General features: G+C 32.5%; 3 protein-coding genes, 1 long non-coding RNA gene and 2 pseudogenes across 5 annotated transcripts; 3 read left to right on the forward strand and 3 right to left on the reverse strand.

Annotated features, from left to right (window-relative positions):
- Positions 1–1,707: 1,707 nt before the first annotated feature.
- On the reverse strand, positions 1,708–4,130 carry LOC149881681 (uncharacterized). The gene is made up of 5 exons (XM_090065831.1): positions 3,946–4,130; positions 3,031–3,836; positions 2,147–2,933; positions 1,968–2,065; positions 1,708–1,841 (listed from the first exon to the last, which is right to left on the reverse strand). The coding sequence occupies exons 1-5, from the start codon at positions 4,128–4,130 to the stop codon at positions 1,708–1,710; spliced, it is 2,010 nt and encodes a 669-aa protein (XP_089921957.1).
- Positions 4,131–9,479: 5,349 nt separating this feature from the next.
- Positions 9,480–11,659, forward strand: LOC149881682 (E3 SUMO-protein ligase ZBED1-like). Its single transcript, XM_090067001.1, has one exon. It carries the CDS (start codon positions 9,589–9,591, stop codon positions 11,440–11,442), a length of 1,854 nt encoding a protein of 617 aa, XP_089923127.1. The 5' UTR covers positions 9,480–9,588; the 3' UTR covers positions 11,443–11,659.
- A 924-nt stretch (positions 11,660–12,583) lies between these two features.
- On the forward strand, positions 12,584–15,053 carry LOC145184621 (uncharacterized). 2 transcript variants are annotated; one of them, XM_090067523.1, is made up of 4 exons: positions 12,584–13,477; positions 13,739–13,926; positions 14,138–14,334; positions 14,652–15,053. In XM_090067523.1, exons 1-2 carry the CDS (start codon positions 13,026–13,028, stop codon positions 13,740–13,742), a joined length of 456 nt encoding a protein of 151 aa, XP_089923649.1. In that variant the 5' UTR covers positions 12,584–13,025; the 3' UTR covers positions 13,743–13,926; positions 14,138–14,334; positions 14,652–15,053. The 2 variants fall into 2 exon arrangements, with proteins under 2 accessions (XP_089923649.1, XP_089923648.1); XM_090067522.1 differs by having other exon boundaries at positions 13,739–14,334.
- Positions 15,054–25,543: 10,490 nt separating this feature from the next.
- LOC149881683 (uncharacterized) lies at positions 25,544–27,819 on the reverse strand (annotated as a pseudogene).
- A 5,040-nt stretch (positions 27,820–32,859) lies between these two features.
- On the reverse strand, positions 32,860–34,145 carry LOC149881684 (uncharacterized). Its single transcript, XR_016445162.1, has 2 exons — positions 33,096–34,145; positions 32,860–33,013 (listed from the first exon to the last, which is right to left on the reverse strand). It is a non-coding gene; the product is annotated as an uncharacterized LOC149881684 (long non-coding RNA).
- Positions 34,146–35,702: 1,557 nt separating this feature from the next.
- On the forward strand, positions 35,703–39,861 carry LOC149881685 (uncharacterized; annotated as a pseudogene).
- The last annotated feature ends 32,228 nt before the right edge of the window (positions 39,862–72,089 follow it).

The raw sequence follows: 72,089 nt of genomic DNA on the forward strand, positions 1-72,089 counted from the left end.
ATAATGTGTTTGTCTTGAAGATTCTAAAACTTGAAAAAAAATTTTTTTGTACGCGTATAGTCACCTTAAACGCGCGTATACGCGTAGGCGCTCGTTATACGCGTCGAAGCTATGTATAAAAAAAAAATTTATTAACAAATTTGAAATCTTTGACCCAAAAACTATTATTTTGATATATAACATTATTGATTTACGATTTATGTCAAATTTTATTTAATTTTTACCGTTTTTTGATCGTTCTGAGTCAGTGTGCGACGCTTTACGAAATTTTCTTCTGCGCAATTCAAGTATAAAAACTTTTTCCTAACGATAGCTCTTCTTTAAAAACCTTGTTGTTTGTCTTTTATTATTAGATATGTTTTTTTATTTACATATATTTTTAATATCTTTTACATAAAAAAAATAATGGTAGAAAATTATAAGAGAATATTGAACAAGGGGCATTTACGTAAAACGAGAAACCTTGACATCATCTACAAAATTATTCAGGGAAGTACTTTTTATTATGATTTTTTTTCCACCATTGCTTAAATATTTTAAATTATTTAATAACAAAAATATTAAACTTTTTTTTCTCAATCGTTTTATATATATATATATATATATATATATATATATATATATATATATATATATATATATATATATATATATATATATATATATATATATATATATATATGTTAGGGTAGGCCAAAACAAAAAATTTTGAAAATTTAACATGTCTGCAAAAAAACGTGATCCTTTTCACATATGAATACAAACTATAAAAAAAAATTTGGAAAAAAATATCATTGAGTGCTGCCGAATTTGATTTGATTATTTTCATTTTTAGTCTAAAATATGTCAAAATAAGGATTTTGTAGGAAAGTGAAAAAAGATTAAAATTTTTATATCTATAGGAAATATTTGTTATTTGAGACTGTTCATTTAATAGGCAACACGTTTTTGAACATTTTTGGACTTCCCCCATGTATAATTTTGTGTTACTTGTTTATCAACTCCTCCCCCGCCCCCTCTTTTATGCGCAGTGTTGTTTGAAAATTATTGTTAAAAAAGATATATCTCTAAGTAATTTTTTGCTAAAAATTTACTGATTCCGCTATAATAAGAATTGTAATTAAAAGGTTTTTTTCACGTCACATTGTAGCTAACCACCCTTTCCATGTGATATTTGGTGAGACTTTCAATACCCCTCCCCCATATGGGGAGGGGTTTACCACAATACAAGCAATAACTGCTTTTATAACCCCTTTTTAAATCATATATTGGCTGGATTACAGAAGAGTTATATTATTTGGAATTTTTTTGGGGTCTAATTAAAAACAGAAAAGCTAATGAAAAAGTGGTTATTATTTATACTCAGCTAAATCAACGAATAATTGCTTCTTATTAAAATTGCCTACAACTTTTCTGTGATTTTCAACCACGTTAAAAACTTCGTTTCGTACAGCCTCGTCCTAAAGATAAGAAATATTATTTATCTATAATTTATTCTAAAAGTAGATTTGTATGATTATTTAAATTTTTATTCATAATATCTTCTCAACTAATTTTACGGTTTACCTTTGTAAGTATTTGGAGATAATCAGAACACAACTTAATTCCTCTCTCGACTGCGTCATTAGTCACTTTTAGAGTTTTGATAAACAGCTTCATTTTCAAATAATAGGCATTGTCGTCCCATTCTGAAGAAGGAATTTTAAGTCATTTTCCATCATCTTTTAAATTATGAAAAATCAACCAAGACTTGTTCCCAATATAAGATAAAATATCGGAATTTTTTCTAATCACTGGAAGAGTTGGTTTTCCGTATTCTAGCATTTTTTTTTCAATTTTATCTTTATCATTTAGAGAAAGTTTATTTGAAAATAAACTTAATACAGACACCTGCTCGGTTAGATACCAAGAGTGTCTGCTTAAAACATATTGGGCTTTTTCAGCAGGTACACCGAAGTTTGGTATACCTTTAAGTGTTTCTAGATCATTAAATAATTCTATATCATTAATTGGTGCATCGCAAGCCTTTGACGCTTCTAACCAAGCTTTAATGTAAATGGCTGAGCTAAAAGTCAAAAAGATTTTAAGGTTTTTTAAATCAGATTCGGGTAAATCTTTTTTAAATATTAACATCTTTGGTGCATACAGCAAATGCGCCATCCATCTTGCATGATGGTGAGCACCACATGTTTTCCATTTCTTGGGCTCTTCTCCACCTAATAGAAAAATTGTTAGTTCTGCAGCCTCTTTGTAATCGTCTCTTGGGTGATGCTTAGAGTGCAATACTTTCTCTAAGAAATTGCGAGTTTCATTTGCTTTTTGATTTAAGAATGAATTTTCAAGATCAAGGGAGCTATTTGAAAGTTTGAGAGGAATTTTTTTAGAGTGAAGCCATTCTTTTTGAAAATTATTAAACTCTATATTATCATCAGATGATGTCTCTTTTTGAAATAAAGCTTTCCAAAACGACCCTAGGATTAATTCTAAAACATGATGACGACATGCAAGCCAGAGAAGCGTTTTTATAGATTTGCATTCTTCAAGAAGAGTTGCCACTCCGTTTCTTACTCCAGTATTACAAGCCGTTATATCGAAAACTTGGGCAACAATATTATCTTTAAGATCCCATTTTTCTAAATCTTCTATGATTCCTTTACATATAGAATGACCTGTGCCTAACTGAATAGGTTTAATAGATAAAATTTTACCTTCCTCACAATTTGGAAAACCACTTACTAAAACAGTTAAATAGTCAAACTTTTTACCAGATATTTGCTTCATAAGTTTCCCATCCCAGTGAAGAGTTAAATAATCTAATCTAACTTTTTTTTTAAATTCTGCCATTATATTTCTTGCCATAATTTGTCTATTTTGCTTACGTGCTCTTCTAATTGTGTTTAGTGAAATATCTACATCATTAGCTTTAACCCCACCTAAAAAATACAGAATATAATTTTTCTTATCAACTAATCACACTAATAAAAAACTCATGAAACTGATTAGTGATTTAAATATCAATCAAAAAGAAACCTAGAACCAGGATTGCTGAAACATTCATCATAAGCTGTGCGTTTGATAGTTTAGATCTATCAGCAGTTGCTGTTATCATTGGATGACAAACAAAGTTTCTTGGCAAAATTAAATTGATATTATCTGATACAACATTTTCCATTACACCTGCAGAAGATTCAAAATTATTTACTTCATAATCAATTTTAGAAGAGCTCTGAGAATCTGAGTACATAGAACCTCTAGACGCAGCAAAAAATGATTCTTCAGTTGAGTCACTATCACTTTTATAAACGCTGAAATCAATTTCTTTATCATTTAATTTTCTTTTCTTTTCTTTATCGATTCTTAATTTTTCTTTTTCCTCCTTCTCTATTTTTCTTTTGACACTCAATTTTAACAAATTATCTTTTCCACCTAGTCCTCCGCTTCTTACTCCACTTTTGAGTGTTGAAAACCAGAGAATATCTTCTTCTGCATTTAAATTTGATCTGGTTTTTTTAACATATACTTTCCAATTCGGAGAACTAATACCAAAAAAATTATCCATTATTTTTCTAAAGCCTTGAATAAGTAAATCTTTTTTTGAAAAACATTTATGTTTAGACTTTGCAAGACTTCTCCATTTATCATGTAACTTAATAATACTTTCAATAATATACTTTTCCTGCTTGCAAGGAATATCAGCTTTATCCCAAAAAACTTTAACGGTTTTCATTGTTAATTTTGCAGCTAATTTTAATTTTGAAATGTTGCTTTTAGTACCTAATTCTTTTGTACATTTAGAAAACACTTGAATCGAATTGTTCATCATTTTTAATTGATACCTTAACAAGCAAAACAGAAGATGAATTTAAGTTTATTTTCAAATTGAAAAATAAAGTTATTTTTGGAAATAAAGAATTTAAGTTATAAAAATCTTTAAATAGTATAAACCTAAAAAATCTGTAGACATCTCTAGTAGTAGGCAGAGAACTGGTATTAATATCTGACAGCGGATATCCAACCAACCATATTTCATTTGTCGATTTCAATACTTTTGAGTATTTCTTTTTAATTGACTCTGTCAAATTATTTTTTACAGACAAATTCTCTTTTCTTTTTTTTGTATGCGATGCCATGTTAAAATGTGAAAATGAATTAAATTTTATGACTGCTAGAAAAATAATAAAACGTAAAACATCTTCATTTCTTAAAAACGAATGGAAAGATGAATATAATTATAGAATTAATAAATTTAGTTGCTTTCTTAAAAAATATATTAGTGTTATGATATGTGCTTCTTCGTTTTTTTTATTAACCTTGTTTTTTAAATTATCTTTAAACACATCTAAGCTAACCATGTTGTATGAAAATAACAAGTTATTTTATTTTAAATCAAAAATCTTTAAGTATCGTAAAATTTCATGGTATTTAATTATAAAAAAAAGAATTTTAATTACATTTCTTTTTGTAGGTAAACTTTATGATTTAGCGGCTGTTACTTATGCAAAATATTTAGAAAAAAAAGAATAATTCGAATCAAAATACAACAAATTAGTTAAAATAGATAAAACACTGCTGCATGCTGCAGAAGATTATGTTCTTTACATTATTTTTAAATAAACAAGAATGCGTCGCGTGTATTGTTTATTTACATGAAATACAATAGAAATATGCCGTCATTAGTAAATATTATGCCGAACAAATTAAAAAACGGAACAGAAGTAATGGAAGTTTTGTGTTTTGGATTTATTCATATAACTGAAACTTAAAATGAAATTCGGCAGAACTTAGAGATGAGCTACATAAACACTTTCATAACAAAAAATGATTTTTATAGTAAAAGGAACAATATTTTATGCAGCTACTAGAAAAATTGATACTTTGAAAAATATATGTGGGACTGTGGCCTACCCTAATATATATATATATATATATATATATATATATATATATATATATATATATATATATATATATATATATATATATATATATATATATATATATATATATATGTATATATATATATATATATATATATATATATATATTAGGGCTGCGGAAATTAACGATTAATTAATCGATTAATCGCTAATTTATTTAATCGATTAAAATTTCTTTAATCAGTAATATTTCGATTAATTTTTGCCGGTTTTCCGTTACTTATTTTTTATTTTTTATTTTTTGCCGTACACATATATATTTACAAGTTTCGTAATTTATAATAGTAATATTTACAAGTTTCCTTAGTCAAAATATATAAACGAGATTATAATTGTAATTAAAATAGTACAGACAGTACTTCAAGAAGATCGTACTGATCTTATCACGAAGCCCTTACAAGTGAATAATATATATTATGTTCAATATAGGTAATATATTATATGTTAAGTACAACTAGTTGTATTAAAACTACTCGAATATTAAAGTTAACTTTAATATTCTTCAATTAGAATAATCTTAAGATTAGAGTGCGCCAAGTTCCCGTATTTACGGGAACTACGGGAGTGGGATCCTGTTCCTGCTTTTGGTATTTAAAATACCGGAACGGGATCCTGTTCCCGTAATAAATAAAATACGGGAACAGGAAATTCCCGTTCTTGTTCCCGTACGTCATTCGATGTTACGGGGTTTTCCCGTAATTATTATATTATAATATATAATATATAACATTATCATTATCATTATCATCATCATTTTAAAAATATATATTTATTTTATTACATTTTTAAAAATCTTTAAAAAGAACATTTTAGTTTGTTCAGTTATTTCCATTGGGTTTGTCTTTTGACATTTCTTCAAAATTCAAAGTGGAAATTAGCCCCATGGGCATTATATCCAAGTGTAGACTTTAATTTCCACTTTGAATTTTGAAGAAATGTTAAAAGACCAACCCACTGGGAATAACTGAACAAACTAAAATGCTCTTTTTAAAATTATTAAAAAAGTAATGAAATATAATGAAATATAATTCTAATTCATATATATATTTATATATTATAATATAATATAAGAAATACGGGAAAAGCCGTATTTTTACAAGTTTCCCGCATTTTACCAAGTTTCCCGCTTTTTTACGCGATTCCCGCTATTTTATGATTCGCGCGCATATATTCCCGTTTATTTTAAGATTTTAAGATTTATGTTATAAATTTGGTACTAATACTAGGAACAAACTACTATAATTATAAGGTAAATATATATAAATATTATAATAATTTAAAATTATAATTAGGTTTAAGACCTAATTATAATTTTTTAAGTAGTTTACTGTCTTCGTTTCTTTGCTAACTTTCTTCTTTTCTTTGCTAACTTTCTTCTTTTCTTTACTAACTTCTTCTTTTCTTTACTAACTTTCGTCTTTTCTTTACTAACTTTCTTCGTATCTTTGATATCTTTCTTGTTAATTACCTTATTTTCCTTTGAATATAAGTTATTAGTTAGAATTAACCTATTTTCCTTTTTTTTTTAGGTACATAGCTTTTATTAAAGCTCCCCTGTGTGTGCAAGTAAGTTTACTGTTTATTTCTAATTTTCTATCTTTTCTTTGCTTTTTTTGGTTGATATCTTAATTGCTTTGCTTTCTTTGGTTGTTATCTTCATTGCTGTCCTTTTTTTGCTTTATTTGGTTGCTATTTTCTTCTTTTTTGTCTAAGATGGGTAAGCGATCTCTTATTTGGAACTACTTCATCAAGATCGATGAGAGTGAGGCAAAGTGTTCTGAGTGTGATAAAGTTTTAAAGACTAACTTCTTCAGTACGGCTGCTTTGATTCGACATCTTCGTTCTCTTCACCCGAGGTTGTATATGGATTACGAGAGAGAGAATACTGAGTCTCTTAGTTTTCTAATAAATGATCCTTCTGATGACGACTCCGATATTGAAAATCCTCAACCCGGTCCTTCAAGAGGTAGGGGTACTCCTGCGCGAAAGCGACCTTCTAGCACTCCTGCTGGTGCTCCTTCTCCAAAGGTTCCTAAGCTTGGTATGCGTCCTCAGTGGCCTGTTGATCATTTTGAAAATGTGCGTCTTGTTACGGAGGTTACTAGGTTTGTTGTCGAAAGTGATCAATCTTTTAGGATTGTCGATCATCCCTCTTTTCTTCGAATGATGCGACAGGCAACCAAGGGTCAGTACAATCCAGTATCAGCCCGTCAGGTGTCCCGTAAATATATTCCTAGGTTATATGCTTTCATGAAGAAGAAGGTTGTCACACTCATTAACCAGGACAAGCCTGATATGGACGGTGTTGGGTTCACGAGCGACATCTGGACTTCAAAAACAAATGCTTCCTTTCAAAGTCTGACGCTGCACTACATTGACAAACATTTTGCTATGAAACGTTTCATGCTTCGTCTCGAGTCCTTCCCAGAGTCACATACAGCTGAAAATATTTGTTCAAAACTTTCGGTTATCATAGACAGCTTTGAGTTTGGTAGGAATGTGTTTAGGTGGGCCACTACAGATGGTGGTGCTCCGGTGGTTAAAGCGGTTAATATTTGTCCTGAAATCAACACTGGCCTCCGATGTGTCGACCACACTATTCATCTCATCGTCACCAAAGCACTAGAGAAATGCAAAGGTTGGTCCATAATAAGTAAGAAGGTGTCTCGTTTGGTTGGTCATTTTTCACATTCCGCCAAGGCTACTGCTGTCCTCAAACGAATTGCAATAGCAGCTAATTGCAATCGTACCACACTTGTGCAGCGTGTTGTCACTCGTTGGAATTCTGACCTCAGACAACTTGAGTCAGTTCTTGATCTTTATGATTCGTTGCAAACAATGGCGGAGAATGACACTTCTTTGGACGAATTTCTTCCATCAATGGGTGATAAGCTAGTCATTTCTGCCCTTGCCAATGTCCTCAGACTTTTTCAGTGTTTCTCTGATCTTGCTAGTTCTGATAAAGGTCCCACACTCCACGTCGTCATTCCTAAACTTATTTCAATTTCTGCAAAATTGAACACTTTGACCCGCTCCCCGCCAAATGAGATAGTAGGTGAAGTAGGTTGGGCGTTGAAGGCTGAGTTGGATGCGAGGTTCCCCGACTGTAGTGTAAACACAGTTGAGTATGCTGTCGCACATTTTATGGATCCAAGGTACAAAGGTGTTGCTCTCAAGAAGTACGACAAGTACAACGCCACACGGGATTTAGTTGTTCAAGGACTCCTTATGTTGACTTATGGTGATGGAAGTTCCCCAACTGGCACTCCAACACCCCCTTTGGTGATAGATGAGGATGAGGATGATCCAATGGCTGCAATGTTGCGTGAGTCTTATGGACCCAACCCCACAAAACGTGGTCCAGAGTCAACTATGATGGTAGAGGTCAATTGTGAGGTAGATGTCTATGTTAAGGAACCAGTTGTCCCTCGTGATTCCAATGTCCTGGAGTGGTGGAAGACTAATCGTAAGAAGTTTCCATTTATGTCAAGGTTTGCTAGGAAAATCCTATGTGTCTGCCGCATCGGCAACCTCTGAACGAGTATTCTCCACTGCTGGGAACATCATCTCCGAACGAAGGACCAACCTTAATATAGGAAACATTGAATTGTTAGTCTATATAAAGGAGAATTTCAGAGAGTTGGACAGGTTAGGCGTCACTGACTGGCCAGGTTTTGCTTGAATAGTTCCATACTTCTATTTTTTCTTTTTTTTCTATTCTATGACTATTTTTTATTCTTCTTTATTCTTATTCTTTTTTGCAGTATCATGATTTATTCTTTGTAATTTCCTAAATCTTCTATGTTGTTAAGTTAATAAATTTAAAAAATAAAAAAAAAAAAAATTAAAAAAAAAAATAAAAAAGAATCCAAAAAAAAGACAAACACCTAAACCAAAATAAGCCACAAAATAAAAACAAATTATATAACCAGGAAAAAAAAAGAAAAAAAAAAAGCAGGAAAAAAAAAAGCAGAAAAAAAAAGCAGGAAAAAAACAGGAAAATAATACAGGAAATATTAGACGTTCCAGGTGAAAAACGGGAACAGGAACGGGATTTTCCCGTTCCCGCTTTTTAAAATACGGGAACGGGAGTTCCCGTTCCCGTTTTTTTCCAAGTCCGGGAAATGAATCCCGTTCCCGGAAATTCCCGCTTTCGTTTCCCGGAAAACGGGAATTGTCACAGCCTACTCAAGATTACCTGTTTCTCTTAAATTATATTTATTAACGTTATTTATAAAGAAATTATTTGTGAAGTGGTATGGTACTTGGCCTAATTTAAATTTTAGCATGAACAATATATTTTGATATCTGTTAATTTGATAAATGTTAAGCATAAAAATTTATAAAAAAAATATATCGTTTTCATATAAATCATTCGCAAAGAATATATTTTCTGTTTTAAAAGTTTTAAAAACGTCTAAACGCAACTTTTCAAAATTAATTGTTTCAAAGTCATTAGCCATGACGAAAAAGAATATTAAATTTAGAATTTTTCAATAGAATTCGATAAATATAAAATTAATTTTGAAAGCATGTATCTTGAAAATCTCGACTAAAAATTTTGTCATATTTTAAAATACTTACTGACCTGGGAACATTATCTTACATTTCTATATCCGTTTCTAAAGTAAACAAAGTTTGTTTTGCAAATATGGCTGCGGCAACTAATGAAAGCAACGTTTCTGTCAAACATTTAACTGGAAAGTTAAGCAAGCATTTTGTTTTCAAGTTGAATGCTGATGGTAAAGTAGACGAAGGTGACAAAATATACTGCGTTCACTGCAATAAACAGTTTGCTTTCCGTGGCTCAAACACATCGCTGACTTATCACCTTCAGCACAAGCATCCTCTGAAATATCAACAGGTTGTCGACAGTGAACGTAAGATGACCCCTCAGATAAAATCAATCACCAATTTATTTACGTGTCAGTCAAACAAGCCTGTCAGTGAAAAGGTCTCAGCCGACCTGAAGGTGGCAATAGCTCATTGGATTGCCAGTTCTGGACGTCCAACAGCAATTGTTGAAGATGCTGGACTAGAGGCGGTGCTTCGTATTGCCCTTCAAAACCAGACTTATACTTTGCCCAGTCGCCGTACAATCGACACTGTCATTGGAGAGATGTACAATGAGAAGTTGAATGAGCACAAGAAAACTCTAGAATACATTCATAGTATTGCTCTAACTACTGACTTTTGGACCTCCACCAACAATGAATCGTACTGTGGGATAACAGGTCATTGGATTGATTCTGAGTGGAAACTGACGTCTGTCGCTTTAGCTTGCATAAATGTTGAAGAAAGGCACACTGCTGATAATGTTGCCAGTTTCTATGAAGAGTTTGTCGCAACGTGGAACATTGCTGAAAAAATTAGCTGTCTTGTAACGGACAGTGCACGAAATATGGTTGCTGCTATAGGACGGACGGATTACAGCCATATACCGTGTATTGCACACTGTCTTCAACTGAGCATACTAGCAGGTTTGAAAACAGCTGATTCATCTCCTATTCTGGCTAAATGTCGACACCTAGTTGGACATTTTAAGCGCAGTTCAAGGAATACATCAGAGTTAAAGGCCAGCCAAGCCAGTACCTCTAACAGGTCTGACGATGTGAAGTTTCACAAATTGCAGCAGGATGTAGCTACGCGGTGGAACAGTACCTACCTAATGTTAGCCAGATTGCTGGAAGTGAAAGATGCCATTAAGCAGTATCATATTGACCATCCCGAGAATTACACTGGAGATAAACTAAGGAAGTTGGACTGGGAGAAAATGTCAAAATTTGTCTCGGTATTGGCTCCACTTGCAGATGCTACTGAGTATATTGGTAGTGAACAGTATGCTACATGTTCGGCTGTACTTCCGTTTGAAGCATTTTTGCGCAGACTTCTGCGGGTTAATGATGACGATCCAGGGTATATTGCAGGTTTCAAATCTGCAACACTAAATGACTTCTCAGGTCGCATTGAAAACATTGATGCATTGCCAACGTTGCAAATGGCTGTGGCATTAGACCCACGCTACAAGAAACTCGGCTGTCTCTCAAGAGAGAAACGTGAAGCAGTTTGGACAATACTTTCTAATGCATTTCGGGTGTACTGTAACCAAAGACAGAGAGCTGAACGTGAAACTACTACCAGCACTGGCGAGGCATCAGAACCTGTGCGTAAGAAACTGAAACTTACTCTGTTGGTCAGCGACTCGGAATCGCAATCCTCATCAGATGAATCACAAACAGTACATGGCTCACTGGCTGAGCTTACACGATATCAAGAAGAAGGTGTAATTCCAGAAACTGAGAATCCCCTCATGTGGTGGCAACTGAACAGGCATCGTTATCCTAACCTGAGCAGTTTTGTGCAGAAAATTCTGTGTGTACCTGCCACTTCTGTTCCTTGTGAAAGACTGTTTAGTTCGTCAGGGTACATTGTCAACAAACTGCGATCTTGTCTACTTCCAGAAAACGTTAACGTCCTCGTTTGTTTACGTGACTGGCTAAAGTGATGCCTACTTGTACTTGTCAATTAAACTGAATACAGTATAGCAGGCATTAAGTGTCTTGTTTGTTAACGTTTGTGAATACTGTAGTTAGTTAACGTTTACCGATAACAACTTCACCTCACCAGTGGTGAAAAGCAGGTTATTCTGTCGACTTCAGAATTAATCGAAATTAATCGATTAATCGATTAAAATTTTAGACGATTAATCGAACAAAAAAAAATTAATCAGTACCAGCCCTAATATATATATATATATATATATATATATATATATATATATATATATATATATATATATATATATATATATATATATATATATATATATATATATATATATATATAGGCGCTACTGCAGTTTCTCGCCCCCCCCCTTTTTTCTATGATTGATTCTGATAGAGAATTTTATGCTGATTCAGAAAAATATAAAAACATAGACCTGAAAATAAACGGAAAGTGCTCTAATTCGAAGTCAAAGTTGTAAACAGTCCCACTAAAAACCCTAATATTCGCCATTTTGAAAATAATAAGTTAATGATCTTTATATATATATATATATATATATATATATATATATATATATATATATATATATATATATATATATATATATATATATGTATATATATATATATATATTGATTGGTTATGTATTATATCAAAATAATACAAAGCTCTTGTGCGTAAAAGAGTGCTCAATATTATAATAATAGAGCAATATATATATATATCTGTTATTTAAATGGAGAAAAACAACATTTTAATAGTACTTAAAGTTTAAGTACTATTAAAATGTTGTTTTTCTCCATTTAAATAACAGATATATATATATATATATATATATATATATATATATATATATATATATATATATATATATATATATATATATATATATATATATATATATATATATATATATATATATATAGATAGATAGATAGATAGATAGATAGATATGTAAAGGTTTTAATCTCTACAATTTTTAATATTGACATAGGATTTATAAACTGAAACTGTATTTTTAATCATATTACTATTATTATATTGATTTGAAAATGTTTAGTAAAAAAATTTATCATCAGTTAAAAATGGGTTTTCTATTGCTAACACCCATATGTGATAATAATATAACTCACTTTTTCAAGAATATATAATATTTAGAAAAATAATTATGCCAAGGCGGAAAGATAATACACTTTACATGAGAACTTGTATGAGAAAATTTTGTTACAGAAAAAAGGGTCACGATATTGGGAGTGACAATGTTGAAGTTGAGGCAAATCATTCCTCTGCAAGAAATGATTTATGTCAAAGCAGTGATAGTATTGAACAGATAGTCTTTGATAATAGCAATGACTTTGGATATGAATAAGCTATGTTGTCTTCATCAGATACCTCTGATGGCAACATTCCAGATACACATGCTTTTCAAATGGAATTAAGTCGACTCATCAGTAGAAATAACTGCTCACGTGTATTTGTACATGGTTTGCTAAAAATATTAAGAAAGTATGGGCTCCCATCATTGCCTAAAGACTCAAGAACTTTGCTAAAAACTCCTAGAACAACCCATGAAATAGAAAAATGTGGAGATTTATTCATTTTGGTATATTAGCAGGTATTGAAAGGTGCATGCTAGAAAATACAAAGGATTTTAATAATAACAAAAGCACTAATTTATACATAAATGTGAATGGTTTACCACTCTTTAAATCCGTTGGAATTCAGTTTTGGCTGATATTGGGATATTTTGGTCGTCTTGACATTTTTATAATTTCTTTGTTTTCTGGTAAGAGTAAGCCAGATAGTGTGCATAAATTTCTAAGTGAATTCATTGCAGAATTTCAAAATTTAGCTGGAACAGTTATTATAAATGAAAAACGTTTTTCTCTTTTTTTGAAGAATTTTGTTGGTGATGCACCTGCTTGTATATTCCTGAAGTGTATTGTAAACCACACAGGTTTCAATTCTTGTGAACAGTGTAAGATTGTTGGCACTTATATTCAACATAAAGTTGAAAATCAAATTGACTCATTGTAAGTATTTTAAAATGAAACAAAATTTGTTTGTTATTGCTCATTTTATCTCTCATGAGTGTTGGGATTCCAAATGTCTTTTCAGTTTTTATTGTGACAATCTATAATCTGGATTATAATTACTAAAAATTTGAAAGTGAAAATTATTTTTACTTATGATTGGGTTTAAATCCGAGATGTATACCCAAGTTTGTTTCATAAATCTGTAATCCTTGGGCCTCGTTTTGATATACTATTATGTCAAAATTTTCATTCTTCTAGCTGACAAGGAAGAATGCATGATTTACTCTACAGCAGCTGATAGATGCAATGACGAAAAAAAGGTTAAGGAAGAAAGTGATCAGAGGGTGGTTTTACCACAACCACCTGCACTTTATTAATCAAGGGGAAAAGAATGCAACAAAAAAAGACCTGTTATTTCTTCTGATTTTGAAAGTGATGATAGTGAAGTAGGCCAGAAGATACCTCGAATACAAAACAAACCCCATTTTGATATATCTTATTTTTCCCTTAGTTTGTTTTAGTGTTTCTTAAAAAACAGTACATTTCAAATTGATGCAATGTTTAAAAGTTTAAAAAGATTGTAAACGCTATGTTAAGTTTTGGAATTAGTAAATATCTAGTGATCCATGTTTAAAATATATTTTCTTTGGTTTCCAGATTTCCAGCACTCAGTTCTTTCCTTTCAACTCAATATTCTTTGTTGGATGCACAACAACGGGGGCAGAGTTGGAAACAGTTCAATAAGCAGCCCAATTAACTGCATCTTGATTCAAGATATGGACATGATGAACACGACCGATCAGTTTATGGAATTTGAAAAGAACCTCTTGAATGACACATTTCTATCAGTAAAAGTAAGGATATTAATAAGAATTCTTTAATAAATACATGTATACTATTAGTTGCCTTATAAATTCCGAGCGGTCGAAAAAAAAAAAAAATAATAAGAGTCCCCTCTCGTTTATTAGGCACCTAAGAGTACATGTAAAATTCTATTTATTTATGTATTAAAATCCATTTAACTAGGTTTTACACAGGGAAAGATAAAATTACTTTTATAATAGTGGTACAAAAAAAACAGCAAAAAATGTTTAGGGGATTTATGGTATAAACATAAATTATAAGCTTTCCCTGTTTAAAGCCCAATAAATTTTTTTTTTTATATAAAAAGAAAAAGGTGAAGTTTTAGCCTATTTGTTTTTCACTCGCTGACGCAACTTCGCCAAGTGGGTGGATGCGACTGGAAAGGCTGCACCAAAATATCATGAAACGTGTTCTGAGCAATGAGGTAATGGCTAATTTGAACATGCAGGGCCTTGGTCAAGGAACAAGTAGAAAAACTAAATTTGCCGATACGAAAATCTACCGCCTTATATACAACGCTTTACTACATAAATTTCAGAAAACAACGGAAACTGAGTTTTACAAGAAAACTCAGAGTATTTTAAGAAATGCTCCAGCACGCAAGAATGCTGAACTAAAAAAATTAACATATTGAAATAAATATTTAAGTTTTAATTAGTTTTTAATTGTATTGTACCTTCTAATATATGTGTATTAAATGTTTTTGAAATAGTACTTTTCATTTTTACAATATAAAGTACTCATTTGATGTTTATTTTACATAACACTAATTTAGTCCAAATGTCTTAATATTTTTGTAACCTTTTTAAAGCAAATTAGCCGTCTTCAAAATTACTGGTATGAGATGTCTAGAAGACATTTGATAGGTGGTAGTCTCACAGATGACTAATTTTAGATGCCTCAAATACATCTGAATTCAGACGTCTAAAAGGTGTTAACGTAGTAGCCGTCTTTAAGATTACCAATTCGAGGTGTCTTGAAGACATCTAATATGCAGATGTCGCTCAGATTATTGATATAAGATGTCTCAAAGACATCTGAGTTCAGACGTTAATATTGAGATGACTTTTAGATGGCATTTAGACACCAGTCTGAGACGTTGTTGAGATGTCTAATAGACATCTTGGTGACCACTGGAAATAACCGGTCGTTTACAACTTAACCATCGTGATGCTCATCGGACAACAGGTGGTGATTTTCGGCGAGCAGATTCTTTGAAAAAAAAAACCGCTGACAAGTTTGATAAATTTTACTCTTGACAAAAAGAAAGCTTAGACAGAAAATTGTTAATTTTATTTGTTTTAAACTTTAAATACACTTTTAATGTTTTAACTTTAAACTTTTAATGTTTTAAATAAAAATACTGAGTTTTTTGCGAAATTGCTGATTAAGGGTTTGCTTATCTTTTCATTTCCTTACCGTTATCGTACCGATATGATATCGGAAAAAAAAGTGCTATCGGAATGATTACGACGTAATATCGTTATAAAAATTTTAACCGGTATTGTGGTTAGTTTAAATCTCGGTATATATCGGAACTCACGTCACTCCGAGGATTTTTTTTTCCCGATATCATATCGGAATGATGAAGATATGGAAATGAAACGATACGCAGACCCTAATTGCTGATGGTATGAGCTCTAATTCGAAATCCTCTGATAACAAGTTCGCTAACACTTCAAGATCTAGCTCAATAAAATCCTCATCAACTATTTCAATTTCGCTATTAATATTTTCAAGCAAAAAATACTCTTCTTGATTAATATTGAAGTTTTATGTCATACTCATTTTATGTATCGCTGCTCAGAAAAATATTTTTAAATGTTTTTATTGGATAGTCGAGACAATCTTTTTCCGACGTCGAAAAAAATAAAAATAGTCCCCGGTTTCGCAATCATCACCTTTTGTTTTTGCTATTGTTATCTAAACAATTCCGTAACACGCATATCTTTTTTATGAAACTGCGTTGAACATCCATCTATTAATACATCCTTGCTCAAGGCAAAGTGTTTAGAAAGCAAAATTGTTATTTCTATTTGTTTTAAACTTTAAATACACTTTTGATGAGCTGAATAAAACTGCAGAGTTTTATTTAGTTTTGGTCCTTTCAACGCATTTTAACTTAAGAGTAGTTTGAACTTGATCTAAACTTACTAACTAAAAAAGGTTAATATCAACTCATATTAAAATACCTGTCGACAGCTGTGAAACAATCATTTCACTTTTCGAAACTCTAAGACTTCTGATATAATGCGCTGATAGGCAACAAGCAAGTATTTCTAAATATTAGCGCAATTCCTTAAAATGACTATCACGCATAGTTCACTAAAAAGTTAAATCGATTTAAGCAGAAATATAATTTAAGAAGTTTTTCGAGTGTCCGGCAGATACCCGGCAGATACCCGGCAGAAACCCGGCAGATACCCGGGAGTCCAGGAGGTACTAGCGAGAAATTAACTAAAAGCCTTGCAAATAATTGTACAAGTTCTGCAATTAAAAAAAAAGCACTCCTTTTATCCTAAGCTCCCTCCCTTTTGAAAGTTAAGACAAGTGGAATTTAAAGCGAACAAATAATCTAAATACGAAAGGGAGTAGAAAATAAATGGTAAAATTAAAAAACTTGCAGCTTTTTTCTAAACTTTTCGTTATTAGTTTTTTTTTTTGCAAATGTGATTTTTTTGTTGTAAATTAGACACCTAAGCTCTATATGTGATAAAGTAATTTACAGTTATTTAGAGTGAATTTTGAAAAGCTTCTCCACCCTTATTAATCAAATGTTTTTTTCTGCTCCATTTTCAAACTGTGTTTTCAATTCTTCATAGTATTCCACCAGTTGAGGCAAACAGGTATTTAACGTTTGGAGATGTTATCTTACTACCAAGTTCTTCCTCCATTAACTATCAGAGAATATTCTCAAGAATGTGACAATTGATAGCTTGTAGTTTTGTAAAAGCCTTCGCTGAGAATATTTATTGTACTTTGACAACATTTCAATTCCTTTTTCCACAACTAACAATGCTTCTATCAGAAATAATTTTAATTGTATTCCATAAGTTTTATTTATTAAGAACATTGGCAGTTCCTGCAGCAATAGTTTCAACTCTACATCTTTAAACGCAGTGCATCCTACTTTTTTAAGTTTTTTATGTTAATTTCAAAAATATTGTTTACTTTGATATCAAAAAAATTGCAATCGACCTGAAAGTAGTTTTGAAGAGCATCATGCACGAAATTCTTTTTTTTCTTGTCTTGATCTCTTTTATTTTTTCTCGTTCTTCACCTCTTCGATTTTAAAACTCGTCTGCTTTTTTATTTGCCGAGTTTTAGCTCTCTCTATAACACTTTCTAAATTAGTCAAAAGTTAATCAAGTTTTTTTCATATTTTAGAGCTTCTATCTGATGTATATTTTCCTCTTTGTGTTTGCCATCGAAATGTGGGGACCGTTGTTCTACCTGAAACTTTTCAAATACTTCTTCCCTTAAATAATAGCTTCTTCGAAATTAGCTGCTTGACTTGCAGTTAGGATGTCAGTAACATTTCGTGACAGCTGTTTGCATATTTAAGCAGCCTTTAGTAGTTGACATATTTGTGCATGCCACTACCTACAGGCACACAGTCGTCAGATATTGATGGTGAAGGTGACTCAGCAAGTAGAATTTGTCTTTTTGAAATTCATGTTGCTTTCTCACTTGCAACTTGACATGTTGAGTTTCCCACATCTTCTTGTGGACTAAGTAGCCTCAAACATTTTGCGGGCATACTTTTCACCACTTTTGAAACTTTTTTTGAAAATATTTACGTAAATAATATCTATTCTGGCCTTTGAACTTTTATATTAATGATAAAAAGTTAGCGCTTTAGTTTTGAAAAACGGTGTTGTTCGATTTTGTTCGAGATTGTTTAATGTTAATGGCCGTAGACCAGAGTGTTAATGTAAAAAAGTATCTAGAAAAGAAAAAATGAAAAGTCACTTTTTTGTAATAAAAGTTATTTTAATGAAAAAAAAAAGAGTAAATAGAAAATTGGTAAATGGTAAATAAAGTATACTGCTTTTTTTATTTTAATGAGAAAAACCACGTGTTTTTTTAATAACACAAAACATAGCTATGATAAAATATTTTTTTTAAGCAACAATTTTTCAGAAAAAATAAAGTTAAAAAAAGAACATGTAATATTCCGAAAATGTACTTGAATGAGTTGTTTGTTGGGAGATTTGAGACTAATTGTTTCAACATTATTTAATTTTAACAATACGCTTTGAAAATTTAGCTGAGTCCAAGCTCATTTTCACGAACAGAAGATTTATTAAAAGACTCAGAGAAATGAAGGTCTTTTTCATTCTTTTTACATTAAAGTCTATTGATTTATAATATCGGACAGCATTTACTTTTAAAAAAGGCAAAATATTATAACGCTAATACACTAATCATCATGATTGAAGAAACATCTAGTTTTAGATGTTTTAATGCGAGCTCTACAGGGCTGTACCTGCAAAACAATGGTGGCTGTTGCAAAAATCGCTTCACCAGAAAGTTCTTATCTTTTTTATTACAGTGAAATAAAGCAGAACTAAAAAAGATGTCACTTGGATACAGCATAGTCAGGTTGCCAAAATATTTAAAATGTTGGCTGCCACCCTTGCTTTCATCATAGACTTTTTGCCTTAAATTTTCTTTCTTAACGTAATTCAAACAAAAGTTGGCTCATTGGAAACCAGCAGTTTGCTATCTTTTCGATACATCGAGGTCTAATTCATTGCTGGCCTGATTTACATTTAAAGTTGCTAAGTAGCAGTGTTGATAAATAAAAACGGTCGAACCGTCTTGGTAAGTCCTCGTTTAAATCAAATACTTTCATTTTCACTCAGAGAAAAAGTGTTTATTGCGGGATCTTCGTTTTTTTAAAAACAATAACGTTTAAATTAGAGATAAAATAATCGACGAGGTCGACGTGTTTCGAAGTCGAAAACGAAGCTTCGACGTCGCTAAAAGTTGTGTGTGAACGTATTTCATAATCGTTAAAAATTGTGTAAAACTTAATTAGACGGTTTTCAAAGTCGCATTACCTCGAATAAAATATATTTTCCCGGTTTTCAAAACCGTGAAAAGTTGTTTCAAGTTTCAAACGGCTTTCAAATTTGCTTCCAAAAATATAACTGTTTTCGAAATCATTTGTGTAAACGAAACGAATGCGTACAAAAACTAAACAAACGAAATTCATAGGACTTCATTTAGATTTTAAGTTCAATGACATCAAGTTCAATGACTTCAATTTCAAGTTCTATAGGCTATACTTTAAAGTAAAGTGAAGTGGTAAGTGATAACTAGTATGTGGCTGTGCTAATACTAATACACTCTTTCCTTTTAGTCTCTTAGACTCCTACTCTATCCCTCAGATTTGGAACAAATTCTAATCAATGAGAAGCTATCCATGTTCACGTTTAAAGACTTATTGATTTAAAGTGAAGTTAAGTGAAAACAAGTTGGGTAGTTAAATGAAAGTTGGGAAAACAAGTTGGGTAGTTAAGTTAAGTGAAAACAAGTTGGTGCTAGTACACTCCGCTCTTCTAAGTTTTAATTTACAAATGATAAAAAGGTGAAGCATACTCTTCAGTAACATTACAAAAGTACAGAATATAAAAAAGATACGCTAAGACCTTTATTTAATTACCATTCCTCAAATTCATCTTATGCCTCTTCAACTTTGTTCTCATTGACAGCTTCTGCCTCATCTCGTGTCTTTTGATTCTAACGCAATTCGATATATTCATTTTTGTAGTTGGACCGCAGGTGACCACTGAAGGTTGATGTTAATCCAAAAGTTTTCTTAGGTCCTTCTTGCAGATGATGCTCACACCATAGGCCTTATGTCCCCTGTAAGCCTTCAAAAAGTACTGCCAAATCAGCGAGTGATGTTGGCGTATTTATTGGATGTATTACAATAACAAAATCGTGTTAAATAGCATACACAAAGTCATAAGGTTTTCAAATTCGTTAAATATGTTATAAACAAATTTATACAATTTTCGTAACCGTACAAATATGATTTATAACTTTTTTCGGGTTTCAACATTGTTTTAATTTAAGTTTTTAGTCAGTTAAAAATTAAAGTTACAACTTTTTACGGATTTCAATTGTTCAATTATTTTTCTCTCGAAGTTTAGAGGATTTCAACATCGTTTAATTTAAGAAACGTCGCCAACCTGACGGCTTTCAAAGTTGAACGAAAAATATACGAGTTTGAAAACCTTATCTCGATTGTTTTATTTCTTCTCTGTTGTTTAAAAAAGTAATGTTTAAATAAGTTTTATCTTTACATATCAAAATGGTGTGGTTAAGTCTTGGCACTAATGGTGTCATACTAGGGAGTTTAGGCAATTTTTATAGCCAATGAAAATCTTTTGTATTTCAAATGCATTGGATTCCTTAATATATTTAATTTCAAAATGGTTTCAACCTTTTCTGTAGCTTATTTGGTTCCAAAGATATTCGTGTTTTAATATTTTCAATTCATATACATTTTATGAAATATTTCCTTAAAGTAACTCGTTAAACTTTTAGCACCGAAAAAAAACTTTTTTATCTTTTTTTTTTCTTGCGTAAAAAGTTGCGTTAACAATAAAATATCAAAAGACGGGGGAAATTTATAAAATCTCCACTTAGAAAACAAAAAACCCACCCTATTAGACTACCAAAAAAAAAAAAAAAAAACTGTTTGACATAATAAATAAATAGTTGCAGAATCTATTTTTATGTGGGAACGAAAGAATTAGCTTAATTTACTTGTATATAAATAAAACTGAAACATTTAAATTTAAATAACTTTATCAATTCTAAAGCAAAACGGCGTCCCCTAAAAAATCATTGTAGAGCAACCTTTTCTGAAAAAAATAACATCTATATATACGTATATACTATTTATTTTCATGGGTGGGTTTTAATTCTTCGACACCTACATAAAATCATTTGTTGCGTTTTTTGGACGAAGCTTTTCAAAAACGTATGATATTTTTTTTTCCGCGAAAAAATGTCACGTGACAAAACTCCCTACTCATATATAACTTGATTCAAACAACTATCTGTTCTGCTGCGATCTCATTGATTGAGCAGCCATAAAAAGAAATTATCATACAAACTCTTTCACCGAAAGTAATTTTAATCAAGAGCAGTTCGCAGTATTGTTAATTAATATTTACGCAGGTATAAAACTTTCGTTATTGCTTTTGATATAAATCAGCAGTGAAAACCATTGTTCTGGACAGGAATTAGCAGAGGATCATGGATATTCCAATTATCAGGGCGTTTTTAGCTCTCAACACGTTATAGTTAAACTCATATTCTTAATGAAATCAAAATCGCGAGGTAAAAGGCGGAATTCATTTCATTTCAATCCCGCGAGGTGCAATTTTCCTGCATTTTTTATTTTACTAAGAATCGTAACTATTATTAAATCGTGAAATATGTTAATATGTTAAAAATGATGAATAAAAAATCGATTTTTAAGTAACTTTTTAAAGCTGTTTATTTGAGGTTTTTAATCATCAGTTTTAACACGTTTACACGTGATTTCAAATTAAAAAGAACCCAAGAATGATCAATATTTGCTTTATTTAATAATATCAACGTTTTATTGTCTCTGGTTCTCTGAGCATTACCTAATTACGGCTTAAGTATTCAAATATAATACTTAAGCATTTTTTGCAAATTCAAAATGGAGAATATTTATGAAACAAGTGAAGAAAGCGATACACAAGGAATATCAGATAGTTTAGATGGAATTATTGGTTCAACAATACCAATATGTATATCAGAGAAGAACACGGTTAAAAACGAAAACCTAAAAAAAAACCCATTAATTACAGGTTTAAGTAAACCAAATTTCGTTAATTAGTTTATAGAAATCTCAAATAAAGTTCAACCATTTTTTGACGATCATTTGATTAGTAATGCTGCAGGTGATTCGTTTACAAATAGCACTGATGAAGATTATGATAATCTGCAGTACGTTGTAACTTTTTTGAACGATGTCGACAAAAACGATTGTGTTGCTGCAACCATAGAGGATAACTTTTTATATATTAGCTTCAATTGTGGGTTTCCAAAAAAAAACATCCCAGAAAAAACCAGAGAAAAACTTAGAAAGAGTCCTTTTGATTTATATTGCTATATGGTAGCTCATAATAAAACATATTCAGAAGAGATTAAAGATCTGAAAATTAATATGGGTGAATTGCAACTTAAAGAGATAGACAGTATTATAGATGCTTTAAAAGACAAGAATGAGACAAAATATAACAAGTTAAAAGAAAGTTTACCTCTAAAAGTTTTCAAAAACTTTGAAAAGTTAAAAAGTAGTTGCATAAAAATGAAAACATATTTTGAAGCAAATGATTTAGATATTAAAGTTCTGCCAAATCCAGAAAAAGTGCATGCAGAACTTATCATTTTGGAAAAAGTATTGGCAATACGTAAAGAAAACCCGTCTGAGAAACGCTGCTAAATTGCTACCACAAAACTCGCATGCGAACTTTGCAGGATCACCATGGAGTATTTTAAGAGTAATCTAAACCTTATTTACACAGGCTCTCACAGGAGAATATATGCTGGTCCACACTGGATAGTTCCAGATTTTCTCCAAAGTTATGACAACCTTTTTGAAAGGTTGTATGAATGTTTGTATATTTGTGCAAACAAGATGTATAAATCAGATGAACATGGGAATTTGGTGTTGAATAAAGAAAACATTATTTGTAGTATAGAAGAGTCTTTTCATGGTCGGTTTGAAAAGATGAAAAGTCTTTTGAAAGGCGAAGATACTAATACCAATGTGCCAGTGCTTCCAAATTATCCTAAATTAGGTATTACATTATAGATGTTTAAACAATTTGTGCTTGTAATAGATATATAAAAGTGGTAAAAAAAAGAAAATTAACCTGCTGAAAAAAAGAAATGTAACCTGCAATTCATAAAAGACAGCAAATTAGACTTAAATTAGACACTGCAACGTAAGCAGCAATTAATATATTACTAGACCAACTGTCTGCTTACAGTTAAATATCAAAATAAGACAAGTAAACTATTTTAATTGAAATGATGGTTAACGCACCATTAAAAGGCAAGGTTTAAGGAGATGTTTTTCACGGTTGTGTCACAAGTTATGACAACCTTTTTGAAAGGTTGTATGATTGCTTGTATATTTGTGCACATCAGATGTTTCAATTTGATGAACATGAGAATTTGGTGTTGAATAAAGAAAAGAATATTTGTGGTATAGAAGAGTCTTTTCAGGATCTGATTGAAACGATGAAAAGTCTTTTAAAACGCGAAGATACTAATACCAATGCGCCAGTGCTTCCGAATTATCCTTAATTAGGTATTACATTATAGATGTTTAAACAATTTTAACATTGAACTGCAAATAAAAGTAACTTGCAAAAAAAAAAAAAACTAACCTACTAAAAGAAAAACTAACCTGCTAAAAGAAAAGAAAAGAAAACCATCTAAAAAAAAAAAAAAAAAAAAAAAAGTCACCTGCAAAAAAAATTTATCTGATATTAGTATCCATTCCTTAAAATGGCTTCAACTGATGTTTTTATAACTGTTTAATTGTAATTTTTTGTAATTACTTTAATTATTGTAATTATTTGTATTTTGTAATTATATGCATATTGTATATTTTGTAATTATAAGTATATTGTATATATTGTAAACATATGTATATTGTATATTTTGTAATTATTTGTATATTATATTAAATATTTATGCTCTTAAAAGCAGGTTTAATTGTTTCTCAAAAACTATGATGTGCTTTTTGAAATAAGATTTCGTGAATTTTACTCAAAAAGTGGACATATAGCAATAGTTTTCCTAATGTGGAAAACCTCAAATTTGTTATACAAACCATGGATTCACATTAAGGCAGTCAATATTCTTAAACTAAACACGGTAATGTAAGCATAAAGCACCGGCCAAAGTATTACTAAATTTAATGCTAACAGTTAAATTAAACATTATATAAAATTGTATAAAGCTAAGTTAGTTTAATTGGGATGATGTTTTACGTACCGTTGCAAGACAAGTTAAAGATCATTATGAAAGTGTTTTTTATCAACAAAGTATAAGATTTGTTACGAAATACGTTTGTAAACTAATACAACAAAAAGAAAGTTTTTTAAACTAAAGACAAATGGAATTGACACCTTTTCCAGATGTTGTAGCATCTCTGTTGTAGTTGGTCTCTTGTTTTTCTAGATTTAATGCTTACAGTTAAATTACGTAAAAAACTTTCTTAAATGAGATAATGTTCTTTTTTTTGTTGGGATTCAACATTTTTTCATTCATTCTAAGGTCAATAAAAAAAAAAAAATCAATATAAAATTTCTTCTTTTAAGATTAAGGGGTACAGGAAGTCTTTGAAAGTTGATTTTGAGTTTTCTCAGTTTGCGAAAAACTGACATCCCCTGTTTTTGCTCTAACCCCTTCATTTAGTTTCAAGACTTTTCGCTTCAACCTTTTTACATGAAATTTCAAAAACAACAAACTTTGTATGAATGTAAGTTTATCGCATCATAAACTTTCGCTATTTTAAACGCATAAAAAATTGTACTTTCTTAACTAAAAAGAAATTTATACTTTATTATTATTTGTTATTTTTCCTCTTTGACAGAAAAACCAAACACCAATGTTTAACAAAAATCACTTATTCTAGTTCACACAAAAAACAGGGTTTTGAAAACTTTCAACTTTTAAAATTTGTTTCCCCCCCCCCCCCCCTTCCCCCTACTTTACGGAGGAGTTACCTTTCAGCGATTTAAGCTCTAATATCCTTTCACAAACTAATATTATCTTTTTTTTAAGTTACTTTTTATTTCAACGAATATTCAAAAGAATATTAAAAAAAGAATATATAAGAATATATTAAGAATATATATATATATATATATATATATATATATATATATATATATATATATATATATATATATATATATATATATATATATATACGCACGAATATATGTATTCAATGAATTTATACATTTCAAAGAATAGTAACAAGAATATAAGATATATATATATTTAAAAAACTAATCAGCTCAGCATCAATAAACAAAAATCGATAAATAGACGTATCTACAAAATCCCTTAAAAGAAATATACAATCAATGAAAAAGTAAAAACAAAGATTAAATTTAAATTTCACAATTCAATTTCTTCTTCTTCATCAAAGTCAGAGTAATCATTTACAGGAGATGATTGACCATCTCTTTCATACGGAAGATGGTCATAAAATTCTTGTGCATCAAGCTTGCAAAAGAGTTTGAGATGTTGTAGGTCTTTATACTTTGCTGACGAAATAGGTATGAGGACTCTGTTCAAAGGCTGAAGGGGCTCCAACAATATTCTCTTCTTTTTAATTAGTTTTTTGACAGTAGCCTCAAGGAATGGTTTATTTGAGTTATCTCTGTAAATTATTTTATCTGGGTCTCTGTAAATTATTTTATCTATTGAAATTACAATTTCTCAAAGTGACTGAGTTTGAATTGGAGATGAGGTAAAATATAAAGTTTTAATACGCTTTTCTATATTTAGCAGCATGGTGTTTTCAACTGAAATTATATGAAAAGGAGAAGTTTTCAACTGAAATTATATGAAAAGGAGAAGGGCTTTTTCTTGCATCCTCAAAGTGTCTAGGCCAGTCAGCTTGAGTGTCTATATGAATCTTTTGATTGATTACGATCATGTTTCGATCGCATTCCATGTAAGAGTGTCCTCTGATAGGAAAAGATAGTTTAATATTTTCAAATCTTTTTTCTGATTGACCATGTAGTGAAGAAATCATAGCAGAGTCCAATTTTTATTCTGTCCAGGACATGAATTACAAAAGAGTTGAAGGTGAGTGACTTCTTTAGACAGGATTTCAATAAAGTAGTGCAACAACATTGATGCTACATCATTCCATCCTTTTTTTCCTACTGTATCATCATAGGAAAAAAGGTAAACCATACTAGCTCCCAGATTATGTATATTAAAAGTATACAAAGAAAGTTTTCGTTTGTAATATGAGTCATTGGTTGTAATATTAGGGTAAGGAATTCTTCCAAAAATCAAACGCAATTACAGCAAACCAGATCAAAGAGTGTGCACTGTGTACAACAGCAGTTTTTTTTTCATAAAAAATTTTTCCTTTCCTCCAGTGAAGCTCTCACTCAGCTAGAAGTTTTTCTAGTTCATATTGAGGATGACTATTTGACAAATCTTTTTGAAATCTATTGCATGTCAAACATGTGTCTTTTCTTGTGTAACCAAAGACAATGTTAAGCTTCTTATTAAATATTCATCTTAATATAAAAAGAAAATAATACTAATAAAATTTGATATTATTAAGATAAATAAGAACTGCCTACAACGTTATAAATATTGCTCAAAAATCAGCCACAATAAATTTTTGTTTTGTTTTTTTGCTTCCCTATAACTTTCTCTTGAACAGGATTCACCTGAGCGACTTTCTAAATACATTGCATGCATCTTGCTAAGATTAAGATCTGCAGGAAGGTAGACTTTTCTTAGAATCTTTGAGAAAGTAATGAGACTACTGCCCTCTAAAAGATCGGATATGATTTATGATCCTCTCATTTTTGTCTTTTGTAAAACTTCGAGGACGGTTCATGTGTTTCCTTCTTTCAACTTTGGGTGACGTTCCTATAAAAAAAGTAACATGTTTTAAAAGAATTTAAAAAAAAGAGCAAACCAATTCTTAAACTGAAAGAACCAAAACTGAAAGTGGAAAATGGAAATGACGATTATGATTTCTAGGCTGAAAAACATTTTTATATTAATATTCTGAAACTTTAAATTATTTTAATTTTATTATAAATTAAAAATAAAAATCCAATATATGCTCATTGGTTTATGGTGGTATATCATACCAAAAACTTATGAACATTTTTTTAATCATAATCCAATAAACATTATTTAATAATATACTTGACAACTTATTTTAGTAGTTTTGACTTTGCTTTTGCACTAACTTGCCAATAAATAAGTTTCTGTGTAACCTGAAAATGTTTTGAAAAAAAATTACTTGCTTTATGAAAATGTACAACTACTTACCAGTCGTTGTTAACACCTTCTGTATTCTTTCAAGTCTAGATTTGCTTATGTTAAATATAGAAAGAAACGCTTTATAACAAACTTGAATTTTTACAAAGGAGTCTCTTGCTGTTAATAAATGATATTGATAAGAATAGCAGTGTAAATATTTCTCTTTACTTCATATTCTAGTCCTTCTTAGTCTCACTTCCATTGGAGTTATAATCGATGTCAAAAAAGCATACTGTTGGTCTTTTTCATGACATTTGATTAAACTTGTCCAAAATTGTTTGTCTATCTTGCAAACTAATAACTTCAAAACACTTTAAACGAATGCAGTTACAAGATTCGCCCATTATATGGCCCCAAAAACTTGAAAGTTTTTATTTTTTTTTACTATCTCGTTTTCTGCCATTAACTTGTCTTTTTCTACGTTTTTTTTGTGATTTCAGGATGTACGTCTGCTATTATTTTTTTGGCCGTATTTATCCTTTTCGAAACAAAAAATATTTGACATTCCTGGTTTTACGGTTTCAACAGCAATACATTCCCTGTTTTTACGTTGCAGGGGTATTCTTTAATCCCTAAATTGGCCCTTTAAGTTTAATTTTTTTGCTTCAAATTCAATATAGAATTTAGCCTATGATTTGTATAACATGTCAATAAAAAAATCTCAAAATTTTCAAAAACTGACATCCCTTGTTTTTGCCCTGACCCCTTCAAATAATGTAATGCATCTAACCTAATGTAAACAAAGTAATACACGTATTTAAAATAATGTAATGCACGTATGAATTTCAAATAATGTAATACACGTATGAATATTATTATTGGTATTGAAAATACACGCTTGGTATTCAAAAAGTTTTCTGGATTCTTACAACTTTGTAGGTCTAAATATAAAAATCAGTTTTTATTCGATTCATTTCAAATGGCTGATATAAGTCTGTACTTAATTCGTTATTATTCGTTACTAACGGGAAATCAAAATATCGGTGGTTAAATTTTAGGCCGTTACTACTAAATGCGCAATGCACTCTATGCAACCATATGCTACTCGGAGCGCAATACTTTGTACGCATGCGCTAAATTTTTAAAAAAAAAAAATTTTTCCCTAACTTGTCCCTATCCCTATCCCTATCCCTATCCCTATCCCTATCCCTATCCCTATCCCTATCCCTATCCCTATCCCTATCCCTATCCCTATCCCTATCCCTATCCCTATCCCTATCCCTATCCCTATCCCTATCCCTATCCCTATCCCTATCCCTATCCCTGTCCCTATCCCTATCCCTATCCCTATCCCTATCCCTTACCCTAACCGCCTATCTAACCAGCTTTATTGTGAAATATAAATCGCAGTTATAATAAAATAGTTGCGCATGCGTGTACAATATTGCGCTCTGAGCAGCTTATGGCTACGTAGAGTGCATTGTGCTCTACGAAGACACTTCGTAAATTTTATCGATCAAATGTCTCAACTCAAACCCCTCTGTGGGGGGCCTTCATATAAAAAATAGTAACTATATTGATTAAATTATAGAGACGCTTTTATAATAAATTAATTTTAAAAAGATTAGATAAGAAATACACAAATGTAAGTTAGATTGTAAAAAAAATATCAAAACAAAGTGGATATATTAAAAATAAAATTAAAAAAAAAAAAATTATTCCTGAAAGATATCCAAACTGAGTTTTATAGTTATTACAAAACTATAAAACTCAATCATTGAAGCTCATTGAGCAATTGCTAGTCAATTTTAATTCTTTTTTATAATCAAAGTTGAAGTTGTAAATTCTTTTTAGCTTTTAACAAATAAACAGTTATTTAAATACAATACAACAACCAAGTCTTAAAACCAAGAATGACACTCTAAAAAACATTTGAAGGAAAAAACTTACTATTTGCATACACAAGTTTTTCGTCGAGGGTTTTTTCGGGTTCAAAAAAACATGTAAAATTTTCTTAAAGCTGCAGTTATGCAAACGCTATAAAATGTTTTCATTTATTCTTTAACTTCTGCAACAGAATAACCATGATCCGCCATTATCAATGGCTCTTTAAACCAAGCTACTTATCTTACGGTAGATTATTTAAATTTACGGTAGGTTTTTTAAATTACACGGTAGGATGTTTTAAATAAAAATACTGAGTTTTATTTTGGTCCTTCCAATTTATTTTATCTTAATAAGAGTAGTCTGAGTATATAAATGATTCCTTCATTTACTTCGCAAAACCTAACCCAGGTGTGTCAGGTTATCATAGCGGGGCTTGTGTAGCCACCAAGTCTTGTGTCTAAATGCTTTTCCTTTACTTTTTCGAGTTTCTAGGAGATACCCAGGAGAAGTTAGTTAAAAGCATTGCTAATAATTGTCCAAATTCTGTAATTAAAAAACCACTCCATTTATCCTAAGCTCCCCCATTTCCCCTATTGAAATTTTAAACAAGTGCAACTTAAAAGTAGTTGTATTATCAAGTGATTCCCAGTGATTCCAAGTGATTCCAAGTGATTTATTTATTTCCAAGAGATTGAACGAAAGTGTGGAGAAAATAAATGTCAAAATTAAAAAACTTTACGTTTTTTTAAATTACTAAATGTTTCTTTATAAGTTCTTCTGCAAATGTGATTATATAAATTTTACACCTAAGTTCTTTATGTAATAAAATAATTTTAATTATTTTGCATAAATTTAAAAAAGTTTATCCAGTCTGATTTGTTTATGGTTTCTTCTGTTCAATTCATAATCTTTTCAATTCCGCATAAGTATTTCACCAGTTGAGGCAAACGGGTATTCAATATTTTGAGGCGTCATCTTACTATCAATTTTTTCGTCCATTAACTGTCAGAGAATTCTTTCTAGAACGTGATGCTGACAACTGATAAGCTGTACCCAACAAGAGCTGGCACAACGTCATCAGATGTTGATGTTAAAGCTGATTCTGCAGACAATATTTGTCTTTTTGATGGGTAAATTGTTTTATCATTTATAACTTGGCCTGTTGAGTTCCCAACTTTCCTTGTGGAATAAGAAAACATCAATCATTTTCGGTCACATTTCGTGCATCATCTTTGAAACTCTTTTTGAATGTATTTTGGAAATAAATATCTTTTCCGGCTTTTGAACTTTTATTTTAAAAATGTAAAGTTCGAATTTTGATATTGAAAATAGTGTCATTAACGGTCGTATAATTTTAATGGGTATAGACTAGGGTGTTCATGCAAAATAATACCTAGAAAAAAAACAAACTACGCCATAGGACCAATGGATCCATTCGGAACTCCGTCTCGTCGGAATTTTCTCGGTTTTTCAGAGTTTCGGAGTTCGAGAGAAATCGAAAAACCTCGACGGAACTTCGACAAGGTTTTTAGAAAATATCAATTTTTACTCGTAAAATAATTAAATTTTTATTTTATTTCTACGCTGCTTTTACAATAGTTCATGTTGTTTTCAAAATATAAGTGTTCTCTTTGTTCAATATCAACACAAATTTACATCGCAAAGCAATTAGTAATGCACAGTGGGACAGGTGGTGGTGGTGGAAAAAACCTCAAAAAAAAAGCTTATTCTATTCCAAACCATATGATAAAACATACTCGTACTTTTCCATTGCACTATTTCAGAAACTCTTTTGATTATAATAGTATCTTTTTAATAATAGAAGTTTTTAAATCCACAAAAATCAGTTGCGGTATAATAAAATGTAATGCATAATAAAGTAATCTTCTTTTGTAAAAAATTTTTTAATTTTTAAGCAAAGATATTGTAAACAGTAACTTTTAAAATATTATGCGTGTGTGATATTAGTTAATGTATTTTAACTATTTAGTAGTTTATCTTTACAAAAAAAAGTCAAGATTATTGTTTACAATATATACAAAAACTTGTCTTAAAATAACGAGGTAAGTTTTAAACATATAATACTTTTTTTTTACAATAATGTCGTATACCGTATGATCAAAATAATTTTCTCCACCTTAAGTCTAATATTCTTTTATAAAGAAAAATGGTTTCGGAAGCGTGGAAATACTTTGATAAAGTTGTAGTAAATGATAAGAAATACGGAGATTGCAAAAAATGCCATAAAAGAATCGCTTGTCCAGGAAGCAGCACAAACAGCCTAATTAGTCACATCAAAAGTTGCGAGAAAATAGACTGAAAACCACCCAGTTCCAGACCAGTTTTGACTAAGATATCGTTAAACTATCTTCTTGCCAAGTTGACAGCTCTTGATGGATACTCGATTAGGTCCATAACTCAATCTGAAACACTAAGAATGCTTTTTGAAAATTATGGGCATAGTTTGCCCAAGTCAGCGTCCACAATTTCAGAAAAAATGTTTAATGATCGCTGAACTGGCTGCATTGAAAGCAAAAGGAGAAAAATTTGGACTAACAGGTGACGAATGGTGTAGCAATAGAGGTAGAAGATACTACAATTTAAATGTTCATCGCGACCGAACATATTGTTTAGGAATGGTGAAATTGCCGTCTCCTAGTTCTGCCGAAACATTAAACATTTTAATAATGCAAAAATTAAAAGAATTCGGTATAGATGATGAAGATGTTGCAGGTAAAACTACGGATGGCTGTAGCTGGATGGTGAAATTGGGTACCATCCCACCCAACAACAAGTCGTCTTAAAGACAAATTGAAGACGTCTTGATTTGGTCTTAAAGATGTCTTAAGCTGGTCTCAAATGAAACACAGTAAGTCGTCTTATCTAAGACGTCTTAAAGTTGTCTTATTTAAGACATCTTAGAGTTGTCTTAAACTGGTCTCAAATGAAACACAGTAAATCGTCTTATCTAAGACGTCTTAAAGTTACCTTATTTAAGACATCTTAGAGTTGTCTTAAACTGGTCTCAAATGAAACACAGTAAATCGTCTTATCTAAGACATCTTAAAGTTACCTTATTTAAAACATCTTAAAGTTTTCTTAAACTGGTCTCAAATGAAACACAGTAAGTCGTCTTATATAAGACGTCTTAAAGTTGCCTTATTTAAGACATCTTAGAGTTTTCTTAAACTGGTCTCAAATGAAACACAGTAAATCGTCTTGTTTAAAACGACTTAAAGTTGTCTTATTTAACACGTATTGAAGATGGCTTAAACTGGTCTCAAATGAAACACAGTAAGTCGTCTTATATAAGACGTCTTAAAGTTGCCTTATTTAACACGTATTAATGACGGCTTAAAAAGACGTGTGTATATATATATATATATATATATATATATATATATATATATATATATATATATATATATATATATATATATATTACCTTCTAGTCTCCTTCCAATACAATATAAACATATATTTTTATATTGTGTTAGAAAGAGACTGAAAGGTGGTGACTGAATATAGGAAGGTGTGAAAAATATGAACTATCAAAATGCAATAAATGAAAAAAAAAGACATGATTTACTATAGAAATATTTCACAGCATCCACAAAAAAGAGTACATGATTATATTTTTAATAAGATTTTCGTAATGCTGGTGCGTTTTTAACATGTTCTGAATTAATTTATGGACAGTCTTCTCCAATTCTTTTGGATATGTCGCTCGAACAGTCGCTAAAAAGAGAAAATTAATAAAAAAAATAATAGGTCAAGAAAATCATTGTTTTTTTGGAAAGCAGCATTCGAAGACACTTACCAATTACACATTTGTAAAGGTGGGTTTCTTTAAAACTTCTCTTTCCACCTCTCTGTAGATCCATGTTGAAATTAATCATTAGTGAACAATCTAATTTCTAAATTCAATTAGTTTCTCAGAAATCTGTAAAATATGTGCTTGTAATAACCTAGCCGTAGGACCTTAACGAAATAATTCAAAATTTTTTTGAATTATTAGTTGGTCTTTTGCATATTGTCGAGGCAGAAATCCGGAAAAACACATTTAAAACCAGCAGCTATAAGAGGAGACATATTTCTGATGTTGCTTATACGACTGGCAGCTAAAATCGTAGTCTGTCCGCTTCCAAATTTTTGTTCTTCATTTAACACTACCCTTCCTTCCTAAGAACCTTTGATAATGCCTCTTTCACAAGAATAATATCCAGTATGAGCGCAACAGTCCATTTTAAAAATGATCTTCCTGGGGCATCACAGAAAAAAGCTCTAACTTTAACACTGTGTACAACTGATTTTATTGTCAGATAAAATTGTCCGCATAACTTTATAAACCATACAATTCTTGTCATTCTTCCGCAATTGGAATTAAAGACGTAATTAAAGACTCAATTAAGGAAGGAATTAAAGCATGGACGTATAAGAGATGGACGTGCAACTTATTATTATAGTTTAAACTTTTAGTATTAGTTTAAACTTTCATAGTATTTGTTTAATAAGACTGTTCAGGATAAAGTAACTACTTCACGTGTTGACAAATTATTAAACAAATTACTCCAAGGTAAAGGAAATTAGTTGTCGGCACGAACAGATTTTATAATTTTTTCAAGATAAACATTTGTAAATTTGGACACGTTTTTTCGTGTAAACAAAGTCTGTCAATGATAAAATAGACCTGTAAAAACAATTTTAAAATGACTAAAAAAAGTATAGCGAAACATAAAAAAGCTTAAGTATAATTTTTTGTCAAGATCTGGTTTCATTCAACTCCTTGGTCCTTCGTTCACCAGCCTTAAATTTATGTAATTTTTAAGATTTATTCCCATATGCCGCCATTTTTTGCGTCGACTACTCTATAAGCTCCCCAATATATATTCCACTGTGAGTTGTTTATTGGTAGGTGCATTTTCTAATGGGTATTTTTTAACTTATTTGATAATGCAAAATCTTTTAAAAAGTTATTCAAATTTATAACTATCTTGCAAAATGCGCCAGATTTTTCATGTTTTCGTTTTTCATATTTCATATATTATTTCATTTATTATAAAAAGCACATAACAACCCATTAGTTTTTGTCAAATAAAATTTAGTTTATATATAGCTGGTAAATCATGTTATGTTAATTTTAAATACTAAGTTATTCTTACGGTTTGCCATAAACTGGTTTTGCTAAATTCTTTAAAACTGTGACAAATTATTTGTTCTTTCTTGTATTTATATTCATTTTATGTATAAGTTATTTATCCTTAACTGTATATTTTCCATTGGACTTAAACTAAGGACTATAAAGTCTAATGGAGCAAGCCGAAATAGAAAATTCATTAATATTCATAAACCAGATGGAGTAGTTCACTAAACATGGAGCCATTGTGCTCTAGGTAGCTACAAAACTTCTTGATATTTTGTATTAACTATTACCTCTCAAGTTATAAATGTATTCAAGTAAATGATCTCAATTTCTTTTCATCATCCGCGTTATTTCTTAAAATATTATTGTTTATAACAATAGATTTTTAAGAATGCGCAACTAGCATGGTTTGCAAAAAAACAAAAATTTTGCACGTCCATCTCTAATACTTCCACGATTAAAAACATCTTAAGCTGCTTATTCCAAAAGACGTCTTGTTAAGATGTCTTAAGGACATCTTAAACTGGTTGTTCCGACAGACGTCTTGTTAAGAAGGCTTGCGGACGTCATAAACTTGTTGTTCCGACAGACGTCTTGTTAAGATGTCTCACGGATGTCTTAAACTGGTTATTCTGAAAGACATCTTAAACTGGTTATTCCGAAAGAAGTCTTAAACTGGTTATTTCGAGAGACGTCTTGTCAAGATGTCTTAAGGATATCTTAAACTGGTTGTTGGAAGATGTCTTAATGAGGTGTTGAAAAGCCGTCTTAAACACGTCTTTAACTAGTTGTAGACGTCTAGACGAGTTAAAGACAAGTTACATACGTCTTAAAGTCGTCTTATGTTGGGTGGGATGTTTAAGTTTCCACATAAAATCTGTCAGAATCATTCAATTCATTTGAGTGTTTGTAATTTGCTATACGCTAAAAAAGGTTGTCGCAAAATTGTGAACAAAGAAACTGAATCGGATATTGAAACAGAAACAGATGGAGAGACTGAAGGAAAGTTTCTTATTGACTATTCGGAGAATGAGATTGAATATGAAGAAAATATCGAAAAAAGTCTACAGAAACTTCGCATACTAATTAAGTTTTTAAAATATTCATCTTTTCGATATGAAGTTTTTAAAAGAATAAATACACAAAGTTTACGGATCTTCGCATGAAAAAGGACTATTGCTCAACAACCGCACTAGATGGAACAGTGTTTTCAGATAATCAAAAGATTTTTGGACTGCTTAGAAGCTGTAAAAAAAAACACTCGAAGGACTAAATTGCTTAAACATGTTAGATGATATTGACTTGGATTTCTTAAAATCGCTTTCTGACTTATTGAAAGTCATTGCTGACGCTGCAGTTCGATTGGAAAAACCAAATACAACAATTTTGGAGTGTGACATCATTATGGAAACCTTAGTAAGGAAATTGAAGGTTGTAGAAACTGACATCAGTTCTAATTTTGCAGAGGCGTTAATCTGCAGATACGAAAATCGTAAAAACATTATGTTGGTATCATTAAGTCGTTATTTGCACAATCCCAATTTTTTTAAAAATAAAAACTACACATTTTTTTACGCTTCCAAAAAATATACACAAGTTTATGCTGCAAAATTTTTTGATCAACTATTTGCAACAAAAGAAAATAGTCTCCAAACAAAATCAGATGATCGCGCTAAAAGCAAACAAGAAGAACCATCATAATCGACATCTTTTTTTGTCGAAATTCAAGAAGTTTTATATCAAAATCAATTAACAGCAAAATAGCCAAAAAAAGTCAAGACCTTCACCGATCAGTTAAAAGAATACGAAGTAACGGGTGTGAAATCAGAAGCAGTTTTGAAATTTGAACTAGCCATCCACAGAATTCAAGCAACTTCCTCGGAAGCAAAAAGAGTTTTTTCCTCGTCTTCCAGATTTGTCACAAAGTTTCGTAGTTCGCTTTCTGATGAAATGATAAATGTTTTCATCTTTTTAAAATATTACTTTAAAAGATCTTCAGAATATATACTTTTTTAATATTCTTTTTTTAGTTTTTACTATAGGTACCCCAAGAAGTCTTTATTACAGAGCACCGCGGAAGGCATTTAACTGAAAGTTCACGCCTTCTTCCTAACCGATGCTGGTTAGAAAGCCATTTATTAGATAAAACTTGTTCGTTAAAAGATTGCGATAAGAAAAATATTTAAGTACTAAGGAATATAAAAATATAATTTTTTTAAAAATTTATTATAAATTATAAATCGAAATAAATAAAAATAAAAAAATTAAATATAAGAACAATGTTTAATTATCAACTAGATAGTTTAATTTTTTAATTTATAACAAAGTTTTATCGAAGCTCCGATTTTTTCTCGACTCCGACGGAGTTTTTTCTCGATTTTTCTCGACTCCGGTTTTTCTCGATTTTGGATCCTCTGCATAGGACAAGTAACTTTTTCATAATAAAACTTGTTTAATGAAAAAAATAAAGAGTAAATTGAAAAGTGATAAAATATAATAATAATGAAAATCGAAAGTTTATAAATAAAGTATTTTAACAATGAAAAACCAAGTGTTCTTTAATTGCATACAACGTAAATTCTAATTACACGAAACATGAGCCATAGTAAAATAATTTTTTAAGCAACGATAAAATATTTTTTTTAAGTAACCACTTTTCATAAAAAATGAAGTTACCAATAGCATCAGTAAAAATCCAAAAATGTAGTTGAAAGAGTTGTTTGTTGGGAGATTTGAGACTATTTAATTTATGAAAAATTTAGTTTAAAAAATGACCTGAGTCAAAGCTCATTACTAAGCACAAATGTATTGAGCTTGGACTTAGGTATTAAATAACATTTGCAATTTCACGAATTTCACTTGAAGCATCCGTGTAGATTGCCTCGTTATCAGGGTTATTACGTTCGTCTTGCCTGTCATCATTTTTTACTTTTTCCACATTACTTTAATTGCGCTTACCATCTGCTTGCACGTTCATTTGATTTAATGATAAAAAAAGTTGTCGTATTACCTACCATTTGTTCTCTTTTCTTCTCAATCTCCTTTTAGGAGCCTCGCTTTCATATTTCCTTTTAAAAGCCACGCTTTCATATTTCCTTTATATATTGAAACAAATCACTTTAAAAACAAAATACTGTACTTATCACTGTTGCCAATGGAGAGCTTTTCGTCGGAGAGCGATTCGTATTCTTTTAAGTTCAAAACAAATGAAGATTGCAGGAGAGGACCCACAGTTGTCCACTTTTTCTACTTTTGAGAAAGAATTTTGTGCTAGCATGGCACTTATCTGCAGCCACCACATAATACTTGTCAAAATCTTTATCACTTATTTCAGTCTTCAAGAATCAAAAAGAAGCACTAGTTCTCCAGCAGAATACACGCATTGATGATCTGACAGCAATTACCATGTTCATAATGAAAGCAACCACTCGAATGAAGAGAACCTCCTCGCCTATTTAGCTGTCTTGTGGTGGTAATGAACAGTTTCAACTTATTTCTTGACAAATAAATAAATGGAAAGTTAGTCAAATTAAAAATAAAAACATCATTGACAATTGTCTAAAGTCCATATTAAAAACGATGTATCCAACAAATATCTTTTAACTCCTGTACTCCTGCCCGTACATCCCCTTTGACTGTAATTTCTCTTTCCCACTTCTTACTCTTTCATAACCTTCTCGTAATCTTAACCTAACCTTTCCTTTGAAACTGACTTTTGTAAATCCCTACGCATTTATGTTTGTCTCTAGAAGTTTTGACCTTTAATGTTAGATTCGTTGTTTTGGGCTTTGAAGTCTTTTTATTTTCGCCTATTTGTATTTTAACATTGTTTGATTTTGGCAGCTTGAAAAGTGACGAATGGCATTTTATTTTTATTTTCTATCGGAATTTTAATAAGTCACTCAAGAATTGAGTGCACAACTAGGCTCTGATTTTGCAACTGGATGATGTTAAGGAAGACTTCTTTTCTGGATTACCAATCTGGATTACCAAATATTTATAATTGGTGACAGTGCATATCCACACTGTCCAAAAATGATCCATTTGGTGGATCAAGCACAAGATTTTAATTAAACTAGTATTCTTAAAGATGTAAAATTTTGAAAAGATCTAGCATGATAAATTAGAGGATCACTGAACTTTCCATTAGAACCAAAAAACACTTCCTCTTAGGATGAACTTTTTCTTCAAAGCTCGCATACCACTAGAGAAGGCGAAGCTGATGATGAACAAAAGCTTAAGACAACTTATTTAGGATCCGGCTCATGTATGGCTGATCTCTGTTATGTCTCCTTCAAAAAAATTAAAAAGCTATTTGTCATAAACTCGAAAAAAAACTTTATTCGAAGTTGGAAGACAACATTAGACAAACAAACTTGGAATTTTTTTTGAAAAAAGTTAAGTTGTACAGTTATACTTAGATAAATGAGTCATTTACCAGTTATTACCATAGTTACCAAAGAATGGCTTTGATTAGCACGAGATTCTTCAAACTATTTATAATGGTCTTAACTAAAATCCATTTTTGTCAATTTTTACTATTCACAAGTTCTAAATAAAACTTTATTTACCTTACCAACCCAAACTTCTTAAGCTGTTACAGTTTGAAAGCTTCCATAAGTTAGAGGCGCAATGCTGCAGCAGTTCACAGTGATAGCATTTCAGTTGCAAATGGAATTGGGTTACCTCTGTCAGAGGATATCTTCTAATCTTCATTTAGTTGATCTATAAACTTTGTCTTGCATTCTACATTCTAGACAGCATGTTTCATGGTAAACTCAAAAATCATATCATCAGGCAAATTTGTGCAATAATGCAGTGTACCAAGGACATTTTAACTGTACAAGTTTTGCCTGTACAGCAACAGGCAAATGGTGTAGATTGTGACTTGTTTGCTTTGGCAAACAAGCCACAATCTACACTATTTGCCTGTTGTGAAGCACATTGCTTTTACTGGTTTGCCTTTGTGAAGCACATTGCTTTTACTGGTTTGAATCCATGTTATATTGGATTTGAAGATGTTGATATGTGAAAGCATTTACTTCAAAGTATTTCGCAAAACCATCTAAATGAGTTTCCTAAAACTTTTAAAAAAACAATGTTTTGCAAAGAAAAAAAGTTTATATTTAATCTATATTGCGTTTGCAGACAAGTCTGGACGGCTTCAGATAAATTTGTAAAAGATAGGTTAGTGAATTATCTATAATTGTATCGTAGGACTTATTGTATCAGTCATTTCTTATAATTATATTTTTATCTAGTCACCTTTATTAAAGTTTTAATTGACTATATTTGTACTCAAAGAAATATTAAATTTAGGCATATGGTACAGTGTGAAAAATGTGGATGCTGGTTTCATCGTGCATGTGAAAATATACCTGAATATGTGTTGGAGCATGAGAGTGCTGAATGGTTTTGTTCAAAGTGCTCAATAACTTTATAGTTTTATATCATCAGTAATTTATTTGCATAAAAATTTAATTTTTTTTTAGAATTTAGCAATTTAGAGTGTCACTATTTTGCAAGTTTACTAAGGCATTAACTTAGTTGTTTAGAGTTAATTTTATTTGTTTTTTAGAGTGAATCTTATTAATTTTAATGTTTAGAGTTAATAATATTTAGTTGGTTAGGATTAAAGTTATTTAGTTGTCTAGAGATAAGGTTGTTTAGTTGTCTAGAGCTAAGGTTATTTAGTTGATCAGAGTTAATTTTATTTAGTTGCCTAGAGATAAAGTTATTTAGTTGATTAGAGTTAGTTTTATTTAGTTGTTTAGAGTTAAGGTTATTTTAGTTAATTATAGTTATAATGTTATTTAGTCGTCTAGAGTTAAGTTTATTTAATTGATTAGAGTTAATGTTAATTATGTTGTTATTTAAAGTTAATGATATTATTTTTTGTTTATTTTTTAAGCTTTCATCTAATAATTTTTAAACTTTAAACTTGTTTTCTTACTAAGCTTAGGACTTAAAATATGTTTAATGTTGTAAAGATGTTATACATTTTTTTATAGAGGTATTTAAGGCAAGTGTCACATTTGCAATTTTGATTGGCGTATATGGTTTTTCTAAAGTTATATTTGTGAAAAGGTAATTTTGTATTTACTTCCTTTTACATTATTATAAAACGTTATTCTATTATTATTAACGTCTTCAAAAACACATATGACAGCTTTTGGATCTTTAATCATCCTCTACAACATGACAAAAGCCCTCGTAATATAGTTGCATGATGAACGGTATATTATGTAAAAACCGTATGATCCATTAGTTAGGCAATGTGAACACACACATCATTTAGGTTGCTTTTGTTGTGTTTTTTTTGTTGTTGTTTTTGTTTTTTTTTAGTTTATCCTACTATTTAAATAGTGTTACAGCAATTTTTTATTAATTTTGAATTGTTGTATCTGATAAATTAAAGACTTGAATTAAAGATCTAATATATAGAAAAGTTCAAGGGGAATAGAAAATCTGTTTAAATAAGAAAATCCGACAATAAGTCGGATTTACTAATTTAAACAATTTAAAATAAGAGTTAACTGGATTCTACTGTATTCGCAAGGTGTTCTGTTCAATATAACATACTAAAGAAAGGACTGTCGAAAATTCTTCAAAATTTGGATTACTAAACTTACTGAAAGGCGATGTTGACTTTTCAGTTAACTTCGGGGTACATATATGGTCTTAATTCTTCTTAAATATGATCTAGATTAGCCAGTTAAATTCCGGCCTTCAAAAGTCAACTTCGACTGTGCTTATGCTTAAGAACTTTTTAAACCCAAGAACAAACAAAAAGGGATATGTAGTTTGGTTCTTTTGAAATATTTCCATTTTTTCAAAATAGCCCAAAATCAGTAGCGTAGAGAGAGAAAGGCCTAAGGGGAAATAGCCCCGGCCGTAAAGGCTTAAAGGAGCCGAAAAAAAAAATTAAGGAGTAAAAAAATTTATTGTTAAAAAGGCGCATCTTTTTCATTAATGCCCTAGGCGTAAAAATCCTTGCTTCGCCGCTGCTTAAGCAGGAAATATGGAACAAACACATTAAATCTAAATCTTATATATCTGAATAAGACCATTTGGTTACGAGAGGTCACTATAATTTGGTTATTAAATTAACCATAGTATGTATGATCATTTTTTAGTAGAGTTTCCTTTTAAAAAATAATATTCTATTAAAAAAACGCACGTTTTATGTAAAGATGAATAATAACGAGTTAATTCCATCAAAGTCCGTTTTGAAACAAAGTTCCATCACGGAAATTTCCGTATTGTCCATAGAAAAATAAGATTTTTTCATAATAGACGATTCTGAAAAAATTTACTTTTTAAAAAAATAAATAAATAAATCAAAGTTTGAAAAATCTATTTTAATAGATTTATCAAAACAATATTTGATTGATTTAACATAACATTTTTTAACTCATTTAGATTGTTGACTTGGTAACAAAAAGCTTTGTAAAATAGTTATTGCGGCTTTCCATAAACAAGAGGTTTAAAAAACATTTTTAACCAATCGGCATATTTTGCATAATTATACCGAAGCAAAAATACTCATAATTACAAGTGGACTTTGATCGACTTCTGATCGATAGTTTCTTTAGACGATATTCGTCTGACTTTTTTTTCCCGTGAACTTTGGGAAGTGCAAATAAGGACTTCCCAAAGTTCACGGGAACTTCCCAAAGTTCACGGGAAAAAAAAGTCAGACGAATGATCGTAATAGTTTCTTTTGCCAACCTATTCTTGTGACTATGATTTAAACTTCACAAATTTTACCCGAGTATAAATGGAGAATGTTGACTATGAAAATGTAGAATTTGATCAAGAAAAACTACAGACGAGTTTAAAGAAAATGCTTTTGATACCGATTTCCTTACCTAAAGGGATTGTAACAAGAAATGAAAAAGAAAAGGATGAGCAAATAAGTAATAGCTCAAACTACCAAACAATTCTTGAAGAGTTTAGGAAAAATTCAAATTTACTTCAAGAACTTTGTGACAAGCATATTTCTGATGATGCTGCCGGTGATGCTATTGACTACCCAACTGACGATGAAGAGTTTAAAATGCTGTTATTATTTGCACATACTTTTAACATTTTCAATAAAAACCCGTGAAAAAAGCTAAAATTTGATTTTCTGCAGAATCCAGGAGAACTCCATGCAGAAATGGCAATCTTAGAAAAAATAATTAAAGTAGAAAAGGAATGCAAGTTAAAGCAAACCTATAATATTGCTATAACCAAATATGCTTGTGAAATTTGTCACATAAGTCTACAACATTTTAAAGAAGATTATAAAATCTTTTATAATGGCTCACATCGCAGAATTTTTTCTGGCAAAAATTGGAATATTCCCTTGTCTTTTAAAGATCATGAGAACCTGCTTGAAAAATTAAATGAATGTGTATGTAACAAGTTGGATAAACTGTTTCAATGTAAAAAAGATGGTTCACAGAAAATGAATGCAAAATATATTCTTGATAACCTAAATAATGCAAATCCTAAATTATTTAGAAAGTTAATGGATTATAAAGGCGTAAATACCAAAAACTATTTTTTAGAAATTCAAAGATATCCTAAGTTAGGTAATAATTTTTTCCTGTTAAATATAATTTTATAGGTATTTTTTTTAATTTTTAACGTATTATATTTAATTTTCAAAATATTATAAAAAACTTTTCTGAAATTTTTAATGTATTTTTTGTAATTTGAAATTGATTTTCAAATATACTGGTTAAAACATAACAAATGGAAATTGTAATACATTTAGAAAGTATGAAAATTATAAAGGTGTAAAAATCAAAAACATTGATTTAGAGCCTAAAAGATATCCTAAATTAGGTATTACTTTTTTCCTTAAATGTAATTTTTAATGTATTTTTTGTAATTTTTGATATATTTTATGTAATTTTTAATATATTATATGAAATTTTTAATGTATTTTTTTAAATTTTTAATATATTATATAAAATTTTTAATGTATTGTATGTATTTTTTTCCTAATGTAGACATCTCACCTTCTTTATTAGAACTGTTGAATTGTAATAGACCACAATTTAGAGTTAACATTATAAACCACAATGTGAGTATAAGGTAGCAATTTATATATTGCTAGACTGACTGTCTGCTAGCTTACAATTATAGATAAAGCTTATCTTATGCAGTTAAATAAAGCAAAATATCAAATAAGACTGGTAAACTATTTTAATTGTAATGATGTTTTATACAAGACAAAAGATAAGTTATGAAGTGATGTTTTTCACAGTTGTCTAACAATTTTTTGTTATGCATCTTTTATTTTGTTAAACAAACACTTATGTAGTCCTTAGTATTGATAGGCAACTACTAAGACTTGCCGATTCTGGCGCATTTCCATTTTCTATAGAAAAAATGACATATCGGGTTCTGGCGCATTCAAGATGGCGTCATGTTTTACGATTCTGGCGCATTCAAGATGGCGTCATGTTTTACGATTCTGGCGCATGCGCATTTTTGCGCATGCTCATGGGTATTTTTGCGTATTTCCATTTTTGTGGATTTTCATAATGAGATGACATAATGAAAAAAAGGTTGTGAATGTGTTAATTTATTCTTTGTAGTTCAAGTATGGAAAAAGATGTTTATATTTTTCTCTTCGCGTTTCTCTAATTCTTTGTGCATGTTGTTTTTGTGTTGATCATCGTATTTTCTATTCTACAGTAAACGATAGTGACGTATATATTGTGAAGATGTAAATTTTATATATCTGAAAATATATAAAATAGTTTTTAATGTGAATCTAAGAGTTCAGACGGGGCAGGTTTTTTAATTATATATTTATAATGTCTTGCTAGCCTTTGTTTTTGATAATTTAAATTTTGTTCTTTTTCTTCAATTCTCATTTTGCGCATCTGATCATATTTCCACGACTCTATTTTACCTTTTTTTAGTTCATTTAATTTTTCTATTTCTTTTAACAATTTTTTATACCGTAGATATGCTTTAAACTCTCTACAAACTGCTTTGGAATCTTTATCAAGATGAATACGTTTTCTGATATATTGATCATAATTTTCGGAGCTGTATGTATGGTAGCTGTTTGATTCTTTATCAAAATATTTAAAGGAGTATGTCATTTTTTATAGCAAGAAAAAATTTATTTATATCATTTTAAAAAGTTTTTTTTCTTTGTACAATTTAGATCCGTTTGCGGATCAATGGAAATTCTTCGAATTTTTACAAGAGTTTATTCATAGAATAGCACCTAAAAAGGGAATGCTATTAAAGGGTGAGTTTGGTCCGAGAAGCAAACCAGCTCCGATAGATTCATATCCTCTTCCGCTTTTAACGTAAACTCCGTCTTTGAATGATCCTCCTTTAGGCCAGGGTGTTAAAAATAATCCGTTTCCTCTGTGCGTTCCCATTTTCATTCCATTTCCATTCTTTTTCAAATAAACGATACCTCTTCCTGCAATTTTATCAACCATAGCAGAACCTGCAGAAGATCCTACGCCTGCTAACAATCCGGTGGCAAGAGCTGGAACTACTCTTGTTGCAAGTGTACTACCCAACATACCTAATAAAGGTAGAAGAGCTCCAATAAATCCTCCTTTCACATTTGCGTTATGCTCCAATTGGGTTTTGCTCATTTTAATGGTGACTCCAACTCCTCGATGGAGAGCATCCAAAAGTTTTCGATGTTGATTTTGTGTTACAAGTAAAACGTCGTTTCCGTTAAAATCATCTTTTGAAATACGGATGCTCACAGGTTTACCTGCTATCATTGATTTTTTTATTTTTTCAATCTGTCCCTGAGACACATTTAATTTAACACTAACATATTTGCTCATTTTTAAATGTGAGAAAAAATATTTATTTCACTTCTCGAATGAGATAACGGATTGTAATGTCCTCTCCACGAAAATCAACCAAATTTCCATTTTGATCAACAACGCGAGTGATCATTGTAGAAATTTCTGGAACCTTAACAGGGAGGAAAGTCAAATGAGTGGGTCTTTCGATGATTTTAAAACCAGGACCAACAGCTGGATAAAAAGAGTAGATGCAATTGAGTGGGGTTCCGTTGACGTAAGCAGACCCGATGACGTTGTTGAGGATTCTGATCGTGTTGATGCTTGAAATTCTAACAATATCGTCAGACTCGTATGTTGAATTGGAGTCCAATTGTCTTTTTGTAAATCCTAAAAGTGGAGCGATGCTGTTATCCACGTTCAAATCCATCAAATAATTCATTCCAAGTGTGATGCTTGATTTTAAAGTGTTTAAATTGGCTTCTATTTTTATGTTATCGGGAGAGTAGCTGATTTTATTTGCTGTGACGTAGCTGGAGCTTTGAGACGCATAATTTTTTATTGTGTTTGAGACAGTCTTTTGTAAATAATTGTTGATGTCTTTGATGTCGTAGCTACCGTCTGGAATGACGACGTTTTCCCAATGAACTCCATTGTTCATGCTATACCGGAAAGAATTGTTTTTGCTGATGATGTTTGGAAAGCTGTTGTACGTCTCAAGCCCAAAAAAAGCCATTTCATAAGTTTTTCCTTTGTCAAAAACGATTTTGTCTAAAAATTCTGTTATGATTACGTTGGAATTTCCATCCACGTCGATGATTATGCTTGACATTTTTTATTATGTAACATTTTTTAAATGGCTTCTTTTGGAAAATAAAAAGTGTCAAATCCGCTTCGATATTTTCCATTGTCTTTTTTTGACGATAAATCAATCACCGCAAATCCGTGAGGTTCAGACCAGCAATGATTGCAAAACTTTTTAAACTCTTCTATTTTCATATCGGTAGATACATGATCTCGATAAATGTGATCAATGTTTTTTGAGTCTTGAGGGAAGAGGCAAATAAAGTTGGTGTTTTCTCTGATCGTTTGTCTTGGGAGCATGAAATAATTTTGAGCGAGGTAAAAACAGTCGACGTTAGAATGCCTTCCTCGGATGTAATATTTTTCACATTTGTTTTGTTTGGTCAATTGCAAATCGTCAAAGATCATTAAATTGTTTTTGGATGAATCAAGATCTTCAGGATTAGGCACATCGTCAGCCGTTTCAAAAAATTCACACTCCATGCCCTCGGTTTCGGAAAAATTTTTTGAAAGATCGTTGATAACACATTCAGGATCTAGTTTCAATTTTTCAATTTCGGTTTGTACCTTGAACAAGTCGAGAATTATTTTTTTTGGTAATTTTTTTTCGAACGAACTTTTTAGTATTTTGTACTCGGGTTGGAAAAGAGATTTTCCAAAAACTTGCAAATGGTTATAATCCAACCATCCAGGTCTGAGCAATAAATTGAGAAGCAACGTTGTTTTTCCACATCCGGATTTCCCAACGATGATTCCTCGAATGCTTCTCGGTAAAAGCTTGTTGTTGTTTCTTTTGATTTTTCCAATATTCCATGACAAATCAGACACTTCCATTTTTAGTTTAAAAATATTTTTTTTAAATAAAATGTATTGTGTTAAATGCAAAAGGAAAACAGAAACGAATCATTTGAGAAACGAAATCACAAAAAACAACAGGCATATGGTTAAAGGGGCTTGTAACGTTTGCGGAACGACCAAATGTAAGTTTGTTTCTTCACATGCACTCAAAGGATCATCTTCGCATACGACAAAAGGAGGAGACTTGGTGGAAACGATTAACAATTTTTCAAAAAAAATAAAGCTTCCATGGGCAAAATTTCCAGGAGAAATGCACATTCCAGGAATGAATTTTGCAGGACCTGGCACAAACTTGGACAAAAGACTCACATCCACAGACATGTATCAAGAGTGGAGCAAACCGGTAGATCGAGTGGACAATGCAGCATACCATCACGATTTAGCTTATAAATATTTAAACGACGTTCAAAGCAGAAATGTAGCAGATCAAATGATGCTTGAAGAAATGAACTCCATTCCAAACCCAACTCAAAAAGAGATAAACGAAAGAAAACTGATCACTCCCATCATCAAAGCCAAAGCTAAATTCGGTCTAGGTGTATCTGTTAAAAAAAAGCACCGGAGAACCTGAAATGGACGGATCAGCTTGCAAACGAGCTTCATAAACCAGTCATTCATCATTTTAAAAGAAGAAAAGTGTTTGTGAACGACATGGATGAAATATGGGCTGCAGATTTGGTTGACATGCAATCGTTTTCAAAATTCAACAACGGGGTAAAATATTTGCTCATGGTGATCGACGTGTTTTCAAAGTATGGATGGATTGTTCCGTTAAAGAGTAAAACTGGAGTTGATGTAGCTAACGCTCTAAGCAAAATATTTGAGGAGAGAAGGTGTACAAAGATGTGGGTGGATAAAGGTAAAGAGTTTTATAACAAGCATGTACAAGCTCTAGGCGTGCAATTATACTCCACTGAAAACGAGGAAAAAAGTTCTGTTGTCGAGCGATGGAAAAGAACGATGAAAGAGAGAATGTTTAAATATTTTTCATCCAACAATACCAATAAATACATTGACGTATTAGATGAAATGGTTGATAACTACAACCACACAAAACACTCTTCCATTAAAATGACACCAGTGGAAGCCAGGGATAAAAAGAATAAATATAGGGTATGGATGAACCTGAATGGAAAGACGCAAAAAGAAAGAGCAGAACCAAAATTTTCAATGGGAGACAAAGTGAGGATCGTAAAAAAGAAGTCTCATTTTGAAAAGGGGTATACACCGAGATGGACTGAAGAGGTTTTTACCGTGTCAAAAGTTCAGCATACGAATCCAACCACGTATAAAATCGCTGATGCTAACGGTGAAGAAATTAAAGGTACGTTTTATGAACAAGAAATGCAAAAGACCAATCAAGACATATTTAGAATTGAAAAAGTCATTCGAAAGCAAAAGAACAGATCTTTAGTCAAATGGAAAGGATATCCAGATTCATTCAACTCGTGGGTGGATAATGAAGAATTGATACGTTTGCAAAAATAGTCGTTTTGTATGGCAAGAAAAAAATTTTTGATTTTGAGTTAAATAAAATCTTGTATATAGAAAAGAAATGAATGCGATGATTGAATTAATAAATGTGTCTGAAATTGCTATGTATAAGCGCATGAGAGATAATGATTTGCATATGTTCATGTCTAGGTATCAATTGTTGTTGAATGAATTACGTTGTAGTATGTATGAAGCAGAGAATTTAGATGATATGAATGATATCCTTAAAAAGATGGAAAATCTTCATACTAAATTGGCTGATGATTATTTAGAAGTACAAGATGAATATCGTTGGGATAGAGAAAATATGAAATTGAGAACAACCAAGAATAACTTGAAGTTTTGCTACCGTAAAATGAGTGAAATAATTCAAATGATGATAAAGTTAATTCCTTAGTCAAAAGGTTAGGATAATAAAGAAGTGAAAAAAATTTTTATTTTGAGTTAAATAAAAATCTTGTATATAGAAAAGAAATGAATTTTATTACAATTGGAAATTTTGATGAGAGCAAATTATCAGTTGGAGAAATTTACGCAGCGACAAAACCAGTAGTCTATCAAAAAGTACCAGTAAAATATTCTTATCCAAGTGGAGATGGTCCTCTTGTATTACGAACACCTATATTATTTTCGTATGGTGTGTGTGAGAATAAAGATCCGACAACACAAAAATTGACTGGGTATTCCATGTCCTTTGTTTGCTTTGATGCTAAAAAGGGTAAAACTGAAGAAGAAGCAAATTTTATTAGTACAATGGAAAAGATTACTTTGTTTATTAGAGGTGAAGTAGATAAATTGTTAGCCAAACTTAAAAAAGGAGGAAGAAAAAAGCAAATTAATTCAGACGAATTGAGTATTTTAAAATATAAGCCTGATCATCCTGAAGCAGCGCCAGTGTTTTATGCTAAAATGTATATTACTAAAAGATCTAAAAATTTCCATGAATCCGCAAGCGAATTTAAAAATGAAGACGAAATATTCATTACTTCTACATTTCATAGAAGGAAAACAGCTCTTGATATAAAAAATGGAGTCAAAGGAGAACGTAGTAATAAAAATTTGGTCAACTCTTCTGGATATGATTTTATCAACCAACGATGTTACGCTATTGGAGGACTTAGAATTGAGGGGGTGTATATTGGTCCTTCGATTGTGTCTATTCAAGTTAAACTGGTCGAGGCAGTCATCGTGAAAAATGCATCTTTGTCTCATAGCATCATGATGTGTGAAGACTTGGATTTAGAGGTAAAAGAATTAGACGAGGAAATGTAAAAGCACAAAAAACTGAAAATAAAACGACTTAAAACATTTTATTTTCATATTAAAAAATGCATGCCCCACACAAGTTGCTTAAAAACAGCGCCTCAGTAGAGATTCACAATTTTAATTTCCAACTGAGTCATTTAGAGGATAGAATCAAAGAGTTGGAACGAAAAAATACGAAAAACATTATTGTAACAAAGAAAAAGTTGGATTATCCCACCTATTTCAACACCAACAGACAGCACGAGATTTTTGCTCAACAAGACATTAAATTTCTTCCTGTATCTCACAAGCAGATATCGTTGTCTGTAGGTTTACAATTAGAAAAAGGAATTGCTGTCGTCACTTTGATGGATAAAATAAGCAACCAATTGAATTATTTCAAAAACGATGCTATTTTTTCCGAGTCTGTGGATGACATAGTTATGACCATACACAATTATAACAACCAGGAAGTCACAGTTAAAAAAGGTGAAAAGCTTTGTAAAATAAACTACATCGATTCGAATTAAAAAAAATGTGTCTTTGTTAAAAAGATGGAGATAATCAAAAACACTGAAAAAATTTATCCAGTTCTTCCAACGGCACCATCAGATGGAGGGCATTTATATCGACTTCAAAAAATCAGTGAGATCCAAAAAGAAATAGAGGATGAAAAAGTGAAACGAATGGCTTTGAGTAAAAAATACCATCGAGCTGCAAAAAAAATTCGTTTCACCGACGACGGATTGCAAACGGTATGCATTGGTTTAGGGGTTACAGGGATTGCACTTTTATCAACCGTTGTTGCCACTCCAGTTTCGATTGCGTGTGAAGGGGTTGCTGTTGTATTGGGAGCTTTATCCATTTTCGGAAATCATCAGAACAAAAAAATGATGATAAAGGCTGAAAAGCATGAAAAATTGAAAGTTCTTTCCGAGTCAAAATTGAATACGATTAGTGACCACATTTCAAAATCTCTTATGGATGGATTTGTGAGTGATTCCGAGTACGAACTCATTCTCAGCGAGCTTCAAAAATTCAAAGTCATGAGTGAAGAAATCCGAACCAAGACAAAAAGCGTCATTGACGAATTGACTAAAGAGTCGTTGATCCAAAAAGGAAGAGAAGACGCGATAAAAGCATTCAACAACTTGTTTAAGAAAAATTAATATTTTTCCATGAATCCAAAGGATCTAAGAAAAACTAATCTAAAAGAGTAAACGCAATCGAGTTTTTGTTTTAAGTTTTTTTCTCCGTATTCTAAAAAATGTCTTTTTTTAGAATACAAGATCCTGAAAAGCGAGATGAGATTTTGAGAGAATATAGAGCTAATAGAGAAAAGCTTTACAATGAGAGTCTCAACACCAACATTTCAGATGCAAATTATCAGACTGATTTGAGCAAGTTTTTTAAGCCTCTGATTGAGAGCAATGAGAAGACGTTCAAAAAGATAAAATCCGAGGTTAAAAACGAGGTTAAAAACGAGGAGGAGAGCATCAAGCAAGAAGCGCCTTTAGAGTCGTCTATTTTTCCTGAGGATGATCAGTTGTTTGATCTGAACGCAAGAGCTGAATTTAAAAGAAGCTTTAAGAACAAGTTTGAATTGAGCAAAAGCGATGGTCAATATACGATTGGAAAAATGGGGGTGATGTTTGAAGGAAACGATATGATTGTTGGAGGCGAAAGGTATGAAGGAACCAAAGGTCTTTGGGAGTTGATGACCAATCCAAACGTTTCAGAAAACGTGACAGCAGAAGATGTATTTAATTACTCGAAAATTTTAGTAGAGAGTGAGGCTGTAAAGTCGGATGCGAGACACAACAAGCCTAAAGCAACAGAGGTTGAGAAATACAATAAATTCATCATACCTATTGAAAACAAACTTAAAGAAAAAAAAGGTCATGGTTTGATTATCCTTCCGAGCGATCCTAATGCGTTGGTGGAAAAACTTCAATTGAGTATTGCTGCAGGACATGCTGGAAATATAGCATCGAGAAACGAAGCCGTTGCCATTTGTGACGAGCTTTTGAGACAGGGGGAAATAAACAAAGAGGAATACAGAGCGATTCAAAAATACATCGAGTCGTGAGAACAGATTTAAAAATTCGAAGAATTTACATGAATCCAAAGGATTTAAAAATTTCACAAGTGAAATTCCATTGATCCGCAAACGGATCTAAAAAAATATTTTCTCATTTTAAAAAAAATGCTCATTGTGAACAACAGAAGATATTTTAAAAAGAACGTCGTTGGAGGTGGAGGAATTATGGACGCGATTAAAAATTTTTTGAGGAGAATGGCAGCTTCAAACGCTTCACGATCGTCTCTTCATTTATTGAGAAAAGCAGCAGCAAGCGAAATTGGAAGAGAAGCAATCACAGCCGCCAAATCTGCTGGAAAAGAATTAGCCTCTTCAGCTATATCCACTGCTAAAGACGTTGCCATCGACAAAGGAAAAAAAGCGCTTGAAAAAGTTTACGCCAAGACAGGTACGACGAATCCAAACCAAATACTCACCACGATTGTAAACGAAGCGGTAAAGACTGATCCGTATATTAATCCAATGGAAGAGCTGCATAAAAAAATGTTTGGTTCTTCCATTCAAGTGAAAAAGAAAATGACGAAAAAGAACGCGACTAGAATCCAAGATCTCGTTAAAATGGGGAGCGGGCTTTTGATTGCTTGATTTTTTTAACGAATCAAAAATGACATAAATTTTTTTTTCTCATTTTAAAAATGATAAACACCGATAGATTAAGAGTTGATGAAATGCCAGAGTATGACACTGGAATTGAAAAAGTTGATTTTTTCGAGTACCTCCCAACAAACCTCGATTTAAATTCTTCAGGATCGATCGTTTTTGAGATTGATTGTCAATCTGTACAAACAGTACCATCAGAGGCTTACATCCTCGTTGAAGGGGTTCTCAAAAAAGCAGATGGAACTGCATACACAGCAACAGACAACATTGCTCTGGTGAACAACGCCATCATGTATTTGTTTAATGATGCCACCTATGATTTATCAGGACAACAAGTGGAAAGAGTCATGTATCCAGGTCAAGGAACAACCATGCTTGGATTGTTGAAATACCCTTTTGGTTTTCAGCTTGCAGATGGTTTGAAGCAAATGTGGTATAAAGACACTTCAAACGCCACCGGAAATCCAGGGTTTGTTGTAAGGCGAGACCACTTGTTTGCAGACACGACATCCATTGGTACATTTTCGTTCAAGATACCATTAAAACACATTTTTGGTTTTTGCGAAACTTACGACAAAGTTGTTTATGGCTTCAGACACACCATTACCTTCACAAAAAAAGAATACGACGACGCCATTTACAGAGCCGAGACTGTTGCTGCAGGAATGATCGACCTTAAAAAATTCAGACTTTTTATGCCTAGAATTGAGTTGGATGTTTCGAAGAAATCCGAATTCTTGAAATTAATGGCGAGTAAAATTTCCGTCCCAGTAGCCTATAAGTCAAACAAAGTCGAAAGACAAGTCGTTCCTGCTGGTCTCACAGAATTCACTTGGACCCTAGGAAGAATCGTAGACAAAAGCGTTCCGAGATATATCGTGTTAGGACTTCAGACAAACAAGAATTCCAGTCAAATTGTAAATCCAGCCATTTTCAACCATTGTGATGTCAGCAATTTTTTCGTAACCGTCAATGGAATAAAATATCCAAATTACAATTACGATTTGAATTTTGGAGAAAAGAAAATTACCATGGCACATTCTGACGCGTTCTCTTTTGACGATAAATATTACGGTACAAACGAACTTGTTTGTCAATCTGGTTTGACTCTGATTGATTATAAAAATTTGTTTCCGTTGTTTTTTGTAGACATTAGTAAGCAAAAAGAAAGAGTTGTTTCTGAAACGGCAGAATTGGTAGTCAACCTCAAATTTCGAACAGCAGTACCAGAAAACACCGTTATTTTTGCAGTGATCATTTCAGACAGATTGATCAAATTCGATTCCGACGGAACCAACATGAACGTTGTTTATTAGGTTTGAAAGTTCGTCATGAGATTCTTAACAAAAATGATTTAAATAAATTTTTTTTCTTTTTAAAAATAAAACATGAGATATACAAAAAATTATCTGAAAAATTTGCTTATGGAAAATGGAATCACATTAACCTCAAACAAATTGTTACCTTTGATGATGATTGCGATTGATAATAATCTAATAAGTAAAGATTCGCTTTTGAAAGGTGTAAAAGAACACAGGGCAGTGGGTCGACCAAAAAAAGAAATAAAAATGAAAAATGAGAAAACGGAAAAAAAACCGATCGATCCAAAATACGAGAGACTTGCTTCAATTCGAAATAAACCTGTGTCTGTGAAAACAACCAATATGGAAACTGGGGAAGTGACTGAATACAAATCCCTTTACAAAGCAATGAAAAAGACAGGACATGGATGGAGATATTTAGAACGTCGAAATGGAAAAGTGGAAGATGGAATAAAGATTGAAATTTTAAATTCGGAAAAGCTAGAAAGAAAAAGTCCGTGAGAAATGTAAAAATTTTTTCAATTCTTTTTTCAGAGAATTGAAAAGAAATAAAAAATATTAGAAAAATGATTTTGGGTTAAATAAATTTCTTGCTATATTAAAAATGGAAAACAAAACGTTGAAAGAATTGCGAGAAATCGCTAAAGATCAAAAAATAAGAGGGTATTCTAAAATGAGAAAAGGTGAGCTTATAATGACTTTGCAACCTTCAAGACCTGTAGTAAAACCTCCTATTGCTCCGAAACCAGCAATCATTCCACCAAGACCTGTGGTAAAGCCTCCTATTGCTCCGAAACCAATTCATTTGCAAAAACACATCCTTGATGAACCGGTTTTAGATTTAACACCTGCCATAACACCAAAACCAGTCATTCCACCGAGACCTTCATTTTTTTCAAGTCTGAAGGCAGCTGCAAAAAGTGTGGCGTCGTATGTTAAAACTAAGTTTGATGATGTTAAAGATTGGATAGAACCCTACGTTCCTGAAGTAGTCAAGGAGAAGGTAAGCGAATCAGCGGAACAAATCGATAAAAAGATACAGTCTATCAAATCACTTGTATTAAAAACAGTGTATAAACAACCCTTGCCAAAGCCTTATAAAATAAAATTCAAGTTGACTGAACATTCAGCGGAGGGTTCTGTGAGACAATTTTCTTATAGACCTTCTTCTCGATATAACGACCTTGCAACCTTTTTTAATTTGGTGAGAGAGTCTGCCATTCAAACCATGGAAGGAGAAAGAAATACAAAGGTAAGAATTATTTTAACGTGTGAAATGAAATCTGTAAGCATGATGACTGGTGAAGAAGTGACTCGAGAAGCGAGCTTTTCATCAAGATCAGAGATTATTCTAGCGACTACGGATGTAAGAGAGCTCATGGGTGAAATGGAAGAAAAAGTCTTGGAAAATAGTGTTAAATACAATGCTTTAGGATCTAATTGCACTATATCTAAGATTTTAAGAATGGACATTAACTTTACTGATTACGAGCCTATCAGCGGTTCTTCCTATATTGAGTTGTCTAAAGAGCTGAAAGACAAAAAGGCGATCATCAACATGGAAAACAAGGACGATCAATGCTTTAAATGGTCAGTCACTCGAGCGTTGAATTTAAAAAATAGAGACAACGAAAGAATTGATAAAGACTTGGTTCTAAAATCAGAAGAACTGAATTGGGAAGGAATAGAGTTTCCTGTCAAGCTTAATAAAATCAATAAGTTTGAGAAAAATAATCCAGACATTAGCATTAACGTCTTTGGGTATGAAAATAAAAAACTGTACCCTTTGAAAATATCTGACTTTGTAGATCGAAAGCACTGCATTGATTTGTTGCTTATTTCAAACGAAGACACTGACCATTACTGTCTCATTAAAAGTTTGAGTCGGTTATTATCTGCACAAACATCAAATCATCAGCACAAAATGTATTATTGCAGAAATTGCTTACAAGGTTATGACCAGGAAGAAAAGCTTCAACAGCATCAACCTTATTGCTATGACAACGATGCAGTAAGAATCGAACTTCCTAAAGAAGGAACGACCGTTCATTTTAAAAACTATAACAAGTCTATGAGAGTTCCATACGTTGTATATGCAGACTTTGAAAGTTTCATCAAACCCATCGAGGATAACACTGAATATAATCATAAAGAGTCGTACACCAGACAATATCAAAAGCACGTTCCAAGCTCCTTCTGCTATTATATCAAATGCTTTGACGATAGCCTTTACAAAGGAGAACCAGTCATGTACACAGCTGAAAGCGATGAGGATGACGTAGCTCAAAAGTTTATAACCATGCTTGAAGCCGACCTTATAAAGATTCTCGACAAGATTGATATAGTAAAAAAGAAAGTGGTAACGGATGAGGATGAAAAGAATTTTGAGACTGCAACTCTATGTCATATTTGTGAATCAGATCTTAACAGTGACAAAGTGTGGGATCACTGTCATTTAACTGGAAAGTATCGAGGAGCTGCTCATAAGAAATGCAACTTGAATTATAAACTTCCAAAATTCATACCCATCATTTTCCATAATTTGTCCGGTTATGACAGTCATTTGTTCATCAAGAAATTAGGTGGAAAGCTCAATTGCATACCCAACAATGAAGAAAAATATATCAGCTTCTCGAAAAAAATCAAAGTAAGAGAATTTATTAATAAGAAAGGTAAACTTCAGGAAGTATGGAAAGAGCTAAGGTTTATCGACAGCTACAGGTTCATGAGTTTCAAGTTAGAAGATCTAGCTAAAAATCTAAACAACGACCAATGCAAAAACGTTGCTCAATATTACTATGGAGAAAAGTTTGATTTATTAAGAAAAAAAGGTATTTACCCTTATGACTGGGTAGACTCGATTGAAAAGTTCTCTGAAACACAATTACCTCCTATTGAAGCGTTCTATTCCAAACTGAATGATGAGGGAATAAGCTGTGAAGACTATGCGCATGCGCAAAACGTTTGGAATGTATTTGGATGTAAAACGTTTAAAGATTACCAAGAACTGTACAACAAGTCAGACGTGTTGATACTTGCTGATATCTTTGAAAATTTCAGAGACGTGTGCCGTACCTATTACAAGCTTGATCCTGCTTGGTATTACACCTCACCTGGTTTGGGTTGGGATGCCATGTTAAAACTAACTGGAATTCGGTTAGAGCTTCTGTCTGATATTGATATGCTTAATATGATAGAAAAAGGGATACGCGGTGGAATTTGCATGATCAGCAAACGACATGGAACTGCTAACAACAAATACATGAGTGATTATGATCCCTCACAACCTTCGAAATTCATTCAGTATTTAGACGCAAATAATTTATATGGATGGGCTATGTGTAAGCCTCTTCCTTTTAGAGGATTCAGATGGATGACTGAAGATGAACTTTTAAATTGGAAATCCATGCCTTGTATTCTCGAAGTGGACTTGGATTATCCTAAAAGTCTACACGATTTACACAACGACTATCCTTTAGCTCCTGAAAGACTAAAAATTAATAAAGTGGATAAGCTCGTTCCTAATTTAAACAACAAAGAAAAATACGTCATTCATCATGAAAACCTAAAACTCTATGAACGACTTGGATTGATCACTACTAAAATTCATCGAGGTGTCACCTTTGAAGAAGAACCCTTCATGAAACAATACATCGATCTCAACACTGGATTAAGAGCAAAAGCTAAAAACGAGTTTGAAAAAGAATTTTTTAAACTCATGAATAACTCTGTCTTTGGAAAAACCATGGAGAATATTCGAAAGCATGTTGATATTAAACTAATCACCACAAGAAAAGAAGTCTTGAAATTGTCAAGAAAGTCTAATTATGATAGAAATACCATTTTTGATGAAAACCTTATTGCAGTTCATATGAAAAGAACAAAACTCTTTTACAACAAGCCTGTTTACTTAGGACTAAGCGTTCTAGACATAAGCAAAACTTTGATGTTTGATTTCCATTACAACTATATCAAACCTAAATACGGAGATCGCGCGAAACTACTCATGACTGACACTGACTCGCTCATTTATGAAATCGAAACGGATGATTTTTATCAAGACATTTCTGGCGATCTTGAAACCAAATTTGACACGAGCAACTTTTCTAAAGATCATCCTGCTATTGAAAACGCTGGGTTTAAAGTAGGGTTAAATAATAAGATTATCGGTATGTTCAAAGACGAGGCTGGTGGAAAAATAATTAAAGAGTTTGTTGGACTTCGTCCTAAGCTCTACTCTTACAAAACCTATGAAAAAGAAGAGAAAAGATGCAAAGGGGTTAAAAATAAAGTCGTTCAAAAACACATCACTCATCAAGATTATAAAGACTGCTTATTCAGTGGAAATGAAAAGCTTGCAGCTATGAACGTTATCCGATCACATCAGCATAACATTTACACCGAAGAGATCAACAAAGTCGCTCTCAGCGCTAATGACGACAAAAGACACATCTTGCAAGACGGAATTCACACCTTAGCCATTGGACACTACAAACTAAAACCATGCTTTACATTTATGGACTATGATCAACTCTTTGGCTCAGAACACGAGGCAGAGGCAGATGCAAAAAGCTTGATCGCAGAGTGCAGAAAGATTATCGAACTAAAACCATGCTTTACATTTATGGACTTTGATCAACTCTTTGGCTCAGAACACGAGGTAGAGGCAGATGCAGAACCAATGACAGAGGCAAAAAGGTTGATCGCAGAGTGCAGAAAGATAATCGAGGAAAACAAAGAAATTTCAGGTAAGTCAAAAATGTTGATCGAAGAGTGCAGAGGTATAATCGCAGAGACAAAAAGGTAAGTCAACAAAAATGAAGGAGAAACAAATTTAAAAAAATAACAAAGTAAAAAAATGAGAAACAAAAAAATAAATGTGGAGGGAATTGTTTTACCAAACGAGGCTTTATCCACTATTCAGTTGATGGAAGCAGCAAAAAAACTAAAAATAAAAAACTTTCGAGGAGTTTTTGTCAGAGACGCGTTGCCAAAAAAGCCAAGAAAAAAAGAATGTGGAATTGTCAACACGGGTGATTCGAGCACAGATGGGTTTCATTGGGTGTGTTGGTTCAAAGACGGAGACAAAAAGTTCAGCTTTGACTCTTACGCTCAACCACCTCTCGTCGAGCTCGTTGACTATTTGAAAAGTCCTGTCTTTTACAACAGTGAAAGGGTACAATTTGGAAACACGTCTTATTGTGGTCACTTGTGTCTTTACGTCTTGAAAAAATGCGAAGAGGGAGACAGCTTTCAAGACGTTGTCAACACCCTTTGGTGAATTTTTTTTAGATTCAAAGGATTTAAAAAAATTTTTCACCATTAAAAAATGATTGACAAATTCAACAGAAACGAATTCAGTGCTTATTTTGATAATCTTGCATCAGACTCAGCCAGCAACGTTTATATTAAAACGGACGGATCGAGCACCATCACTGCAGATTTGGATTACAACTCTCATAAAATCATCAATTTGGGTGAACCCACCAACGCACACGATGCTGCTACAAAATATTACGTAGACAATCACGTGACAGGCGGTACTGGAACTGTAGTGGGAACTGCAGATTTGGATTTGAACTTTCACAAGGCGATCAATTTGAACGAACCGACCAATCTTCATGACGCCGCCACAAAAAATTACGTTGATGTGAGTTCGAGCCAGTGTGTTAAAACGGATGGATCTAGCACCATCACAGGGATCATCGACATGAACTCTCACAAACTGATCAATGTGAGCGACCCTACCGCTTTAAAAGACGCTGCAACAAAAGGGTATGTAGACACCAAAGTCTCTTACAACACTATTTCATACACCGACATTAACATGACAGCTCATAAACTAACTAATTTAGCAGAACCCACATCAGCTTCAGATTCAGCTACGAAAAATTATGTAGATACGCATTCGTCAGGTGGAACAGTCATAGGTACAGCAGATTTGGATTTGAATTCGCATAAATTAATTAATGTGACTGATCCAGTCAACGCGCAAGATGGAGCGACAAAAAATTATGTGGACTTGCTGTTACAAAAATCAAGTCTGACCAGCGTCGTTCCAGGATCTAGTTTTACCAGTTTAGGCTTAAAGTCTCAGACAGTGGCAGCGTTAACCACTTCTCCTGTGTTTGCGTTTTCTGGAAAATCCGGAGTGCTGAGAAGATTGTGGCTGGCTTTATACAGCACCTCTGGTATGAATATTCCAGGTCAAGTTTTTATTCGAATCTTTACTGATGGAGAAATCAATGTAGGGAATTATGCAGAAACCACGGAAGGAATTGGAGTGGATCAAACAGGACTTGCTACCGATTTGCTTTTTTCACCATTGGGAGGAGCTTTTTACGCTAACTCTTTGCAAGGATGCAACATGTTTAACACCACTTCCTTGGGAGGATATTTCACATTGGACATGCCTTTCAGAAACGACATCTCCATTCAACTCGTCAACAGAAATGCCACAGCCATCACGTATTGGATTCAACCGTTCATTTCCACACTTGCTTCCATTCCTGCCACCATCCCTCTTTACAAGCTGTACTGCAGAACGTTTCGATATTTGAACACCACTTATGGCAGTGAATACGTTTTGCTGAACACCAGCGGGAAAGGAAATGGTGTGTCGTTAAAATACATCAAAATGCACATCATTGGCGCCTCTGGAAACTGGTGGGAATCTAGAGTTCGAATGTACGACGGAAATCTACCTCCAGGTAACGGTACTGTACTCACTCCTTGGACACCGTACAACACCAACAATTACACGTATTTTTCAGGATATGACGGTGACAGCACATGCTTCTTTTCCTCCTCAGGATTGGAAGATTTTTATTTGTCGTCGTGGAATGGAGTAAATGTGACTTCCTTCAACAACAAATCGACTGGACTGTTGTATCAATCCACATCCTCCATCGGCTCTACATCTACCATTTCTTTTTACAGAAATTTCGGAGAAGCAGATTCTATGCCTACTGTCGCAGCTGGTAGAAGACTCGTTGTCACGCTCAACTCTGGTGATGCTCAAGTCGGTCAATCCGGAAGCTTTTACCTTCTTCTAGGACAAGTCTATTACTACGCTTAAAAAATCGCAGATTTTCCACGGTTTCAAAGAAACTAAAAATCACTTGCGAAATTCTATGGATCTATTATACAGATGAAATAAAAAAAATGAAAATGACTTAAATAAATTCTTCTTGCTATAAAAAGATGAGTATTACAGAACAAGAAGAATTTGAGGAATTCCTTTACAGTGAACTACAGGAAATAAACACTTTTGATCCAGAATTACACAGAATGGCCATACAATTCCACGATGATCAACACAAAAACAACATGCACAAAGAATTAGAGAAACGCGAAGAGAAAAATATAAACATCTTTTTCCATACTTGAACTACAAAGAATAAATTAACACATTCACAACCTTTTTTTCATTATGTCATCTCATTATGAAAATCCACAAAAATGGAAATACGCAAAAATACCCATGAGCATGCGCAAAAATGCGCATGCGCCAGAATCGTAAAACATGACGCCATCTTGAATGCGCCAGAATCGTAAAACATGACGCCATCTTGAATGCGCCAGAACCCGATATGTCATTTTTTCTATAGAAAATGGAAATGCGCCAGAATCGGCAAGTCTTAGTAGTTAGGCAAACTTCTTCAGTAGCTCGATGTCTGTCACACTAGTTTAAAAAAATTCCATCACAGGACACTAGAGAATAATAGCACACAGGGCGCGTCCATCATATTCATGATGAACGCGCCCTGTGTACATTAGTATACTACATTTTGCAGTAAGCCATCTCATCATTGCTAGAGACATTTTCAGTTTTTCTTATCATAGTCTATGTAACTCAAAAAGGTTATGTTATTCTTCAGATGAGCACATTTCCATAACAGATCATAGCACCTATAAACAGATATTTACGAACTCTGATGCTACAATGAGTTTCTGTAATTACTTTTGTTTGTTCGATTGATTGATATCCAAAACATTACTTTTCCACATGATATTGCAGACCAATCAAACTTTTTTTTTCAGAAAGAAATGAATGAACTTATTACAGCAGAAACTCAAAATAGTTGGCGAATCTCAAATTACTAGTAAAAAAAGATCTTATACTTGAAATGATGGAGGGAAAAGTATGCAATACTTTGACTGACACACATTATTAGCAAACGTGTTACATATGGGGTGTGACTCCTAAAGTGATGAACTTAAAAGACCGTTAAAAAAGTTGCAAAACATTACACTTTTGGCCTGTCTACTTTGCATGTATGGATTTTTTTTTTTTTTAGTACTTGTAACATATTACCTATCGTTTAGAATAAAAAAGTGGCAAGTTTTTTGTTTTTTTGTTTAGTTAAAAAAACAACTTTTTTAACCGTCTGGTCAATAACCGGACACTCGGGTACCCACCTACTGTGTTGTAAAAAAACAAAATTATAATGTACAAAAAAAAAACAAAATTATAATGTACAAAAAAAAAACAAAATTATAATGTACAAAAAAAAAAACACAAAATTATAATGTACAAAACTTACTGTGAAAGTGAGAAAATTTTTTTCTTTACTTATAACAAGTTCTAGCAAGTTAAAAAATTCTACCTTAGAAACTGAAATGGATATCCGGGTAGCCCGGTTACTGACCAGGCGGCTAAATGAATTTTTATAGTTTATTTATTTAAGTTTTTTAACATAAAAACTCCCAAAGCTTTAACTTAATAAAAAACTGCAGGAATTCAGCAAAAGGTGCTATTGAAAGCACAACTAAATTTATTACTCATAGTTATGGGTATTAGGGTGGTTCACACAATATGCTAAAAACATTTTTTGTTCAAATGTTCATGTTAAAACCTTTTATATGGTAACAATCATCAAAAGTAACAAAACTACCAAAAGTCTCTCTATTTGGTTCATGTTTAAAGCTCAAGCACTAAAGAAATTGAGTGAGAATTATTTATAAGTAATAATACTCAACTTTTTTATTATTTGTGCCATAAATGAAATGCTAATTAAGTTTTAAATGTTACATTGTCTGCTTTAATTTAAGTATTTTTTAAACTTCTAAAATAATTAATATAACAGGTACAAGTTTTATAGTACATTTTGTTGATACAATTCAGACATACTAAAGGATTTGTATTTCAGAAAATAAATTAGAAGTAAGCTTATAATTGTCTATTTTTTTAATTGCCATGTTAAATGAAGCCAAATGAGTTACACTTTAATACTATTTTATCATTTTTTAGAAAATGGCAAATAAAATAAATGTTGAAATGAAAAAACATACTTGAAGTCAGTCCACTATGTGGTTGATTGGTCCTACTTCAGATATATTATTAGGAAATAAAATTCCTTCAACAAAACAAAATTTATCAAGATTTTTTCATCATCACTAGCAAAATAAAGGTACAATACATAGACGTGCTATTGATGTAGTAAAAGAAGTGATGGATTTTTGGTCAAAAGCAAGATATTCGACTAAAACCGAGCAGCATGTAGTAACTAAAATTGAAAAATGTGCAAACAGTATCAGAAAGCAAAATCAGAAATTAAGAAAGAATAAGTATCGCTAAAGTAAAACTCAAAAACAAAAGAAATGTAATTTTTTTAAGGAATTAGACAATTTGTTTAATATTACTAATCAGAATGCCATACAAATGATCACAATAGAGGAAGATAAACAGTTTTTATAAGCACAGAGAGTTGGAAGACAAGGTTGCATGTTATCAGTAGATAAAAAGTTGGCAAGAAAAAAAAAAATTGCTGAGCGAAGAGCTAGAGAAAAAGAGAGGAAAAAGAAGGAGGAAACAAGAAAAGAAACTTCAACAAAGTCTATTCTAACTTTAAAGAAACCAGATGAAACCAGAGAAACTGGTTTTGAGGATGATGCAAGCGAAGAAGAATATCCTGGGTTTAAAGGCATTGAAATCAGCACTTACCATTCTGAAAATATAACACACACACCAAAGAAACCAAAGATAGCTAGATTAACGACATCTGAACTTACATCAGCGTTAGACAGAACCAAGATGTCTAACAGAGAAGGTGTTTTTACTATTGCAGCTACAGCTACAAGTTTGGGACATGAGATTAATGATTTAAAATTATCTGTTAACACAATTCATAGAGCTAGAAAAGAAAATAGAAAAAAATTAGGAGAAAAGGATAAGCAAGAAATCAATGTTGACAAACCCCTTGTTGTATATTGGGACGGTAAATTGCTGCCAGACATCACTAATGTCGTTCATAAAAAAGTTGATCGATTGGCCATATTAGTGACAGGTGAAAACACTGAAAAGTTGCTTGGTGTTCCAAAAATATCAAAAGAAACTGAAGAAGCCATGGCTGAGGCTACTATAGCAAGTCTTTAAGAATGGGGAATAAAGGAACAAGTTATTGGAATGTGTTTTGATACAACCTCTAGCAATACAGGAATTCATGTAATGGTGTTTGATGTTTTCAAATGCTGCTTTGGGCTAACCAGTGGTCCAGATAATTTGATTTTTAAAAGATTTAAAGAAAATTGAAAATTCATCAACCAAGAAGAATATGAATCCCTCAGTGATGATGTTTTAAAAGATAATTTTTTGAAACATTTAAAAGATGAAACAAATATATTTACAACAAAGTGTTTGTAAACGGGTGGTAAGCAACCAAGGGATGACTACAGAAAGTTTTTAGAATTGACAGTATTGTTTCTTGGTGAAAGTCCTCCTAGAGGAAAACGATTTATTATTATTATTGTTGTTGTTGTTGTTGTTGTTGTTGTTGTTGTTGTTGTTGTTGTTGTTGTTGTTGTTATTATTATTATTATTATTATTATCATTAATATTATTATGATTATCAAAATTTGCTTGAATAAACAAATATTTAAAAAAAGAAAATAGATTTGTTTTTGTACTGACATATGGAATATAAGGCATTTAAACGATCAGTATGTAATACCCCATTCACACTAACAAAACCGAGTTTTAATAACGCTAGCTTTAAAAACGGTGTTCAGTTTAAACTTTTTTTCACAATAATCTGTTACACCAACGACGTATTAATAGATAGGCGTTCAACGCATTGTTATTGATCGAAGGTGCCGCCAATTAGCCAAAAACTATGCGTGTTACAGTCAATTTTCTAAATTCCTGACTACTATAAAAGGCCGGTTCTAGCGCATTGATACCCTTCCCATACTTAAGGCATACCGGTTCTAGCGCATTGATACCCTTATATATTGGGGGGTTTCAATATTTTTCCAAGATGGCGGCTGTTTATAAAGAAGTAATAAAATATTCTTGTTAGTTTTAAAGGTTTTTTTTTCAATCTTTAAAAAATTCCAAGATGGCTCCCGCGTAATATTTTTTAAGCCTTTTTATTCAAAATATTTCTTCTTACCTGTGAATATTGTTGTTATAAAAGTTAGCGCAATGATTTTAAAATATTTTCTTCTTTAAAAAAAATGTTTTTAGCGAGAACAAAGCATGCAGGTGAAATGAAAACGTTGTTTGATCTTTTGTTCAATAACATGAAGATGGTGTGTTTGAGAATAAGTAAAGAAGGATTTTGTGTGAAAACAAAAACAACGATAAATTTAATGTTTGAAGTGGAGCTTTTAGCAGATCGGTTTGACGAGTACGTGTTTGATTTTGAGGAGCCGTTGTATGTGGGTGTTGAGAGTTATATGGGCAAGGTGTTTAAAACGGTGAAAAGTAGTTGCGAGCTGACTGTCGATTTTGAATGCGGGAAGTTTGGAAATCGCCGTGAGATCTTTAGACCAGTTTGCGTATAATATTAAGGTGGCGACGGAAAGCGTTCAAAACGTGAATTTGAGTGTGCGCTATTCTTTTCGGTCAAAGAGAAGAATTTCGGCTTCGAGGTTTAGAGATATGTGTAAGATGATAAAGCCGACCTCTGAATTTAGAGTGTGTTTAGAGAAAGGACTGTTGATATTTTCAATGGAGACATGTGGTGTATTTTCTGAGAGCTTTAAGTTTGGAGAAGAAACTGAAGATGAATTGAAGGTGAATTTGGTGCGTAGGTCTGAGCAGTTGTATCGAGTTTTAAAAATAGTTTCTTTTTCAAGCGTGTTGGATGTGTTTATTGGGGAGACGTTGATGATTTCGTCGATAGGAGAGATTGGAACGGTAAAAGTGTATTTTCCGTGATTAGCTGTAATTTTTTCAGAGAATTGCGCCTAAAAAGAGAATGCTTGAGAAGGGTGAATTGGGTCCGAGCAATAAACCGGCTCCAACAGATTCGTATCCTTTGCCAGTTTTTAAGAAAAGTCGGTCTCCGTTGACGCTTTTAGACCAGGGTCTTAAGTATAAGCCAGAGCCAGCTGCGGTGAGTTTCATTCCTTTTCCGTTTTTGTTCAAGTAAACAATGCCACGTCCAGCGATTTTATCAACCATGGCAGAACCGGCAGAAGAGCCTACACCGGCAAGAAGTCCAGTGGCAAGAGGAGGGACGACTCTTGTGGCTAGAGTGCTTCCGAGCATGCCGAGCAAAGTAAGTAGTGCACCGATGAATCCTCCTTCTATTTTCGAGTTGTGCATGAGTTGTTTTTTGCTGAGTTTGAGCGTGACTCCTTTTCCGTTGCTGTAGGCTTTTCTAATTTTGTTTAATTGCGCGTTAGTGACAGCGATGATGTGATTTCCTTCTAAATCTGAATGAGTGATTTTTATGCTGACGTCGGTTTTGTCTTGAATGGCTTTTTTAATTTTGTCAGCTTGTCCTTGCGAAATGTTTATTCTGATGTTTTGATAGCTCATTTTTAAATAGAAAGAAAAAAAAAATTTATCGATTGAAAGCGCTTCCGGAGAAAAGGTCGGAAAGAGTGGAGGCTATTCTTTCTCTGATGTGATATCTGACAATGATGTCTTCTCCTCTAAAATCGATCAAGTTTCCATTCTGGTCGACAATTTGCGTTTCCGTTCTTGAAATTTTGCTTACAACAATGGGGAGGTAAATCAAGTGAAAAGGTTTTTCAACAATTTTGTATCCGGGTTTAACCTGTGGGTAAAAGGAGTAAATGTCATTGGTTGTTTTTCCGTCTAAATAAGAGGAGCCGATGATGTTGTTGGTTACTCGGATCACTGCAGTATCTTCAATTCTTACGATGTTTTCAGACTCGTAAGTGTCGATCACGCTGGTGACTTTATCGGGGTTAACAGGATCTTCTTTTTTTTCCACGTAGGTGTATTCGTTTTTGTCGAATCCTAGGAGCGGTTCTATGCTGTTGTTCACGTTAAAGTCTACCCAGTATTTAGTCGTTGCTCCAGGCTTTCCAAAGGTTAATACGGATTTTAACGAAGACTCGTTTGCTGTAATGGTGACTCCGTCTACTCTGTACAAGTTTCCTGTTTGTTTTTGCATTTCAGTTTGAAGGTATTCGTTAATCTGGTTGATGTCATAGGCTCCTTCTTGAATGTAAATGGTGTAGCTGTTTGAGCCAGCGTTTGGGCTGTATCTGAAAACGTTATTTTTAGAGGTGATGTTGGGATAGCTGCGATAGGTTTCGAGTCCTACAAGAGACATTTCGTACTGTTTGTTTAAATCTAGCTCGATGGGTTTTTCAAAGTATGTTTTGAGGGAGCTGTTTGATACGGTGGGTGAATCATTTTTCGATTTTGCGAGCAAATAAAATCCAGACATGTTTTTTATACGTTTGGAAATAAAAATCGTCAAATCCGCTTCGGTACTTTCCCTCGTTCTTTTTAGAAGAGAGATCGATGATGGCAAATCCGTGGGGTTGAGGCCAGCAATGTTTGCAAAAGGCTTTAAGTTCTTTTATGTTCATGTCCACCGCGGCATGGTCTCTGTAGATGTGATCCACGTTTTTTGAATCTTGAGGAAAGAGGCAAATAAAGTTAGCATTTTCTCGGATGGTTTGTCTAGGGAGCGTGAAATAGCTTTGAGCGAGATAAAAGCAGTCGACGTTAGAGTGTCTTCCTCGGATGTAATATTTTTCGCACTTGTTTTGATTGGTCAATAGCAAATCGTCAAACATCATCAAATTGTTTTTGGATGCATCGAGATCTTGAGGTTCAGGCACATCGTCAGCAGTTTCAAAGAATTGACACTCCATATCATCGTTGTCAGAATATTTTTTTGAAAGGTCGTTAATAACATCTTCGGGGTTTAAATTTAATTTTTCCATTTCGTTTTGAATGTTGAATAATTGAAGAATGATTTCTTTTGGCAGTTTCTTCTCAAAGAACCTTTTGAGTATTTTGTATTCGGGGTGGAAAAGGGATTTGCCAAAGAGTTGCAAGGGGTTATAATCCAACCATCCAGGTCTGAGCAGTAAATTAAGCAGCAACGTTGTTTTTCCGCAACCGGACTTTCCAACGATGATTCCTCGAATGCTTCTTGGTAAAAGCGCGCTGTTGTATCTTTTGGTTTTTCCAATATTCCATGACAAATCAATGACTTCCATTTTCTATTGGAGAAAATTTTTTATTGTATTTAAAATGTACTGCGTTAAGTGTAAAAGAGAGACTGAAACCATTCACTTGAAAAACGAGATCACAAAAAACAACAGGCCTATGTTGAAAGGGACTTGCGATTCTTGCGGAACAACCAAATGCAAGTTTGTTTCTTCGCATACGCTCAAAGGATCGGCAACAAAAGGAGGAGACTTGGTCGAGTCGATCAATAAGCTGTCGAGTAAAATCAAGCTTCCATGGGCAAAATTTCCAGGAGAAATGCATATTCCTGGAATGAACTTTGCAGGACCTGGCACCAATTTGGATAAGAGATTGACTTCCACAGACATGTATCAAGATTGGAGCAAGCCGGTAGATAGAGTGGACAATGCAGCGTATCACCATGATTTGGCTTATAAATATTTCAACGACCGGCAAAACAGGAATGTGGCAGATCAAATGATGCTTGAAGAGATGAATTCGATTCCTAATCCCACTCAAAAAGAAATCAACGAGAGAAAGCTCATTACGCCGGTGATTAAAGCTAAAGCCAAATTCGGTCTGGGTGTCTCTGTAAAAAAAAAATGCCTTTGCAAAAAAAAAAATGCCCCTGAAATGGACGGATCAGCTTGCAGAGGAGCTTCATAAACCGGTGATTCATCATTTTAAAAGAAGAAGGGTGATTGTGAACGATATTGATGAAATATGGGCTGCAGATTTGGTTGACATGCAATCGTTTTCAAAATTCAACAACGGCGTAAAATATTTGCTCATGGTGATCGACGTGTTTTCAAAGTATGGATGGATCGTTCCGTTAAAAAACATAACAGGTCTTGAAGTGGCTGAAGCGTTGAAAAAGATAGAAAGAAAATGCGACAAAATGTGGGTAGACAAAGGAAAATAATTTTACAACAAGCATGTGAGAGCGTTGGGTGTTCAATTGTATTCTACTGAAAACGAGGAAAAAAGTTGTGTCGTTGAGCGATGGAATAGAACAATGAAAGAGAGAATGTTTAATTATTTTTCAGCCAACAACACTAATAAATACATTGACGTATTGGATGAGATGGTGAAAAATTACAACAGCACAAGACACTCTTCCATCAAAATGACTCCAGTTGAAGCCAGCGATGAAAAGAATAAATATAAGGTCTGGTTTAATTTATATGGATCCAAAGGATCTAACCTGAATGGCAAACGATCCAAAAAATTGGAAAAGATCCAAAATTTATAATGAGTGATCAAGTGCGGATAGTAAAAAATAAGTCTCATTTTGAAAAGGGGTATACGCCGAGATGAAGAGGTTTTTACTGTATCAAAAGTTCAGTATACGGATCCTCCTACGTATAAAATCGTTGACGCTAACGGTGAAGAAATTCAAGGCACCTTTTACGGGCAGGAGATGCAAAAGACGCATCAAGACATATTCAGAATTGAAAAAATCATTCGCAGTACAAAGAGCAGATCTTTGGTCAAATGGCTGGGATATCCAGACTCGTTTAATTCGTGGGTGGACAATAAAGAAATGATCAGTTTGCTTTCGAGTGACATTGGTCATTTTCTCTCTAAAAAATCACAGATTTTCCCGGATCCAAAGGATCTAAAAAAATTTCCATCCCATTAAAAAATGAGCAAGATGATGGTTTTGTTTGAGCCTTTTATAAATGAGTACCTTAAGACGGAAGATTACGAGGAGTCGTATTATTATTCGCCTTATGAAGAAAAGTATCATTACAAGATTTACAGCTTTGAAAATGATTTGGATTTTACCATTATTCGTAGAATGATGGTGAAATCCAAATCATTTTCAAAGCAAATTATTGGCTGGAGAGATCTACGCAGCCACAAAGCCCATTCAGTATCAAAAGATTCCGTTGTGTTATGAGTATGCGAATGGAAAAGGTCCTTTTATTTTAAGAACCCCCGCTTTGTTTTCGTTGGGTGTGTTTGAAAGCTTAGACCCCAAGACAAAAGAGCTGACGGGATATTCTATGTCCTTTGTTTCTTTTGACGAGAAAAAGGGTATGTCGGCAAAAGAAGAAAAGTTTATGGAGGTGACTGAAAATATCAAAATTTCTTCGTGAGCAAGTCGTGAAATTGACACCATTGTTGAAAAAAGGAGGAAGAACGAAAAAAATACAGACGGAGGAGTTGACCATTTTTAAGAAAAAATCTGAAAGTCAAAACGGCATTTTTTTCGGAAAGTTGTATACAAAAGAAAAGAAAATCTCTTCCTTGTTTTGCAAAAAGGAGAATAAAAAGCTTGTAATGGCAGATCCATTGACGTATGATCGACAAAAGTGTTACACCGTAACCTCTTTGAGAGGGGAAGGTGTTTTTATTGGATCGCAGATTGAGTCCATTCAAGTCAAGCTTCCAGAAGTGTTCATTACTAAAAATGCTCCTTTTGTTCAAAGCATAATGAGCAACTTGGATTTGGGGGAGATTGAATCTGATGAAGAGTGACCCTTTGGATCCGTGGAAATTTTTAAACTTTACGCGAATTTAAAAATGATCAACGTTGAAGGAGTAAAATTGCCAAACGAGGCTTTGACCAACTTTCAATTGATAGAGGCTGCTAAACAGTTAAAAATAAAAAACTTTCGAGGAGTTTTTGAAAGAGACACATTGCCTAAAAAACCGAGAAGAAAAGAATGTGGCATCGTGAATACGGGAGACTCTGGAACTGGTGGGTTTCATTGGGTATTCTGGTATAAAGACGGTGATAAGAAATACAGTTTTGACTCTTATGCTCAACCCCCTCTTGTCGAGCTCGTTCATTATTTGGGAAGCCTAGTTTATTATAACAGCGAGAGAGTTCAGTTTGGTGATACGTCTTATTGCGGTCACTTGTGTCTTTACGTTTTAAAAAAATTGGACGAAAGACTTGATTTTCAAGAAGTTATTAATACCTTGTGGTAATCAAGGTTGAAAAAATAAAATCTGAGTCATATAAAAATGATTGACAAATTTGGTAGATCAGAATTGGGACAGTATTTATACAACCCAACCTCTCTTTCAAGCGATCTGTATGTCAGGACAGATGGAAACAGCACCATTACTGCAGATATGGATTTTAATTCTCACAAAATCATGAATTTGGCAGAACCAACCACTTCGCACGATGCTGCTACTAAAAATTACGTCGACACGCATGCGTCAGGCGGAGGAACGGCGATTGGCACGGCGGACTTGGATTTAAATTTTCACAAAGCGATCAATTTGAACGAACCAACTAATTTGCATGACGCTGCCACAAAAAATTACGTCGACGTCAGCTCTAGCCAGTGTGTGAAAACCGACGGGTCAAGCACGATCACGGGAATCATCGACATGAATTCTCACAAGTTGATCAACGTTTCAGACCCCACCGCTTTAAAAGACGCAGCGACAAAAGGGTATGTGGACACCAAAGTTGCTTACAATAATATTTCATACGTCGACATTAACATGACGTCTCATAAACTCGTTAATTTGGCAGAACCTATTTCGGCTTCGGACTCAGCCACAAAAACTTATGTGGACACGCATGCGTCAACAATTGTTGGCACGGCAGACTTGGATTTGAATTCCCATAAATTGATCAACGTGCTCGATCCAACAAACGCGCAAGACGGAGCGACAAAAAGTTACGTTGACGCTTTGACACAAAAATCCAATTTTTTAGGATTTGTTCCCAATTCAAGCTTTTCAACTTTGGGATTAAAGTCTTAAATTGTGCCAGGATCAACCACTTCGTCAGTCTTTAGCTATGTAGACGGTTCTGGAGTTCTGAGAAAATTATGGCTGGCATGTTACGGAACTGGTACAAACGTTCCCGGTCAAGTTTTTCTTCGAATATTAGCTGACGGGGAGTTTGTAGTAGGAAATAGTTCAACAACCACGGAAGGAATAGGAGTAAACACCACTGCCCTTGCTTGCGACTTGCTCTTTTCCCCTCTCGGCGGTTCATTTTACGCCAACTCTTTGCAAGGTTGCAACGTTTTCAACACCACTTCCTTGGGAGGATATTTCACGCTCGACTTACCGTTTGCAACA

The sequence above is a fragment of the Hydra viridissima genome, unplaced genomic scaffold, assembly GCF_058129835.1.
Source record: "Hydra viridissima isolate aposymbiotic clone 2 unplaced genomic scaffold, HvirCarnegie_v1 scaffold_11, whole genome shotgun sequence".
Taxonomy (NCBI): domain Eukaryota; kingdom Metazoa; phylum Cnidaria; class Hydrozoa; order Anthoathecata; family Hydridae; genus Hydra; species Hydra viridissima.

Excerpts from the sequence above, each read along its gene's own strand:
- LOC145184621 (XM_090067522.1), top strand. The coding sequence starts at position 13,026 with ATGTGGAGATTTATTCATTTTGGTATATTAGCAGGTATTGAAAGGTGC.
- LOC149881681 (XM_090065831.1), bottom strand. The coding sequence starts at position 4,130 with ATGGCATCGCATACAAAAAAAAGAAAAGAGAATTTGTCTGTAAAAAAT. Across the intron at positions 2,934-3,030 it reads TTCAGCAATCCTGGTTCTAG|GTGGGGTTAAAGCTAATGAT; the intron begins GTTTCTTTTTGA and ends TGTATTTTTTAG. Across the intron at positions 2,066-2,146 it reads AGATGGATGGCGCATTTGCT|CTCAGCCATTTACATTAAAG; the intron begins GTATGCACCAAA and ends TTTGACTTTTAG.
- LOC149881682 (XM_090067001.1), top strand. The coding sequence starts at position 9,589 with ATGGCTGCGGCAACTAATGAAAGCAACGTTTCTGTCAAACATTTAACT.